General features: G+C 39.1%; 1 protein-coding gene across 1 annotated transcript; it reads right to left on the reverse strand.

Annotated features, from left to right (window-relative positions):
• Nucleotides 1–3546: 3546 nt before the first annotated feature.
• On the reverse strand, nucleotides 3547–39794 carry LOC149805835 (cerebellar degeneration-related protein 2-like). Its single transcript, XM_089950549.1, has 4 exons — nucleotides 39571–39794; nucleotides 10380–10492; nucleotides 9389–9537; nucleotides 3547–8453 (listed from the first exon to the last, which is right to left on the reverse strand). Exons 1-4 carry the CDS (start codon nucleotides 39650–39652, stop codon nucleotides 7406–7408), a joined length of 1392 nt encoding a protein of 463 aa, XP_089806675.1. The 5' UTR covers nucleotides 39653–39794; the 3' UTR covers nucleotides 3547–7405.
• Between the last annotated feature and the right edge of the window lie 32295 nt (nucleotides 39795–72089).

The following is a 72089-nucleotide window of genomic DNA, read 5'->3' on the forward strand; positions in this document are numbered from 1 at the left end:
AATGACGTTTGTTCTGGAATATATAGTTTGACAAGCATTTTAAATGCATTATGCAATAATAGAGAATTTTTTTATGCTGAAATAATACTTAAGTCAAATCGTTTATACACTTTATATCATAAAACAACTTTAGGCGCACAGTTGAATGTGTGAAACATTTTATACAACTTAGCAGTTGGGTTGAAAAATTAACCAGATGAAATTAAACAAGATAAAATACTATACAATTATTGTGTAAAACCTATTTTGCAAGTCGGTTACCAACTGCAAACAATGTTATTTTTGGCCTGTTGCACACAAATTTTACCATGCAGCTTATTGTAGTAGTTATTACTCAAGTAAAGTAAAAAAAAAACTTGAATATAGTTTTTATGCTGAGGCTTGAAACATTGAAAAATATTTTTATATTCTTTTGAAGCAGTAATTAATCTTTATTGCATGCATTGTGTTTGTAATTTTAAGTAGTCTTCAAACATCCAGTCAGTTTATATTCAGATTTTTAAAAAAAGGACTTTTTAGGAATCTGTGTTATTTATTTTGTAAAAGAATTCATAACTGTAAATTAAATTGCACTTCTTTGTACTTGCATAGAATATAGTCAAACCTGGTTTAGTGACCACCTGCCTAAAGCCAACCACCAGCCCATCGAGACCACCAATTTTTGTCCCCTTGAAATTCTTTATACAGGCCACCTGCATATAGCAGTTACCAGTTCAATGTAACCATCAACTGCTTTTTTTTGTCCTGTGGGCATTTATGCACTGCACATCATGACCAGTTTTTTTTGGTGGGGAGATGTGTCACCTTCACATCATTATTCACCTTCACATCAACTCTCATTTGTTTTGTTAATTTAAACAATTGTACCTACCTAATTACATTTGCTATATTTTTGGTTCAGTCTTTGTGATTAATAAATATGTTACTATCTTTTTCCTGTCAAGCCATCTTCCCAACTCTAAGTCTATATTATGTGTCAACCCAGTGGTGGGACAAGGGCTGAAGGATATTGGGGGCGATGATCATTAGTGATGCCCCTACCAGGATGCACAGGGAAATTTTCTCTACTGGCACCCTTACTTTGGTTCAGAGAACAGTTATGTCAGTTGCCAACCTCCCTCTCACCATTCACACACTAAATGTTTTATGAAGAATTGCCCCTGTTAGACTAACGTGAAGGTGAAATACTGTGAAAATTTCAGCTGCCCCCAAATATTATGGTGACATATTCACCTGGTGCCTGGAGGCAATTGCCATGTCTAAACCCCCAAACTTCTCTAGCAGCACCACTGTGTTTACCCAGCTCTTCATGGCTACCTATTTTTCTCTTTATGCAGTCCCATTTCTCACTCTCCCTCTGCTTCATTTCTTTTAAATCCACTTTTAAAACTTTTATATGTAAATAAAGATCACCTGTCTAATTCAGGCCACTTTTATGTGGTCCCCAGGTATAACTGTTTGAATTATATGGTTTTACTTCATTACCATTACATTATCTTTAAAATAAAATTGTACACAACTAATGACCTACATTTATCGTCATTTACACCTGGTTTGTCATGTTAACGATAGTAGGTCTCAGCATTAGAAGCCCAAAGTGCTTTACATATGATTTTGCACTTATTTATCTATTTATCCTTTATAGTGTATGGTACACGAAGCCTTTTTGTTATTGCACATGAATGGTGGAACATAGGTATTATTTTTCTAGCAGCGATAATGGCATCCCTAATGTTACAATTTTATGTTAAAAAGGTTTTGAAATTCACAGTGCCTACATCTGAACTGTATTTCACCTAAATGTTTGTGCAGTATTACTATGCTTCGACTGCTCTGGTGGCCTAGAGGTTAGAGCGTCTGCATCGGATGCGGGAGGTCGAAGGTTCAAACCCCAGTGGAGTCATATCAGAGACTTATAAAATTGGTACTAACAGCTGCCTTGCTAGGCACTCAGCATTAAGCGGTTATTGTTTGGACTGGTCGGCCTGGTTTCAGGATAACGTGACTGGGTGGGACATCATGCTGCATGTCTGCAGCATGATGTCCCAGTGCTAGACATCACTATAAACTGCCACACTGCAGACATCTTAGCGATATGACTGAAAATTGTTAAAGTTTCATTAAAAATCCAAATCACAGACACACACACATACGCACTGCATGCTTCAGATTTTATCACTGATATCATGACTCAGGTTCAACTGTCAGCTAAGCCAGAAGCTGCTCCATGGATGCTTAATATGAAATAAGGAAGCTTATCGTGTTGCTACAGGCATCTGTACACCAAAGCCCACCTTCATGACAGTGGAACCTAGATCATCTAAATTTTGGGTATATTCAAACTGTCCTGTGTTCTACAAAAGAATTTGAAGTGTACAAACAAAGAATTAGTTATGCATTTTGATTTTCTGAACAATTCTCGTGTCATCAAAGGAGTTGGTTCATTCAGGTTGTTGTTGTGGGCTTAACACCATATTTCAGCACATGATAGGCTATTCATGGTGGCCAGGATATCTCCAGGAGGAAGAGACTAGGAAAACCCCACTAAGAATGATCAACCCATGGGGAAGCTACAGGCAAGCTTTCTCCATACCCACAATGGTTCAGTGAGGTTACACTGCAGCTGAACGAAGAAAAATTTTGAAGACCCATAAATGTTGTCACACTCCCCATTTTCTTTTTATTAGTAATTACTACAATCTGTGGAGACATACAAGTTATGTCCTTTTGCAATAGATAAGAGGTCATTTGGGGTAAGGGAGATATGGTACCTCAGTTGGTAGAGAATCAGGCTCATAATGCAAGGGTTATGGGTTGGATAACGGTTCAGTTATGCTTCATTGTATCCATGGGAACAGCACTTAGCCCCCATTTCCTCAACATGATACAGTCCTAAAAGTGCCCTTAAAACCAACCAAAAATATATATCATTTGGGGTAAATATGCATTATGCTCAACTGGCTGTTAATTTTGAATGCATTAGGATCACATATGCACAAAATGGGCCAAAATATCTCCTAAATGTGGACAGCTGTAGCACAAATGATTTTTAACCTTTGAAGCCGTTCAGTGTACAAAGAATAAGTTTGGAGATGATGACAGGAAAAGTATTCATTCTTCTATTCCATTTTCGTCTTCTAATGCAAGCTTGAATTTTGTAATTATTTTGTAGCAATCATTTTGGTTATCAACGTGTTAACCATTATTTTCCACATATATTTTAGTTCCTTCCAACACAAAACTGACTGCTCTAGCTTATTTATACATTTTCAACATTTTTCACCTGCATCTCCATCTTTTTTCTTTGATGTCTGTCTACTAGCTTACCTTGAAATCTATATTGCTCATTATTACTTTGGCATTTTTCTGCCATGCAATATTTATATTATACATACTGGGTAGTTTTGATTATTTTTTTTGTTAATAACTACTAAATAAAACTTGGAGAAGTATCTTTGATAATAACTGCTTTGATTAAGGCAAAGGATATAGCAAGTTTCAGTGCTGGAGCCTTTTCATGCTATGGAAGTTCTAATAAAGAAAGTATACCATCACACAGTGTGTTTATTACATTTTTCCACATAACTAACAAATTTCACTCCAGGCAACAAATACGGTCAATATCAAATGCTATGTACATTTATTATTGTATCACCAGTAATTTTAAATGAATTATGTCTATACTTGCTTATAAGTCAAGTCTAACTGCAAACTGCACAGACCCAGAACTGCTGTTGCAGTTTGTTAGGAGTAATCAGAAGGACAAACAACACAGACCCTGATCCGCATGTGAATTATGCTATGTCAGATTATGATCTTTGTTGTTTGCAGTTTGACTCCGCTTATAAGCAAGTACAGATGGTACTATAAATAAATATCATAAAAAACAGTACAAATATATTACAGTGTTCAGGACATGGCTACTCAGTCTAAAAGATGACGATCACTAGAAGCCTACATAACAAAACAATTAACACGTGTTATTATACTTGCTTCACTGGATGTAAAATTTCATCAAAAAGACTTTTAAATCAGAAGCCAATGTGACATTAAGCAGAAATGTTTGTGTGACATAGATATATTTGTAAACTCTGTCCAAATGTGTTTTGGGACAACTTGTAAAGTGTGAAAGCCAATAGAAAAACGTCGATGACAGTTTGATTAGAAGGTCTTCCGCCAAATCTCAGAAGAGGCCCCATCTTGTATATCAACATAGTCAATATAAACAAATAGGCCCAAATAATGAAATACTTCTCGAAGAGAAAAAAATAATTTGGTTAATGGGAATAATAAACCATTTAGATTAAACTTAGTTGAATAATATAGTGGTTATACTTTGCACAATGTGCTAAGTTCAAACAATGGCCAGAGTACAAGAGATGTCAGACTGCCAAGTTCAAACATGGTCAGGGTGTAAGAGATGTCGGAAAATGCCAAATTGAAACAATGGCCAGAGTGTAAGAGATGTCATCGGAGTACCAATTTCAAATTAGATCAGTGTGTAAGAGATGCCAGAGTGCTAAGGTCAAGCAATGACCAGAGTGTAAGAGATACCAGGGTCCCAAGGTCAAGCAAAATGACCAGAGTGTAAGAGACGCTGGAGTGCCAAGTTCAAACAATGACCAGAGTGAAAGATATGTCAGAATGTCAAGGTCAAACAATGGCAGCTGTTGGGTTGATTTATGATGCTTTAAGAAGTAAAAGGATTAGCGTTGTCAAAAAGCTATTTACCTCTTTACTATACTTATAATTGTTTTAAGATAGTAAGTGTAAGGCTTGTAACTCTCAGTTTAATACTGCAAGTATAGCTTTTTAACTAAATGTAATTTGTATTTAAATACAGTTTTGTTTGCTTTGATGATTTTTTACGGTGGGTGGTGGTGGACGAGGTATGTAAATAAAAAGTTGCAATGTACATAAAAGACTTGCATATTGCCAAATGTATAGCCTCATTATATATATATATATATATATATGAACAAATTAATGATATAGTATTGCACAAAATCAGGTTTGTTCAATTTCTTCTCTACCTATTTACATTATCCTACACACAGTAAAAGACTTTCTCGTTTTCATTCAAACTTGGCGCTATGTTAATGTTTAACTTAACATTTCTTAATTACACAGTTCAAATATGCATATAGTTGAGAAGAAAACTTATCTGGAGTTTCCCGTGAGATAATCTTCCTGAGAATATTTTCACAAGCATACTCGGAATAGTGTAATGATATCAGAAATGTCACGTTGTGCAGCCGAATGTACTATTATCTAATCTTGCATTTGTGTACATTTTCCAAATCATAAGGCTGAATTTTGTGTCCAGAACAGGGGGTAGGGGTGAGGAGAAGACTCTAAAGATCCGCCAAGCTTCACGGCTTAGCACCATGCAAATATTTTCAGTGTAAATTAATAGTATACGACCATTTCGTAACATGACCATGATTTCCTGTAAATTATCAACATGTGTAATAAAAATTATATTTAATATTAACTAGTATGCGATACACATATTATCTTAGATTTCTCAGATGCTAAGAAATAAAGTCTTTGAAAATAAAACAATAAACATTTAAATTTGAAGTCCATGAACATTTTAAATTTATTAAAATTACCATTCTAAGAAATGTCGCGAATTTGACTCGAGAGTATCTTGAAACTGACTCGAGAAAGACGGCTTTTAATCCTTAGTTTCCTGTTAAGCTCTAGTGCAAAGTACTCTGTAACTAGCGACAAAGAAATGTTTCTTTCAAAAAATCAATTTGACATGATCTTAGCAGTATTTCGTGGAATGTTTGCTTGATAGACAAAATATATCTTATGTCTGCACTGAATAAAAATTTCCAAGTCACTAAAATGCCCAAATCAATTAAAATCTAGCGTTTGATAAAACTGAGTAAGCTGTTTTTAACAAAAGGAAACGAAACTTACCACTATCTGCGAAATAGGGACTGTAGTAAAAAGACGTGAATGTGGGACGTGGAAAATTATGTGGTAAATTACAACGGAAAATAATGAAAACGGCATGAAAGCACCATTGTCTTCACTCTCCTCCGTAATTAGGCCCCTTCCATTCAACACCCACCCGCCCCTAAAGGAATGTTTTTCAATTTCTACGACCGTTGTTCATGAGTTAGTTAAAAACGTAAAGACGCACGCACCGAAATCGAAAAGTTTGTCGTGATTCACGTGTCTTCAAAAATTATGAGAAAAAAATATTAAGAAATATTCAATTTGCTTTATAACGAACCTTTCCGTAGACTATAAGTGGCCAATTGATGACATATATTTCCTGGCTAGTCTTAAAGTAGCTATATGTATCTATCCGGGTTGCTAGAATGAACGAATAATTATAAAATGAAAGAATGGTACCCGGCATTCCAACCGCTATGGCGACGAAGGAACAATGGTGTGTGCCAGCTTCTTGAGTCATTCTATGATACAAGAGCAATGCGACTAAACTCTTGGATTTAGTGATACCGATATTATTAGAAAAATCAGTGTCCCTACCCTGACCAGATCGGAACGTTTGATTTTTCTCGCCTGTGTCGGTGATGAATTGAGTGGTAATGAAATAAATCATATGTGTCTCCAACGATAGACGAAGTTATGGATATAGCGAATCAAATAAGAAAGTCATGATAAATAAATACATTATGCACAGTAATATCAATACAATGTGTTCTTTCTCAACTGGGAATACATTATTTACTCATTTTAAACCATAACATGACAATCGTGCAGACCATACCATAATGCGGAATTCATTAGCATATAAATACCCACAAACTGTGATCTCATCTGATAGTTACATATATCTTGTGTAAGTTACGTCAACTGAAATTACACGAAGCTTCTATCTTAATTAACTAAATTTTCATTAAACATTAAAATATGGAGTATATGTTGTGATGCTTTAAAATCTCACTCTGGTAAATGCAGTTCACCATCACTCCCATTACGAGCCAAGTTAAAACAGTATCGGTATTGTTCAGTTAAATCCCACTAAGTGTATTCCGCCACATCAATATTGTTCGGTTAAAACCCACCAAGATTTTTTCACCATATCTAAACTGTTTGGTGAAATCATCGCCAAGAATGTTTCCACCACATCCTTGCTGTTCGGTTAAATCCCACAAAGATTGTTCCATATCTTTGATTTTTACTGTGAATTGGCAGTGTGAAAGTTGATCACTGACCTTCGTGTAATGAATTAAAACGTCACGTACAATTCGTATCCAGCATGACACACGTACTGCAACAAAATCAAAATGTCATAGCGACTTGATCAAATTTATGCTCAAGTTTCCATGCTCTTCCATTGTGAAAGCGGTGTATAAAACACAATTGCATACTCCCAAAGCTGCACTAACATTCTATGTAGGCAAGAAACACCTGATATGCATTACGCATCTCTTCCATTCGTTGACTGGCCTTTAATCCCAATGCTGGCAGATTGCTCCTCCATCGGCGATGTCGATACTGTCTCTCCAGTCTCCTCGATTCGCGACTTCTTTAGAGTGGCAAAAATGTCTCTGAATATGGTTTTGTAGGGTGGACTCTCAAACTCCCCTTCTGCCGAGCTGGCTCCATGGGAGGGCTGAAAGTCCCCTCTTCTGTGTAATTTGAGTAACGTCTGAACCTCCTTATGAGCCAAATGCCTGTCCTCGTCTTCATGGTGAATGAAACTACATGGCCTCCGACCCTTTTGCAACAGGGCCTCGTACTTCTTAAACAGCGACTGGTATTGCGATTCCAGCTCGTTCAAAATGGACACACTGGATTTATCCGGATCTTCCGCTGGTTCTATAGCTGTCATTGTCTCCTTACAGTCCATAGCCACTTTTTTCAGACACTCCCTATTACCGTAAAGACTTCCCCCACTTTCCAGTTTGACAAGTTTTCCCTCATCGCCAATCTCTGGATCATCGTTTTCAGGTTCCTTCGAAATTTTGTTCTGTTCTTCTTTGGTTATTTCTTGACCACATTTAATACAGTACCTTCCGGCTTCCATTTTGATTTTCTGAATATCATCCTGTAATGTTTTGTAGCGAACTAGGTCTTCCTCAAGAATGCGAATTTTGATTTCCAGTGAAGTATTTTCCTCCCACAGCAAGGCAACCTCAGTGTCAAGGTCATCCCGTTTTCTTCTGTCTAGAAGCTGCTGAGCCTTCATCTGTTTGATAACCTCTTGTAAGTTTCGAATCTCTACCTCGTATGGGTTGAGAGGAAGGTTTTTAAAGTTATCATTGTACGTCCAATGAATTTTCTCAAACTTTATGTCTCTATTTTCCTTGTTATCTGGAAGATTAGCAAGGCTTCGCGCTCGTCTGGTGTCTTTGTTCTGCTGTTTCATCAGCCTTTGCCTCTCTCTCTCCGCCGTCGTCACGTCTTCTATCTTCTTTTGCAGGTCTTCACATTTTTCCTCCAGGCGTTCCACCTGAGAGCAGAGTCTTGAAAAACAAAAATATTTTATTTGGAATATATGTCGAGTATGACCTTGAAGAATAAAAACTTGAACTAGTATTGTCGAGTTATGGAAACATCATCACACGTACAAGCACAACTAACTAATGTATTTTTGTATGCTACACAATCAGTCGATAAAACATCACAATTGTAAAGCTCTTCTTTTTTGAATAGGTTCATTAGAGTTTAAAAAAAATATTTAAATTTCATTTTCAAAATTCTAGTTTACTTTAAACTGTAGAAAACGTAGACTTGAGATTGGATTCAGAGGTGGATACAATCGTTACCGTCCCGAACTCAAAATCCTCCAAAGTGAGTCATCTGTTTCCCGATTCCTTTAGCAAAAGTTTCAACACCTTATAACTGGACAGACATAACACTGAAGTTAGACTCCCTTCCTGATGTCAAGCAGATAAGAGACTTGTATAATTACTTCGCACATAAGCCAATAAATCAGTTCCTCAACTGTGATGATATTAATTTTCGGGTTATGGGCTGATATCACCTATTTATTAAAAGCTGCAATTATTTGCAGAAAATTTTGACTGCACACATCGGTGTTCATTTTATAGACTTGCCAGTATTTCTCATGCTGTGGAGCTACCGTCTAGGGTTCTTTTGGTGACATGTACATTATATTTCCAGGGCAAATCCTATCCTTGGTGACTTGTAAATCCATGTGGAATAGCACAACCATCTGTCCTGTGGCCACTTTGAATTTCGGGCTGGATATGGCTATTACCAATTAATTACCAGTATGCGTCTAAACTTTACACATGATTATTCCGGAATGATTTTCATGCAGCAAAAATTGCACATTTTAATGAACAGGTGACATCATACCCATATATAGTCCATCAGTATCAACACATATTTGGTGGGTTGATTTATCGGACTACATCGCACAATGATTACTTACTTTTCAATCCTCTGCTTGTCTGCCTTGGAATCTATGACAAGTTTCTGGTTGATGTTCTCTACTTCCTGTGCATTCCGGTCCACTTCCTCGTACATCCGGTTTTTACTCTCCATCGTATCTTTCACACTCTCCAGTTGCCGGGCCAGGTACTGTGATAAAATAGAAGCGCAATGGCTGTAAAGTTTGCAGACTTTACTAGTTTATCTTTCTTGCGTTAAGTACTAATTCTTTTGCGTACATTTTGCTTTGTGTTTAGGTATACATTTTAATGTATCATCTACAATCAACTGTTATAAGTCTAGATAAGTATGTGTGTATTTAGTTTTAATGATTTTGTCAAAGCTAGGCAATATTTATTTTGTGCTTCTTTATATGCGATTGACTGTAATATGTTGTTTTCCTTGTTGAATATTTCATTATATTGTAATGGTCTCATTAACAGGTTTTAATGACGGAAAAAGGAAGACAATTTTAGTTTGATGGAAATATTTATGAAGAAATATATTTTTGTTGGAAATATTTGGCACAAAAAACAACAAATACAACAAACTACCAAAAGTATTAAGTGCAAATTTGTTCAATTTTTTTATATCAACAGTCAAAATGTCCGCATTGATGGTATTGTCATGATTGACAGTTGACAAAATTATCGATGAAAGTCAGAATGAGAACATGAGAATATAGGTATATTGTGTGTTCAGTCTGTATAGTAATGAGGAATCTCGCCCTGTCGAAACAAATGGGTTTTGCCTGTGACAATTCAAAGAGGAAGCTGTATACTCCAATATTAATTTCTTTAAGAATCAATATTTAAGGTCATTACCCATACTTCCATCTAGAATTACGCAACAGCTGCCATCGCGCAATCTTTGATCTTAAACAGCAAAAGAATTGTCAAACTAACACAGCAATAAAAAAAATACATTCAACTACGAATTGTATGGCGAAACAGTCTATCCAATATAATACAACAACTCTAGAATACACTCACGTCCATCTCCAGCTTCTGCTCGGCGTTGATTTGCTGCACGTGCATGAGCTGGGCCTCGAGTTCTCGATTTCTCTCCAGCAGTGCCTTACCGAGTTCAGCAGCCAGCTGTAGGTCTGTGTTGAAAGAGAGAGGGAGAAGTCAATAACACGACCAGTCCAGTCTGCCATTAAATTAAGTATTATGCTTCTTAATGAGCAAGCTTTTGGTTGTTTTGCAAACTTTGACATAAAAAAACAAGTTAAATTCAATACAGATGAAAATCTGAAATACCTGCTGAGAAAGGAACTATATTTCCTAGAAGATAATACAGTTTATTGATTGAGGTATGAATACACAACATGATCATGTTGGCCTTAATATGAAACAATAAGCTGTAATATAAACTTAAGAAAAAACAACCAACAGTGTTGATTAATTTTAATAAATCGCCCATCTACATGATGATTAACACTGCCATGGCGTCACAAATGTTCCAAGACTGACCCTTTAAAAATAGTGATGGTCGAGTTGAAAATATGTTGCCGCTACATTAACATATATTTACAAAACGTACGGCCACTACGGGTGACCTATTATTGGTGGAAAATACTACTGTGGAAAGACGTACAATTATATCGAACAATGCAGGTTTATCGTGTTTTAGAGCTAGCCAATGTGTGTGTGTGTGTGTGTGTGTGTGTGTGTGTGTTTTGGATTTGTAACGTAGCTTTAACAATTTTTCTGTCAAACAGATACGACGTCTGCAATGTGGCAGTTTATAGTGATGTCTAGCATGGGGGCATCATGCCGCAGATATGTAGTATGATGTCCCACCCAGTCACATTATCCAAACACCAGCCCGACCAGTCCTAACACTAACCTCTTAATGCTGAGTATCTAGCGATGCAGCTGCAAATACCATTTTTATAAGTCTTTGGTACAGCTCGGTGTCACGTTTGCTCAGCCCCAGTTTGTAAGTCATGTATAAAAACTACGGTATTATTACAAGCCATGTTTTGATGTCATAACATTTCCGCACGCTAGAGTTAATTTCTTCCGCAAGATTACCGTGACCAGAAAAAGAATCCAGCATTTTGAATCGGCACAGGCGTTATTTAGCGCGACTTCCCACCTATGTGTTACAGCTTTGTCCTAGGATCAGAGCAACCCGCGAGGGCGTGTTCTAAATCTGTCCCCATGTGAACGGCCAGCGAGAAGGACATTGTCTGCTAAATTTGATTGGATCGGGTCAAAGCGACATCCAATCAGAATTGGAATAGAGGGTGTGATAACAATTTGGATCCGAATTATAACTTCTAACAAGCAAGCGAACATTTTGTTTCACCTGGGAAGATTACTCCGAGAGAGCCACTCGTAATTTGGCGGTACAATTTAGAGAGGAGATTCTAAGGAATGAAAGCTTCGTAAAGGAAGGATTACTCCAAGAGCCACTCGTAATTCTGCGATAAAACTTAGGAGATTCTAAGCAAAGACAAAGCTTCGTAAAGTTCAGTAAGTTACTTGCCCAATTTTTGAAGACTATTACAGCATTGTAATTGTAATTATGTGTAGCATGTATGCTTAATTAATATGATCGTTTAGGACGTAGAATTACCTTTGTAGTTTTTAATTTACATGCGTATTTGAGAAATGAGCTTTAGTATTATGTAGAGAATTATGTAGATTGCACTGGTCAACAGTGAAATCATTACTGACTTGAAAAGGCCCTAATCTGTAGTATTTTGGTGTGCCGAACACGAATATAACCGTGAAAAATTTGCATTGGCTCTCGTTTTGAAGATATTCATATACCTCATTTTCTATGTTTCACTGTGTACATTTCTCCAGTAGGATTGCAGCAACATCCGGAATAATGATGTAACATTGCATAATACCATCATGCTCACATCATCCACAGTTGATTGCATCATTTTCTGATGCAATGCAATACTAATGCCATGCGGCTGCTGAAGTAAGTTGACGTCAGCAGTGTACTATACATGTGTAGGCCTATTATACTAATGCCAGGCGGCTGCTGAAGCTGACGTAAGCAGTGTACTATATAAAGCCCAATCAGATGGGTTCAGCATTTAAAATATTTTAGACGTTGTGCGAGACAGTTCAAGCTACTGTTACATAAAACTTATTATTTTATCCATTTACGTACAATAAAGAACAGTAATGCCTCGAAAGTGTGTTAATACCGCGGACAATTTTTGCTATATTTGTGGGGAAGTGACATTTGCCAACCAGAAGAAAAGTATCAATTCTCAAGTGAAGAAGGCATATCATCTTTACTTCGGATGCAAGGTTGGTGACCAAGACAAGCCTTGGGCTCCGCATATATGCTGTGCTACATGTACAACACAGCTTTCACAGTGGTTGAATTGCAAAAGGTCATCAATGCCGTTTGCAGTCCCAATGGTGTGGAGAGAGCCAAGCAACCACCTAAATGACTGTTACTTCTGCTTGGTTCCTCCTCTTTCCGGCGGAATAACGAAGCGAAAGAAGTCGAAAATAGTCTACCCAAACATTCCGTCTGCATTGAGACCAGTTCCACATGGTGAGGGACTTCCTATTCCAGAACCTCCAGCAGAATATTCTCTTGATTCATCTGACGAAGACAAAGGTGAGTCGACCTGTTCTTCTCCAGGTCCATCAGCATGCAGTGATCCAGATTTTTACTGTGGTGCATCATCAACCCCACACAGAATAACACAGGAAGAACTAAATGACCTGATTCGTGATTTGGACTTATCAAAGAACAAGGCAGAATTGCTAGGATCAAGACTCCAACAATGGAATCTTCTAGAAGAAGATGTCACAATTACTGCATATCGAAAGCGCCACCAGCAATTGGAGCCTTTCTTCAGAAAGGAAAGTAATCTGATATTCTGTTCCGATACTGAGGGCCTCATGAATGCTTTAAAAATCACTCATGACCCACAAGAATGGAGACTATTTGTGGACTCTTCGAAACTGAGTCTCAAGGCTGTGCTTTTGCACAATGGAAACATTCTTCCATCTATTCCAGTAGCGTATGCTGTCCACATGAAAGAGACATACGATAACTTAAGGCAGCTACTGAATTCCATTGAGTATAACAAGTACAGCTGGCACCTCTGTGGTGATTTGAAGGTAGTTGCCCTTTTAATGGGACTGCAGCAAGGATATACAAAATACATGTGTTTCTTATGCGAGTGGGATAGCCGAGCAAGGGAAATGCACTACATGAGGAAGGAATGGACTCACAGGCAGAATGTAGCCATTGGAGAGAAGAATATCCAACACCCAGCTCTGGTTGAGGCTCAGAAAATCTTGCTACCACCCCTTCACATCAAACTAGGTTTGATGAAGAACTTCGTGAAAGCCATTGACCGGACTTTGCCAGCATTCCGATACCTGCATGAAAAATTCCCTCGACTCAGCGAAGCAAAGATTAAAGAGGGAGTTTTTGTGGGTCCTCAGATTCGAGAGCTTTTCAAAGATGACCGGTTCAACAACTTGCTGGAAGGTGACGCGAAACAAGCATGGAATGCTTTTCGCCTAGTTTCTACAAACTTCCTCGGAAATGTTAGGGCAGAAAACTATAAGGAACTAGTAGAAGACATGTTGATGAAGTATAAGAAACTTGGCTGCAATATGTCTCTAAAGATTCACTTCCTTCATTCCCATTTGGATTTCTTTCCTAGCAACTGGTATTGTTAGTGATGAACACGGCGAACGTTTTCATCAAGATATCGCAACAATGGAACAAAGATACCAGGGAAAATGGTCCACTACAATGCTGGCTGACTACTGCTGGACACTCCTCAGAGATGCTCCCGAACAGCTGTACAAGAGACAGGCAAAGAAATCTAAGATGTAGTCAATGACTTGATTTTTTATAGGTAGGCTATTACAGTTGACCTTTTACTATTGGAATGCATTTCGTTATGTAAACATTAATTTCTTGCAGATTACAAAAAAACTAGAGCCAATTTTGCAATTTGACTGTCATATTCGTGTTCAGCACATAAAAATTGATAAGAATTGACTAATTTTATTTCAGTAACATGACTTTTGTAAAAATTTGTTGTCCAGTGTTGTTAGCTTGTGGTCAGAGTTAATTTTGTAATTCGCTGTTTGGATACTTCGTAATAAACTAGTGCATTTATTCATGTGATATGTTAGATTTTACACATGCTTGAATTGTGAATTTGGAAAATGGTTGAAGTGTGTAAGATTAGTTAATATGGATCTATTGATATATCAGAGCATGGATATTTGAATATTTTGTGTACTTTGTATGAGTTTTAATGTAAAGAAATGCGTCTGATTGCTGTAATATTGTTTAGTATAATGGGATTAGGAACATGTACTGATGTGACGCAATTTATCGATTTATGTATGAGAAATAATTGATACCGTGCTTTATTACAACGTTGTTTTACCATATAAGAACGTATGAGTATTTCGATGTAAATGAATGCGTGACCAAAGAAATTTAAAAGCCGTTATCTGATGGTAGCTATGTGTAGTGGTAGTGTGAGATTAGAGGGCTTAGGAAAATATGGTACCGTCCTTGTGTTTTCAGAGAAAGCTTTTTGGGGGATAGAACTTACGGTTCAGTGAATCCCGAGTCTCTAAGAGGGGAGACGGAAGTGAGACTAGCAGAGCAGTCGGAGTCGACAAGTCTAGTCGGTGGAGAGAGTTGAGGAAGAGGGAAACGGAGTCGAGGAGGAGAAAGTTGAGGAGAAGTATAGAGAAGTCGAGGAGGAGAAGGAATCTGGAGAAAGTCGGGAGGAAGAGGAGAAGGAATTAGAGGAAAAGGAGAGAAGAGTACACAGATGAGAAGAATACAAGGACAGGTGGAATGCTATCTCACACTACTAATCAAATGATGCAATAGGCTATCACAGATCAAGCGGAAGGAGAGTACTTGGGAAATTTTAATCATTTGAATATTGAATTGTCATTATATTGCTATTCGTTGAATTTCATTTTTTGTATATTCAATCATTTAACCGTCGGCATTGCTGACTGGGGGTTCGGAACTTTACATCTATCTTTCACTAATTTAACTTCCAACCAAAATCGAGCCTGGGTAGGACTTCTATAATAATTTAAATAAAATATCGGAAGCACCCCACCCCACATCTACCACAGTGACGGCATAACAACCCGTCACGCCATACTCGGTCGGGTTTCGAACCCGCGACCTCGCGATTCCGAGGTGGACACTCTAACAACTAGGCTTCCGGAAGCTAGCCAATGTAACACAATCGAATAAAAAAGTAATGTGACCTATTTTCATATTCTACCTGTCACTGACAGAGACCCAAAGTTGCCATGTGATGTAGATGAACATAGGAAATTATGCCAGGAACCAATCAGCAGCAAACCGGGCGATCGGGGTTGCCTTTAATGGCAAAAAACTATACTAAGGACAGGATAAGAAATGCAAATTGGCGGCTGAGTTTTTCATTCATACCCAGATTGTATTTCGAGATAACAAAACTCAAGTTTAAAGACTACCTATCCATTTTAGCAAACAAAGAGATTTATTCTCCATTAGGTTCATACATGTATATTATATTCGGCCATTGACAGCCACACAAGGTTTACCATACCGTTGTTCATGTGAATGTAATAATAAATAAAGTTGTTGTTGTTGTTGTGGGGTTTAACGCCATTTTTCAGCACATGATAGGCTATATATGGCGGCGAGTATTAATGATGGAGGAAGAATCCGGGGAAAAACCCGGAAAGAACCACCCACCCACGAGAAGCTACTGGCAAGCTTTCTCACATACCCATATTGGCCGAATTCGAGACTGGAACCCACGCAGAATAAATAAAGACCAGTCACCTTACCACTGGTCGCCTGTCTTTAAAAATGAATATTGCACGGTAAAAATGTTGCCAGGTAATAAGCTTAGTTCAACTCTGATCACATTACACATGGCAGCTACTCTAGTCTGATTTGGCTTTTTAAACAAAACAAAAAAAAAAATTCGGCATGCTACATTGAACTGACCCAAATGTTAACGAAGCCTAACGAGGTTGTAGGATGCGTGTATTAAGTACAATATGTAGGATCAGCAAATTGCAAGTTTCATATTTAGGTTTCGTGTAATACTAGTAATAATCAAGAATCTTTCGAAAGTATTGACGCTGTACTGATCCAAAACAATTTTCATAAACTCAAAATGAGGCCGTTTCTTCTTTTCAAACATCTGAGTACTGAAGCCGTCTCTAAGATTCTCGGGATACCCTAACATAACACAATTCGGTTCTTATGCTTGAGTTAACATTTTCACAGGATACCCGTGGTTTACAACACTCTTTAACATAGCCTTTGTTTCTTGAACCTAACATCATGGATAAAAGGTCACTGAACGTGTATCAATGTTAAGACATAACACTATGCTTTGCTGGGTTAGATCTATAACTAATATATCTGGAGGAAACAAAAAGTTACAATTCGAGGTGTTCTTCAGATATATACACAGACTGGATTAAATGATAATAATGGATTCATACTTGTATGTTATCAAGCTTACAAACCCGAACAACGAAAGATTAAAGTCAAGACAGCTAACGTTAAAATCAGAGATAGTGCGGCTATCAACTTGTTTATTGGAATGCTGCTTGTAAAGTGTAGTCAAAATTAAACTGTATATGTACAAGTCATTGGGTTCTAAGCTCAGTGAAGTAACAAATGCAAGCAATGACCACTGACTTGATCCCAAAGTCATTGAGGTAATTCCTTCACAAACCAGATAAAAACCAGTTTTATTCACAAACCAATAAAATATATGCACTGTTTCATTGAAAACTCGTGTAAATCAATGTCAACATTCATACAAATTGGAGCAGCGATAACGCTGTTTTCGAAAGGCCTGATAAACACCATTTTCATTAGAATTATATACGCTGAAGGCCTGTGTTCATTACAATTAGAGACATACTGCCATAACGTATTAGTGAAAACAACATGTCGATACGACCGTCCGTCGATACAATCATTTTCAATATTTTATCAGCATAAATTTAACACACACACACACACACACATAGCTGTCGTTATTGTTGTTATTGTTGTTGTGGGGTTTAACGCCGTTTTTCAGCACACGGCCAGTATTAATGGTGGAGGAAGAACCCGAGAAAACCCCGGAAAGAACCACCGACCCACGAGACGCTACTGGCAAGCTTTCTCACATACCCACATTGGCCGAATCCGAGACTCGAATCCACGCAGACAGAGGTGAGATGGCAGTGATCCGTAACGGAGAGCGCTTTAGATCACTCGGCTGAAACAGAAAGATGTCGGCAAGTCCATCCATTCTGGAGAAGCAGCTTTTACAAGATTTCCAAAATTTGTGAGGTCATATTGCTATCATTTTCATTTAAGAATAACTGCATATAGCGATAAGTGCTTTCGTGAAAATCACACGTCAATATGGCCATCCTCTCAAATAGAACAAAATATCTTAAAATGTCTTTGAGTGAAAATCACACACCTAAGTGACCGTATGTTCTGAAGAAGCCATAAGATTTTCAGTATGGCAACCACGAGAACCACACATGCAGTCTGACTCTGCATCATTTTAATTTAGGGGCATCATTTTAATTTAGGACCAATATCTATCATAAGAAGTCTTCTATTAAAATCCAGAAGCCGCTTCTACCACAAGACGATTTGCAAGATGCCCACCATAGCTAGCAACCAAATGTATATCAAATCAGCACCTTTTTCATTATGTTTACGGGTTTAACGCTCTTATTCAACACATGATAGGCTATACTTTTTCATTTTGAATCAACTAAAAATTTTAACGTCATTTACTGAAAACGCCATAACCATTCGTTAGGAGAAGTAGCAACTGCAAGAGTTTAAAGATAACCAACATGCCGCCCATATTGTAGGTCGGATTGGTATCATTTTCATTTACGTAAGAAGTGTTTTGGTGAAAACTGCATGTAGAGATATCAGTCTGTTTAGGAGAAGTAGAAATAAATTCATTTGTTGGTTCAATCAGCACTTTTTGATTGAGTACTGTGACATTTTCCGGCTAGTGAGACGTAGGCATTATACAATCTAGCACGTAGTACTTGATGAGGGACACATTGTACGTCATGCACTTGCTTGCTGCGCGACAGGATTCACGTGGTTTTGGTCCATATAATTACCCCTACCACACCCCTGGGAATAGTGCAGTATGACGAGATTCTACTGTCGACAGCGGCAGAGTAACGACCTGAAAAGAGCTGAATTAATAAGGTAAATCCATTAGGGATCTGAAGGTTGGCCCGAATAAGGCTTGTTTTCGTTTTAATAGTTATTCGTACAGAGTCTGATTAAGCCTGTCTATAATAGCGGTACTTTCTTGGCGGTTCTAACACTGTATATATCCAAGTTAGACATGTGGCAACAATATTTCATCTAATAACCGTCTAATAATTTAGGAGAGTGTTGCACCTTGTTCGGCGAACAGTTAGTCGGACCAGGAAAGCCTTAATGCCGCCGTTACGTGCAAAACGTTTTATATGCCCAGTTATCTGAATAATATTTAATCTTGAAGATATTGGTACTAAACATCGTTGGGTGCCATTACAACTAGATGTCAACGTTTCATCTCATTATGAGCCATGTAATTTCTTTCTCGAACTAAGAAACCCGGCCATTTTTCACACCCGTACGAAATAATCCGATGTTGATCGGCGACACAGATGGGTCAACCGATTTCAGTCGAAAGATGAACACAAAATTTGATGACGTCACCACTGCAAACATAAGCAACACGAAGCTATGTCGGATACGGTAGGTGATACTTATGGGATGCGCTATTCTCATTTTGCATTTGATATAATGCAGTACTCGGCCAAGCATTTAGCGAGTATTATTTTCTTCAAAAGGCATAACTGACGTACATTGTTTTTTGCAAGTCTGTGCCGTATGCTTGCTAATTAATATAGAAATCCTCAGGAGCTGGGTGTGTCTTCAGCCCAAGTTCGCCCTTCAAAGTATTCCTGCGCCTCAGTTGATCATCAATATTCGCCCAAGTCTACGTTTTATCTAATTTACGCTTTTCTTCTCAGATCCGCTTAAAACAAGCGGGCCCGCCTCTCTTCATTACCTATCGAATCACTTTGTACACCACGTGTGAATGTTGATGCTATTCGATTAGTTTACTAATGGAATTTGTCGAATGTATCACATCACTACCTTCTACCTTTGGAGCACTCCCGAAAAAGAAAGGAATTACGAGCGACTTCGGCACTGAATTAAAAGGTGGCACCTCTTAATTCTAAACTGAATATTTGAACGTCGTTTAAACCTAACGTCTTCACTATTTCAAAGAAAGGTTAATGTCCGAGTTTAAAAAAAACAAACATAATTTCCTTGCTTCCAAACCTAATTTAGATTGGAAGAACGTTGAAATTCATGAAAAACGGTGTTATTATGGCTTGATACTATTTATCTGGTCGCATGCAATATTATACTATATCAAAATATATAACTCAGTTAACAGACCTCTACAGGTTGCAGTGCCAATAAATCTTTCAGTGAAAGCCCTTGCATATATAACTATCCTTTCGGAAGCTGCGGTGGAACAACTGATTGAGCCTAGGACTTGTAATCCATTATCGCGGGCTTATAACCAGCCAAGGTCAGCCCGGATCAGCTACCTCGGTGTGTCCTTGGGAAAGGCACTTATCTCCCATTTACTCTGCAAGATGTATCCAATAATGTTTTAAATGTGTCGTTAAAATCACCAAAAGGCAAAACAAACAAACGACCATCTGTTTAAGGGGATTGCTGATAACAAGACTTTAAAGGTGGATGCCATGGCATCCATATTAAATGTCAAATCAATAATATATTGGCCATTTGATGGTCACCATTTTCGTTAAGGACAAACTAAACATTTTGCGAAATCTTTAACTGAAAACCTCGTTTCCTTACAACCATCTATGACTAGAAGAGCTAACAAAACGTAACGTATTCAAGCTCCAACTCGTTTATTGTCTCTCGCAGATCAGAAATAAATGCTAGCGTGTTGGTCCAAAAATTTCCTATAAATCATTATAAAGTGCTGATATTAGTATGTACAAGTTTGAGGAATAGCCCAGACAATTTACTTTAACACAATAATCGGGATTTGATTAAACTACTGTATTTTGTCTGCTCGTGTATTAATCAGTCTTAATGTGTAATTATAGATTTTTGGGAAATTCGTTTTTCACTAACTGCTCATAAAAATAAGCCTACATTTAAGTGATTGTATTTTGTCTATTTATATTTGCATTTTTTATTGCTTTTTAAACTGTAGAATATTTTATGGCGTGTGTACCCGTTTGGTAATGATAACATACTTTTGGCGATATTACTGTCCATAAGGATGTTAGAAACTATGCAAGGTAATTGTTTCTGATTGAAGTATAGAATTCCGAATGAATTCCAGTGGTGTTCCGAATGAATGCCAATTTTGAATGTGCTGATGAACCAATAGCCTGGAATGTGAGATGTGCCAGCAGTCTTGATGTATCACAATGATATAATCCAAAATGTCTTCGAATGAATTCATAGTAATTCCAGAATAGTGATATTGCCTAAGAAGTGTTAATAAGGACTTTTAATTCCAGTGAATAACTGAAATAAATAATTCTTCTCAATAAAAACTGAACGCAACAATACTGATTCCACATAGGATGTTAAGGTAGGAATGAGTAATTCTAAAGTAAACTCCATTTATACAAAAGCTAAGACACAAAAACAGAACTAGGACAAGGGCCAATTTCCCCATCAAATTCGTAAACAATTTGCTTCTGGAACATTCTTAAATTCTTATTAAAGTTAGACCTTAACCTCAACATCTGTAAATAAATTTAACTCCAATAAATAATGAATTAAAAATATAATCTAAATCATAGACATGTATTAGCTTTGTAATATGTTGTTCACCAAAAATGAATAAAAGATGTGAGTAGTCAGCGAGTCACTAAACCTTATTACTGACCAAGGCTAATCACACAATACTGATATACGTGACATATAATCATTGAGAAAAGCCGAAAGACAATACAGACTGAACATACATAAAGGTAATCGTGAGAAACGACAGAGGTGATGTGCCTCCAGACCCAATAAGCGACAACAAACGCACTTCTACAGCCGTCGAAAGGATTAGTACATGCATCCACAATGATAATTTCCACAATACAACTTTACCATTAACGACGCCATTAAAACGCCAAATTGCATCAATGTTGTTGCTTTTTCGGTATAACCTGAATGTGTTTGGTACCGAAAATAGCATCGCGAACATCTCTACAAAATCTAAAAATGTGACAGAGAAATCTAGCATGAAAATGACGAATCCCCGTGAAGCTGCCCTCGACGCTGCGTATATCTAAGGTTATAATTTGGATTACACAACAATAAATTGTCATTGGTATTGAGAGCGACTGTGGATGGGGTGGGGTGGGTGTGACATTATGTAGCCTGTCGCATTATAAACTGTACTTGATCTGCAATGTCGGATCAAACCTTAATAATCATCACAGACGGATCAGCGGATCCCGCATAATCATCACTATATCTGGCGAGTGTCCATAATCATCGTAGCAATGTTAACGTTACTTAAATATGCGACAAATTTATTTCAATCGACGAAATAAGGCAAGCTGCTAAATAATGCCATAATGTCACTGTTGAAGAACCAAATTTTAGTGTTGGTGGTGTAATTGGGAGCCGGTGTAGTATTTATGTACAAGTTTTCCATCGATTTCCAAGAAGACCTCACACAGAAGAAAGTGTCAAGCACCTGAAATTCTATTCGATCTATCTAATTAGGCTCCTTAGCCGGGTACGAATAATCTCTTACTTCGATCTACTGGTCAGGTGCGTCTATATCAAGCGTTGCATCGATTACTTCTTTGAAATTTTTCATAAGTTTTCACTCACATATTATCAGTTTCGTCTCATCCGTTTTCCTCTTGTCCACAACCGTAATCAGCTTCACGCTGCCACATTTTCAATCATCGAATCAGTGATGGCTTGTGCTAACTCAATTAGAGAAGCTTCATTGATGATTTTGTCAACCGCGTTTGCATTGTTGTTATTGATGGAAGAGCAACCACTTTTGATAATAGACTGGATCGCAATCCCAAAATTTTCATCCGATCCGCAGCAGCGCCTTCGATGCTTTTAAGAACTCGCATTGAATCTGGTTTCATGTTCAATGCAGCGCAAGATGTCTGGGTCGCAAACATCTTTTGGAGCTCCAGTGATCACTCCCCGGACAGCTTCACCAATGCTATTTCTATACTATGCCACGTAAACGACACGCACGAATATCACAAGTCCACGTACAACTGTTATTGTATTACATATTGCAGTTGTATTGCCAAGGTCTACCTGGGGGAGGGAAGAGGAGATCCAACTCGTGTCCGTCCTGGTCGGTTAAAGCGTCCGCCTCGGATACGTGAGGTCGCGACTTCAAATCCCAGCCGAGTCATACCAAAGACTTATAAAAATGGTACTACCAGCTACCTCGCTTGGCTTGGCGATCTGCATTAACAGGTTTATGTTAGGACTGGTCGCCTGGTTTCAGTATAATATGTCTCGGTGGGGCACGATATGCCCCAGTGCTAGATATCACTATTATCTGCCACACTGCAGACATCATAACAATATGACTCAAATTGTAAAAGCTACTTTAAACACACACACATACACACACATAGTGGCGTGAAGGGTACACGGTCGCCGACGACGTAATAGAAATGATATTACACGGGACTACATCTGGGATGAATCCGTACAATATGTAACTGTGAGGTTATGCTTTAAACAGCTAAACCAGAAATACAACTTCTGCTAATCAGCTGATTGCGTCATATGTTAATTTAACTTGAATTGTGGTGGTGATCCAGACAGTGTCTGGAGCGGTATTGTTATTGGTACTGTCGGGTCCTGCACGCATATTTTGTATCTCCTCGGGAATATCATTACTATTATTGGGTCAAATTAGAACCGTTCTCAGTAACGAATGTGCATTGTCGCCAGCTTTCTGCGAAGACTGCATCGAGATAACAGAGCTGAGTGTAGGCTCGTTCTCGCGTGTGTTGATTTTAGAATCACGTTTGGTCACCAAAAATTCCTCCGTCAGATCTCATCAATGAGTGAGTCACTCCCCTACACGCCCGTTGGAAAATAATAATATTGCAGGTACTTTCACGACCGTGCTCGAATATTAGGCCAACTGCGATAAACGCGCAACGACGGTATTACGATTTGAAGTATTCGGGATTGCCAGAGGTTATTGGTGTTAAGAAAACCATATGAAATTCTGGTTTCGTCGACGATATCGTGATCAACAGGTAACGCTCGGGGTTGCATTAGCAGCAACACGCTGGATCCTAGCAGTGATATCGCAAAAATGGATATCTCTAATGATCGGCGTTCTTCGCGAGTTCATAATATACATGATTGATGTCTTCTACGAATTCGTGCATTAGCAAGCGAAACGTCCATGGGTCTATAATATCGTATGTGAGCAATCGCTGAAAAAGTAATGTGGCATCATTTATGTAATTATGGTGCATTACTGCCTACGTGAACCGACCCCACGTGTGTTTTAGACTATCCAGAGTTCATTGATCTGTTACTGGTATACAGGCCGACATGAGAACCGTTTCAACCCAATGTGTTAGGCCTATTTCCTCGACCAAGACCTTTTCCACGCTTGTGCGCCATTGGGTCATCATTGAGAGGCCCAGCATTCTCTGGTCAGGCGTAATATTCTTCATCGCCCGCGGGAGGCACATTCTCCTTGGGATTCAGATACTCCACAAGAAAATAAGCGCCATAGGCCATATTTTTTTTTGTTGAAGAGTTTTTCGTATATACGGATTCAATTATGCCAGTATGGCTGGATCTTTTCTGCACTTAGGTTTCCAGACATGCGAAAGATTCTCTGAAAATCCGTTTGTTATATGATTATAACTGTAGAGTTTTTCAAGTCACATAAAATCTCGAAATAATCATCCATACCATTCAATTTTGACGTAACCCGTGACGAATCCGCAGACGGTTAATGTGTTAACATAGTCTTTTTAGTCTTTCGGATCAGGTACGTTAGCGGAAAACTTTGTGTTATCAAAGATTATCTATCGTGCCTGTTCATTAAACTTTTGATTCGTGCTGGCAACTTTGACTGGTCAGTTTATTGTTCATATGGAACACGCGCAAGTGTTTCTCAAGCATCCTCTTGCATTGCCTTTAAACCTTTGTAGAATTTTTATCAATCATACTGGCATACGGTTTCCTCAGTGGCTTTCTAAATAGTTTGGTACGCGAGGCCCGGTTTCTTTTCTGTTACCATCATCGCGACGGTGCTATTGGCAACTTTCTTCACCTCTTCCTCGGTTTCGCGTGTGGGTTTGATCAGTGGTACAAACGTTTGTTTGAAGCCCACTGTAAGGTCTTCCTGTGCAGTCGGTCGCAACAGTAATACAGCTGTATATCCTTGATACGTTCGCGGACATTGATATAAAGGAAGACAAGTTCCTGGTGTTCGCGGGCAGCTTTGTTCACAGAATCTGCTATGACATCACTGGTGAATTTCGCCTGAGACGCGTTCGTATTAAAACCCGCGAGATACGTTTCCCCAGATGGAACTTATAGTTCCAGTCATTTGTAAAGGAACTATACGGGTCCCGAATGAACTCGGCGAAAATATTCTGAAATTCACCCTATAAATATTGGTGGCGCACCAGGTCCAATTAATTTTTGAAAGGCCGTGCACGTAAGTCCTATATCATCATGTTCAAGTTATTCCGCATTAGTTTTGGCTTGTCTTGGTAGAAAATTATTATCGCTGGGTTGACTTGCCGCTCAAGCATCACATCGTCGTCTACAATAGCATTCCCGTTAGGGCCAGTGTCGTTAGTCGCAATGGCTTCATCGGCTGTGGAAGAGAACTCCGATGAACGAGGAAGACATCTACCACGATGCAACGCGTTCGTGAATCCCCTAAGTACATCAACACATGGTCGATCGTCCACGGATGGTGCAGTAACGTGCAACCGAACCCACTTTATCCATAGCGTGACTAAATTCAACAGTCGAGTATGGTGTTAGAACAAGTACAGAACATTATACGTGCCAAACACGAGTTCACTCAGGTGTTGTCTGTATTTTCCATGCTGATCTGTAGAACCGTTTGTGGCATACTGCGTCAATAACATAGCCCAATATAAACACCGGTTGTCATTATTTTTCACATTTACTTCTGTGCGCAATGGAATATATTTTGGTACAGGAATATAACTTTATCCGCACAAAGGCTTCTAAGGGTATAATGAAGTTCAACTTTCATATATCTTTCAAGAGTCCATCCTGGCCTTAAACTAAGTAACAGAAAGAGGCAAAATCAACAACTATTGCAATACTAAAAAATTAATTTAATTCTCCACGCTATAAAATGACAAAAAAAGAGGAAATTACAGTATTATAAATTAAATCAAAAATAATCCTAAAAATTATATTAAGTCCAACAGTATAATGTTGTACCAATATCTCTGCATGTTCTGAAAGTGACAACAGTCTTGAATGTATCACAATGGCATCGTCCAGAATGTCTTTGGATGAATTCAACATAATTTCAAAATGTTGCTTTAGTCCAGACAGTTATATTAACATTTTGTGATTCCAATAAATAATTCAAACAAACGATTCCTCTCAAATTAAATCTGAACACAACAATGAATACATCTGAAGACCGATATTAAAACAAGAATTATACCAGGAAATGTGTACAAGAATATTTGTTCAATTCTCTCTTTACATACATCTCCTCGACTCTATTACGATCCTATATCGCAATTCATCCGCGTGACTTATTTCACAAGACCTCCAACATGACCTATGTTGCAATACTCGACCATCCAATCATAAATTACCCCAAACTTGTAAACAGGTTAAAGATCAAAGCTGAGTCTAAAACTAGTAAACACCTGTTTATTGTTGTTGTAGGATTTAACGCCATTTTTCAACACAAGCGAGGCTATACATGGCGGCCAGTATAAATGGTAGAGGAAGAACCCGGGAAAACCCCGGCCCACCGAATCACGAGAAGCTACTGGCAAGCTTTCTCACATAACCACATTAGCCGAATCCGAGACTCGAACCCACGCAGACAGGTGAGATGGCAGTGATCCGTAACGATGAGCGCTTTAGGCCACTCCGGGCCCCTAACACATGTTTATAGCGATATCTAAAAATAGAATCAACAATCATGGACCAAAAGTCAAACACACAATACAGATATACATAACACTAAACACTTCATAATCCAGACTATGGTATGCGATTTTATGGCTTTGATACGTACGATGCCCCTTTCCATCTAAGATGGCGATTTTTAATATCCCATCAGGCATTGCTAAAGAAAGAGGCTCAAGTTCCTAATCTTGGACAAATATGAGAGGTCTCAGGTCGGATAAAATTCCACCCAAGCTGGGAACGATACAAATGACTCAACTTCGGTTCTAAAAATATACATCACCATTATGTTCGCGTTTGTACCCAATACTGGCAAACGTCTTGTACCACCTGTATGTGTGCTCTATGCTTGCGTTCTTTCATGTATGAATATATATTTGGTAAATTTATCACCATGGGCCAGCTGCCTTGCTTCTACATAGTTGTAGATTTCTTCCTATATTTTCTCAAGATCGGCGAGCGTGGATGCCATCTGTATACTAATTCTAAAGGCATTTCTATAATTATGGTACTCCTTGTTGTCTTCGCTAATGGTTTGAATGTCTTCACTGTCTTCACTAGTCATTTCGATTTCGTCACTGCCTTAACTAGTCATTTCAATATTCCCAAGGTGACTCGGTTAACGTCAGCAATTTATCGTTTCCTTGCGCAGTATCATATAAAGACTGTTTACGCTTTTTCTTAAATTCTTCGCCAAATTTTCGCCGTGCTCGCTCCAACGCAATCCCTTACACTGTCAATGTATTAAGGTACTCAGAACACGTCTTTGAAAAATTACATAGCATCTTTTGGGCCTCTCTGACGAATCTATACTACGTATTCAAGATAAATATTAATTTGGTCCTTTCTTGTGACCTTACAAATACATTCTTAGTCCAGTAATTTAATTCCCATATTAGGCGCTGGCATTAATTCTTTCATAATAATACATGTATTGTTGTTGCTGTTCTAGGGTTTAATGCCATTCTCAGCACAATATATATATATATATATATATATATATATATATATATATATATATATATATATATATATATATATATATATATATATATATATATATATATATATCAAACAGTGTGGTTTCTCATGGCATTATATAATAACCCACTACAATTCGATAACAGTAAATCGCTTATGTTTTTTCAGCTTATAATTATCTGCGAGCTCACAGCACTACAGCTCCCAACCCATGGTGCGGGCTTGAGAAGCGAAGCTTTATTTGGATTCGCAAGAGCTACAACCACAGATGTACACTTGTACAGAAAATTTCCAGTGGGGAATATTTATGTAGAAATCTTGTGGGGGTTTTCGGCCTAAAAACCAGAACTGGAAAGCAAGACTCAAAGCCTCATTTTAACATTAGTGACTTCACTCTCGCGGCACTAACTACGGCATAATGCTATTAATCTCCAATCCCTAACCGACTTTTCTTTTCGACTTCTTGCTGCAAAATCAGTGTACACTTTTGATGACCTTAAAGGTATCTAGTGTGATGCGCGACTCGTACTGATTTTTCAATCTTTGCATAAGAGGATTAGCTTTTTTCTGATCATTTTCTAAATTACTACGAGGCAATGTAACATACTGAAAAGATTCAGAAGGCCCAAAAGGGTTATTGTGGTTCTTTGGTCGAGTTTCGATCCCGTCATTCGCATACTTAATTATGTCCCATTAATGACCATCGTTGAAAGATCATTGGAAATGGCTGAAAATTATGCTTGCTCATGTCCGTCGAGTGTGTTAGCTGAGCAATCACGCCAACGGAAAGTTTCAAGTGTTTTTCATCGATTATTTTTAACAAACATGTCAATAAGCTGATACAATGTTGGAACTAATGACTTTAATTTCGAAACGAATTCAGAAAATGTCAAGCCTTTTCCTAATTATCTGGCTTTGTCCGATATTTCAAACTGGTATTGAAATTTTTAACCATCGAATACAGGAAATTTATATAAATCAAAAAAACGAGAGAGGGATACTGTTAAAGATATCAACACACTACTCTGATTACGATACACAAAACGAGAGAGGGATACTGTTAAAGATATCAACCCATTACTCTGATTACGATACACAAAACTAGAGAGGGATACCGTTAAAGATATCAACACACGACTCTGATTACGATACACAAAACGAGAGAGGGATACTGTTAAAGATATCAACCCATTACTCTGATTACGATACACAAAACGAGAGAGGGATACTGTTAAAGATATCAACCCATTACTCTGATTACGATACACAAAACTAGAGAGGGATACCGTTAAAGATATCAACACACGACTCTGATTACGATACACAAAACGAGAGAGGGATACTGTTAAAGATATCAACCCATTACTCTGATTACGATACACAAAACTAGAGAGGGATACTGTTAAAGATATCAACACACGACTCTGATTACGATACACAAAACGAGAGAGGGATACTGTTAAAGATATCAACCCATTACTCTGATTACGATACACAAAACGAGAGAGGGATACTGTTAAAGATATCAACACACGACTGATTACGATACACAAAACGAGAGAGGGATACTGTTAAAGATATCAACACACGACTCTGATTACGATACACAAAACGAGAGAGGGATACTGTTAAAGATATCAACACACGACTCTGATTACGATCCTCGAAACTTCTTGAGCTCGAGATACTGAACTCGGAAAATGGCAATAACGTTCAACTGAGAAACATTTTTGAAATGTTTTACAGTGCTACTATTTGACTGACTTTATATGTATGTATGTATGTATGTATGTATGTATGTATGTATGTATGTATGTATATATATGTATGTATGTATGTACGTATGTATGTATGTATGTATGTATGTATGTATGTAAGTATGTATGTATGTATGTATGTATGTATATATGTATGTATGTATGTATGTATGTATGTATGTATGTATGTATGTATGTTACGGTTTAAGGTCTAAAAGCAAAGTATGTATATATGCATGCATGTATGTATGTATGTATGTATGTATGTATGTTACGGTTTAAGGTCTAAAAGCAAAGTATGTATATATGCATGCATGTATGTATGTATGTATGTATGTTACGGTTTAAGGTCTAAAAGCAAAGTATGTATATATGCATGCATGTATGTATGTATGTATGTATGTATGTATGTATGTATGACTGACTGACTGACTGACTGACTTTATTTCCTCTTTAAAAGAGATTACATCAGATTAAACAAATTCAGAATAATACAAGATCATAAAATAGAACAGAAAAGTGACAAAGATACAGTAGTAATACAATTGTAATACTGTGTAAGCTACCGTATTGACAAAACGAAATATCTCAATACCTGCAATTATGCAGATCTGCAATCATTTGGGGGAGCATGGCACTGATCTTTTAACAGTTGCTTGATGATGATAATATTTCGAAAAGTTAATACGTCTATAGTGTTATGTGCTTAACATTAAGTCCGAGATAGCAACGAAAATGAAATGTAAAACTTATAACAGTGTAATTCTATATGTAGTTTCTTTTCTTCACATTACGCATGTATTTATGCATATATATACTTGTTTGCGCGTATGCGTGCGTGAATGCATTTATCTATGACTGACTGTCTAAATGACTTAGTAATCTCTACAACAAAGAGTATATCAGGTTGCTAAGATACATATTATACATATCATAGAATTATGAGACACATCATAGACGAGAACGCAAGCATGATATATACATCGTCAACTAATGCGTTTACAAAATGAGATATATAAATACAGAAAACCATATAGAAATCTCTTGGAAATAAACATAAACAAATACATAAACAAATACATAAACGCACACACAAACATCTGTCAGACAACAAAATTTGCGGATTTGACAAGAAGACTTTGGCCTTTAATTGTTTATATTTAATGTTAATTTACTACTTACTTTTAATATCATGTTAGGGCATGTTAGTTGATAGTAGGGCACACATTTTATTGTAGAATGAAGCTATGCTGTTTGCGGTCACCAACATGAGCCTATCTGATACGTCATCGTCAATAGACGACAAGCAGTCAACCCTGCTTCCAAGAAGTGTCTCCAACAATATATCGTCTTCTTGATTGAATAAGTTATGCCCGTCTCTCACTTCTAAAGAGTCAATCACTCTCTCAAAGAAAACATTTCGTTCCTCAAGCAGCATTTCGCAGCCTAAAATAAGATGTTTCGCTCTGTCGTCAGTCTCTTTTCCACAGAGTTTGCATACCATAACTTTACCAACAGGCATGATATATAGTTTCATTACTTCAGAGAGAGGCCATAACATGGATGGATATTTACGCCCAAGAAACCATATATTACTTGGTTTTAAGTCCAAATGAATGTTTCTGAAGTGAATTAAATCATCCCTTAGTTCCATATTTGCTCTCCAGGTAGTTTCTTCATGGTTTTGGATAATATCAGTAATATGTCGATTCCAGATGAGTTTTTCTTCAGTTTGTATACTTTCTGCATAGTCTAAAAGAACATTTCCCATACCATATTTCTTAGTTATTTTGTCAATATCAGGTATAAATCCCGTCTGTTTTAGCGGGTTGTTCAGATACTGACATAGGCGCATAATGAAAATCTTTTTCCAGATAAAAGTCCAATCGCCCTTACATAATCGGTTGAAAAGGAGCAATTTCATCCTATCTATGTATGCTTCCATTGACCAGAGTCCTAAGGTACTACTTGTTGCCTCCGTAGGCGAATATTTATCGAAAGCTTGCATACGTCGCGCTGCATATCTCTGGCATAACTCAAGTTCTTCTATATTTGAGTTTGTGATACCTGACCATAGTTCACATCCATATAGGACCGAGGGTAGAATAATTCTTTTCCAAATCTTCAGACTTGTTAGAGGGTTCATTCCTCCATCTCTGATACCAATAAAATATAAAGAGTTTAACAAGTGTTTGCCTTTATCACATGCTTCTTTTATCGCGTCGTTTGGTTTTAAGTTGTATTTTATAGGTATGCCGGCATACTTCTTACTTTTGACTGCCGGAATTGGAGATTTGTCGAGCATAAAAGAAGGTATACCAGTCGTTCTTTTGTTAGTAAACAAGATGGTGCAACTTTTATCTGCATTATATCTTAATCTCCACCTTTTCGCATAGTCGGAAATTGTATCTAGCAGCTGTTGCATTGAATGACGCGAGTTAGACATTACAGTTGTGTCATCTGCTAATAAGACACAAGGCAGGTGGAGATCAACAAGATTTAGACCTCGCAAAGTGTGATCTAATTCCGTGATCAAATCATCTATCATTACAAGAAAGAACCAGGCAGACAAGATACGGCCCTGTCCTACACCCTGCATAATATCGAAGCGTTTGGACAGCTTGCCCGCATATAAAACAGAGCTTGTTACTCTCTCAAACGAATCTTTCATGATGCGCCAGGTCTTCCCTTTGATGCCAAGTCTGTACAACTTGTAGAATAACCCGTTATGCCAAACTGTGTTGAAGGCTTTAGCATTATCAAGAAATGTAGCATAGACAGGAGTATTTTTATCCAAATAGTAGCATATAGATTCTTTGATACAGAACGCTGCAGTGATACTACCGCAATTATTTCTAAAACCCTGTTGCAACGGATTTGGAAAAGAAATCTGTTTAGAAAATATAAGTAGTCTACTATATATAATTTGTTCTAGAACTTTCTGAAGCACTGGAATTATAGTTATATCGCGGTAATTATTCATATCTAATTTGTTCTTTCCCCCTCCTTTGAATATTGGTATAACCAAACCTTGTTTAAAGTGGCACGGGTACTTCTCGGCCTCGTACACTTTTGTGAATATAATTTCAAGTAATTGTACACTGCTTGGAGGGTCCGCAAACAGTAAATGCTCAGCAACAATACCGTCGTGGCCACATGCCTTATCTTTATTGGGAGAGCTAATTGCACTACTGATTTCGTCTCTAGTGGGGATTTTATCAACAAGTTCATCAAAGTGTGAATAGGTTTCTTTAGTTTGTTTTCTGACCTCTGCTAAGACCATCTGGTAATGATTTTCATCGTACAGATAAGTATCGTCAGGCAGTGATAAACTGGAGAAATGATTTGCCCATAACTCTCTAATAGAGTCGTGATCGCGTACAATTTTTCCGTTTGATTCGATTTCGTGAATGTAATCGCGTTTATTTCTTTTATTCCGTATAAACTTATAGAAAGTAGAAATATCGAGCTCTGCAGCCTTTTCAAGCTCACTAAATTGTTCTCTATCGTATATTTCTTTAGCTTTCAATAATTCTTTTGCAAACAATTTCTTCGCTTTCTTATAGTTCGCATATGATATATATTCCCAACCTCTTGGCCTACCATTAGAAATCCATACCCTGCGTTTCAGCCGCATTTCCGTGTGAAACTTTTTTACGTTTAATAGTTTCCAATAGGGGTTAGCGTATGAGCAAAACCTCTTTATGGGGAGAAACCTAGATGCTGCTTCATGTAAAATCTTTACTGTGTCTTGAATAATAATTTCAATATCGACATTCGTCGCTAATTCTGCTTTATGCATTTGCGCTAACAATTCGTTGCGTGTTGCTTCCTTATATCTATTCATTTGTTCTGCTGAGGCTTTCTTCCAATTTATGGAATGAATGATATGCTCGTCAGCCATTGTTGCCTTATGTACTAAAGGTGTGAACAACTCTATTTTTACAGGAAGATGATCTGAAATGTTCAACGGATGATCATCTATTATTTCTGCCTTAACCACTAAATCGAATTTACTTTTTTGCAATAGTATATGGTCTATCAAAGATTTTGATTTGCCATCGGTTGAGAAAAAAGTAAAATCTGGCCCTTCACAAATGGATTGACTATTAACAGATATTAAATGTCTATCGCTCAGAAACTTTTCCAGAATAGTGCCTCTAGCGTTTGACGTTAAACAATTTGCTTTGGAGCTAAACAGTGAACTTAGCTGACCATTGAAGTCTCCGGCAAGTACGGGAATGCCTTCTTTGCAGAAAATATCAAACTGATCTTTTAGTTCTTCTATTGTTTTGGAGTAACTTGCAATAGGAAAATTAGTTGATGGCAAAAGTGCCCCGAATATAAAATATTTAAGTCTATCATTACATTTTACCTCTATCCCTAAAACTCTGTCACTGCCAGCGCTCGACAAGGGATTAACGCGGAGTGATTTCCTATAAAGGATTGCTATTCCCCCGAACCCCGTATGCCTTAGCCTTTCTTCGAAATTTACTGCTAGTCTTTTGTCAGAGCGTGCGAATGATTTAAAATCTGGATGTATATTATCTAGGAAATTGAGCTGCTCCGGAAGAAGCCAATGCTCAGTAAGTACAGCAACATCTACCTCATTTAGCAAAGAATACATGTATGTATGTATGTATGTATGTATGTATGTATGTATGTATGTATGTATGTATGTATATATGTATGTATGTAAGTATGTATGTATGTATGTATGTATGTATGTATGTATGTATGTATGTATGTATGTATGTTACGGTTTAAGGTCTAAAAGCAAAGTATGTATATATGCATGCATGTAAGTAAGTATGTATGTATGTATGTATGTATGTATGTATGTTACGGTTTAATGTCTAAAAGCAAAGTATGTATATATGCATGCATGTAAGTAAGTATGTATGTATGTATGTATGTATGTATGTATGTATGTATGTGTGTATGTATGTATGTGGGTGGGTGGGTGGATGGGTGGGTGGATGCATGAATGCATGCAGAAAGTTCAACTAATTTACTCTAATAATGGATGGGCTGGACCGCTCTGGTATTTTAAGTGGTTAGAGCGTCCGCTTCGGATGCTGAAGGTCACATGTTTGATCCCCGGCTGAGTCATAACAAAGACTTATGAAAATTGTACTTGCATCTGCCTGGCCTGGTGCTCAGCATTTTGAGGTTAGTGTAAGGACTGGTCGGCCTGGTGTCAGAATAATGTGACTGGGTGTGGCAAGATACTACATGTCTGAGGCATAATGCCCCAGTGCTAGACATCATTATACAATGAAAAACTTATGATAATTGTACTCCTATTAGAATGACTCATCAGCAGGAAACGATATAGCGAAGTAACAGCAAGGAATTGTGCTTTTTTGTGATGCCTTTTCGTCAACAATATTGATCCTATGGCGGGGAAATATCCACGTTCACTGATCACAGGAATGCTGTGGTAGATTTTAAACAAGTATTGCATTTAGGCCATAAAATATGTCATATGTAATTAAATGGGAATTTTCATTGTATAACGGTGACAGCGAAGAGAGAGAGAGAGAGAGAGATGTGACGTGATTTGAATTTTTAACGTAGCTTTAAAAAACATTCAGTCATATCGCTACAATGTCTGTAATGTGATGTCTAGCACTGGGGCATCATGTCGCAGACATGTAGCATGATGTCCCACTCAGTCACATTATCTTGACACCAGGCCGACTAGTCCTAACACTAACCTCTTAATGCTGAACGGCCAGTGAGGCAGTTGTAGTACCATTTTGGTAAGTCTTTAGTATGACTCGGCCGGGGATCGAACACACGACCTCCCGCATCCGAGGCGGACGCTCTAACCACTTGGCCACCGAAGCGGGAGAGAGAGAGAGAGAGAGAGAGAGATCCTAATGACAGCCCCTATGTTCTTAGGTTGAATTTACTACCGTTATCATATTCTCTCTCTCTCTCTCTCTCTCTCTCTCTCTCTCTCTCTCTCATAAATTGCTCGTAGAATATAACTTGCATAAGTTCCTAAACGCGTGCTCTTGTCTGTCTGTACATGTGATTAAGAATACAATTTATCCTTCTATAAAGTTTTACTGAATTTAATTTATCCTTCTAAAATAAAGTAAAGCCGATTTCATTTTATCCTTCCAAATTAAAGACATACTGAATTTTCACAAGATAAACGCAAAGCAAGAAAGACAAAAAAAAAAAAAAAAAAAAATAAAAAAATTACGTCCTAACTATTCAAGGATATCATTTGGCCATTAAATCCATCTGTCTTAGTTATATGTCTTAAAATCCAAAGTCTTAAATGCACTGTACTGTCTAGTGATGACTGCTACCAATAATGTTACAAAAAAATAACACCATCACCCAACGATATTAAATAAATTAAGCTTCATAACAGACAAAACACAAACTAAAATGCAGCCAGTCGTTTGTTCTGTTGTCGCAAATGAGGGCCGAAGAAACAACCTTTGCCTCTCTGAATGGCCGAATTGTTTCAATGGTATCAAATTAAAGATGCCTTGAGATTGCACTTTTCTACATTAAAGTTGGAAATATAATTATATTGTAACCCAAGTAACTTGTACAATATATTTATACGGCAATCCAAGTGACTCGTACAATATATTTATACGGCAATCCAAGTGACTCGTACAATATATTTATACGGTAATCCATGTGACTTGTACAATATATATGTACGGTAATTCAAGTGACTTGTACAGTATCTTTATACGGCAATCCAAATGACTTGTACAATATATTTATACAGTAATCCAAGTGACTCGTACAATATACTTATATAGTAATCCAAGTGACTCGTACAGTATATTTATACGGTAATCCAAGTGACTTTTACAATATATCAGGTATATGAATCTACAATACGCGATCCTTTGTAAAAGTTTCAGTTCCAAGGGGCAGTTTTAATATGCATGCAAAGTGGCAACAGCGAAGAATATGTGATGTGGTCGTATGAACAACCTGGTGTAGGTCACCAAACTGTCTACCTGCATTTAATCTTTTATTCTCAATATTCCAGTAATAATTCAAATGATTTAAAATATTTATTCCAATTCCCATATTTTGTAACTGTCTATCGATTAGACTGCCTAATACATTCATTTCAAGAAAAAGTTACAGCTTTTGCATTTCTTTCCTCGCCATTCCCACTCGTTATTAATTAATGTTTAATATTCGGAGAAATCAGTCACTTCTACTGTTTGTTATTTTTTCTTCTTCTATTTTTGTTGAAAACTGTAATGCAAAGTACACATAGATCAAAACGATGATATCGTATTTAAAATTGGAGAAAAATTCTATATCTCAGATGCGACAAGAATGCAAGCTATAGACATTTGTGTCACAATAGTCCAATCTAAATGTTTTATGTTTACACAAAGTATACTACAAAATTTAACACAGTTAAAGGAAATCCATAGGAAATGAGAGAAAGGAAAATATGAACGGTGTCCCCCATTTCTTGATAGAGCGAAATTGTAAAAAGAGAACGTTACCCCATTTTTCATATATGTTGGAAGTTTATAATTCGTAATTGCCACACATTTATCACATTTTGGCATTTTATCCGAAAGTATCACAATGGGAACAAAGTTAATAGCTATCGTTTGAACAACATATAGAAAATTATAAAATCTAGCCACAAACGAGGTACAACGGTTTATTCATACCGGTTTCACAACATAGCTAAACATTCATAAGATTGACAGAAATTCATGCATCCAGTTTAGCTCCTCAAAAATATTCTAAATTTTGTCCAAAAGAAGTTGACTAGAGTACAGTGACAACATATTTAGTCAAAGCATCTTGTTTACATTGAAAACTATCACATAATTGTGTGTACCCATGACATTTAATCTAAAACTTTGTTGTTTGGTGTATTTGGATTTTTAAAGTAGCTTTAACAATTTTAGTCATATCGCTACGATGTTTGCAGTGTGGCAGTTATTAGTGATGTTCTGCATTGGGGCATCATGCCACAGACACGTAGCATCATGCCCCACCCAGTCACATTATCCTGACACCAGGCCGACCACTCCTAACACTAACCTCTTAATGCTGGGCACCAAGCGAGGCAGCTGCTATTACCATTTTTACAAGTATACAGTATGACTCAGCCGGGGATCGAACCCGCGACCTCCCACATCCGCGGCGGACACTCTAACCACTTAGGCCACTGAAATGGTCATATGTTGTTTGACACAGTTCTATGCAGAAATTTATCTGAAAGTATCTTAATTTGGTTGCTATCCACATATACGTAAAATTATTACCAAAAATGTGTGCCCATTTTGTTTGTTTTTTCATGTGTGCAAGCTTTTAAGCTGTATTAACTTCTTATAAAATTATTTCGTGATCATTCTGTCACTTACAATAACATCTAACGTTTCATAAAACACGTGGATAAGTCTGCATACATTTTGCTGCTGTCATTGATTTCTCCATCGATGCGGTGCTGTGTTACATAATTCATTTTTGGGGGAGGTATACCTTTAAATAAACTATTGGCTATATCATGTCGAGAAAATGGGAGGTAAGTGCATTTCCCATAGACGCACCGAAGCAACCGACCCGGGCTGGCTTGTGCGAGGATCGAACCCCACTAAACTGGATTACGAGTTCAACGATTACCAACTTAGTTCCCACGGCTCCACACACAACAAAAGTACGCGTTTATATTCAAATGTCCACAAACTTCTTTAAGATACATACAATATTTTTCTTTCAAACGATCGCCAACAAGACCAGGTTTAAATAATTTTAATACAGAATATATGATTATCCTTTCCTATATGCTAATTGTTCCATTACATTTCGGAGCGAACAAAACTTGTTAAATCATCGACGTCTTTATTTTCATGCAATACTTTGATAACGTTCTTGTTAAATGGATCAATGACATTGTGATATCCTTCATACGAGTATTACAGTTATTTGGAACTGTTGTTTGGCTTTAGCGGCACGATTAACACAGTACTGTCAAAACCGTTCTGTGAAAATAGGAGCTACAGGACTTTTAGATGGAAACACAGGGACAGCCCATATGAGCTGTGCGGGCTGGTATCAAACCCACCAACAGTGGATTACGATTCCGATGATCTACCAAATTAGCTACAGCGGCATCCTCTTTTAAAATAAAAGATTCCATCCAACATCATTTAGCTCTTGTTCCATTTTCAGTGAAGATTTGCATCCTGGTATGTTTTAATCCTTGACATTTTCATATATTTAAAATATGTGTCAACAAAAGGAACATGTATAAGAAGGTTTTAAATTTTTATTAATTTTTAACTTTTGTGTATCTTGTCAATTTTATATTAAAAATTAAGTTATGAAACATTTTTGACGATGTGATAAAGTTTGCATGTTCAGGTCTGGCATTAAGAAAATTACAGAAGTTAATTAAGTGGCTTTTTAATATAAATTAGTATCTAGCAACGAAAGTTTGCGTGAATTCCGGTTTTCCTGACTGAATCTACTAAACGAATAACACTGACTTCATCAAGTTGGCACATTAATGGAATTTAATTTTCGAAATTGGTTATCCTATTTAACTGATTTTTCTGTCAAGTTTTCATTGCATTTCTTCAAAGATATTCAGTTCAGCCAATGATTTCATCATTTTTAAAAGAGTCAAAATGGCAATTAAAACCATGATCGACGAGTGCTGGAAAAGCCGAGTGCCATCATATAAATAAGAAGAGAAAAAACACACCCCCTCCCACCAATCAAACTCAGTGTCACACACACACACAGTGATATATATATATATATATATATATATATATATATATATATATATATATATATATATATATAATCGAGAGAGAGAGAGAGAGAGAGAGAGAGAAGGGGAAGGAGGAGGGAAATTTTCTAAATTCCAGACAAGTTGGCTAACAGTATAACGTAACACATTATTTATACCTATGTGAGCTTTGGGTGCGCCATACGCGATATGATTCGTGCAAAGTACTGCAACACGTTGTAGTAGTATTACTCGATATGACTTGGGACTCTTACTCTAACACGGGCACGCAAAGCTATCGATCGCCTGCAGCTTAACGGAGTGACATGCATTAAAAAACGGGATGTTTTCTCTTTTCAGTCTTCACGCTATGATAAAATTCTGTCATATCAAATATACTGAAAAAGCGTGTAAAGCGAATACTTAGGCATGTATTCTTACCATTTTCATACCAATCCCCCTCCTCTTCCTCCTCTCCCACCTCCTCTCCGTCCTCTCCGAGGATGTAGTCCCCTTCCTGCATCAGGATGTTTGGTCATACAGGCGCTATGACCTCCTCCACATGCTTAGATATGAACACAATGACGGCTGGCCCAATGACGTCATCTAATTATGAACATCGCCGAGTTTGCAGATGCTTTACACTGCTCTACTACGTGGCATACAGAGTAGTTCCGACTGCTGAATGATGTTGTTGAAGGTCACGTGGCAAGATAACGGCGCGCAGCGATCGGTCAATATGTTAATGTCGAATATCGATAAAGCCTCGGAGGAAAACATAACTAAGCGAAGACGTTATGCATGACCCTAACTTTGACAAAGATATATTGGTAGTTTCGTGGTGTAGTGGATAACCAGCTGGAAATATTTCACACATGTTTTCTATGCATGGTCATTTTTAAGAGCTTTTCTGTGTCTTCGAGGTGTATCATTGATTAAAAAACAAATCATACATTTCGCGATATGTGTCAGTTTGATTGCTCAGTGAAATATAATTTAGTATTAACTATGTAATCCATCGCGAGTGACAGCAAAATATTATCCATTTCAAAAAGGATCGACACAGTTTACGACCCATTTTCTCCCTCATTGGTGAAACAAATTCAAATTTCCATTCAACTAGATCCTGAATCCTGTATTTAGGTGTATTATTCGAGTCCTCAGTTTTATGTCCTCGAAGTTCTCATAACATCAAGATATACTTACCTGCACTAAGTGTTGACCATCAATAAGAAAACCATCTCAAAGTATGTGTAAAAATGAATATCATTCTCTATTACGGTCACGATGAGAAACAAGTAGCATTAGAAGTTACTTTGTTTTAATTTCGACATGTATGAGCTGCGCAAAGACAGGGTATGTCTAAAAGGTATGTAAATTTATTTCGTGTGCTGTAATTAATAAACATTATGTTTTCTATATGATTGCTTTAGTGTTGCTTATACCATGGGACACCGGACGGCCGAGTGGTTGTCTCTGTCAGAAATGGGTTCGAGTCTCGAGTCTCGAGTTGGCCAGAGTGGGCATGTTATAAAGCTTGTCAATAGCTTCCCGTGGTCGTTGTTTCATCCCGTGGTTTTCCTGGGTTCTTCCTTCTCCAAATATACCGACCGCCTATCCTGTGCGGGGAAAATGGTGTTATACCCACAAACTACCTGATGAAACACACACACACACAGACAGACAGACACACACACACATACATACATACACACACACATATATGTATGTATGTATGTATATATATATATATATATATATATATATATATATATATATATATATATATATATATATATATATATATATATATATATTTATTTATTTATTTATTTATTTATTTGAATAACCGGAATTTTTAAAAAAATATGTAACTCAAATGTATTTTAAGTTGACTGTATTACTACCGACTACTATAACTAACTGCTCTCTTAAAAATGGAACTAGGTTCATTCTTAAAAGTCAAATCAATGGTGTTTAGCTCCTCTCTATAATGTAGACACGAGCTATTGTATTACCCCAGGTGTCGGCGTCGGCGTCCGCAAATACAAATGCAAATACGTGAGGACAGACGAGCATCATCTGAACCATTAATTTGTTCCTATCTCCTAGGCAACAGTCTGAGAGGGATTTCATGGATATTACCCTCTGGGGATGGTGCTAAGCTGTATATGTACAATCTGGGTACATCTTGGCAGAGACTGCGTTTTCCTCAGGTACGTATTGTTATACCCAACTTGGCAAGTGGATGACTCGTGGTAAGTGCTATAACCTCGTCGCCACAGTTGATCACCATGACATATATTCTACATCCTTTGGTTACTTTTGTGTTTTAAACTTATTTCTAATGCTCTATTCATGCTCGACTCGTCAAACTATATCGTTGTATGCATATCTTTCAGTACCATACCCTTACAACAAAAATGAACACTGCAACCTACGTTTCACATTTTACTGGCTTTTGTTAAATTTCTGCGATTAGCTCGTGACCAAATAGGATTTTGGTCACTGCTCTGATACTAGTATACACAGATTCCTCAAGCTTGGAAAGATGGTGTATCTTGATGAGTACTATTTCCTCATCACAAAGTAGATTACAGTGGCCTATATTTCACACATCACTGACGTGAGCTGAATACCAAGTGCTGTACATGATTGAGTCATCAGGCTAGATGATAGCGTGATTTTCTATTAGCGCCACACATTTGCAACAAAAGAAGATCACTATGACCTACATTTCAACATTTTACTGGTTTACTGGCTCTTGATCAGATAAGATTTTGTTATCTCCTGATTACATAGGATTATACCCGGAATCATTAAACTTGGCGAGGTGATGCATCTTGATGAGTACTACACCCTCGTCAAAAAGTAAGTCAGTAAGACTTATATTTCATGCATGACTGACTTTGGTTAAATTTTGTATTTTAACTGTTCATGCTTGAATCAGTATAATGCCACGATATACAAGGATGAGGACAGGTCCCCCAACAGTTGCTATGTGAGGCCATGTGCCCCATTTAACGAAGCATATAAGGCTTACGCACATAATTTTCGTAAGTTTTAAGCAAATGAATTTCTTACGCTATTTAGTACGTGTATTTCACACAGATATCCGTAGGAAAATATCGTACCTCTACCAAAAATGTTTGCGCAAATCACTCTTTTATATGGAAGATAGGTAACTATTCTGTAAAAATGTTATAGGGCACCTGCAAGATACCTACAAAGGACGGCGACGAAGATGACAAGAACAACAATGACAAGACAATGACAAAATATATCGGTCTAAAAATGCATATACCTATTGGCCATACTCAATGATATATAAGTATTACTGTTTATTAAATAAGGTGTGTGTGTGTGTGTGTGTGAGAGAGAGAGAGAGAGAGAGAGAGAGAGAGATTGTCGAGTTACAAGTCAATGAATGCACAGAATTAAACTTAATTACTGAAGCAAATGGCTAAGTCAGGTGTCTCAAACTGAAACCACCCTGAGGGCCGCATGAGGGCAATTTAGATGGCCCGTGAGCCGCACCAGTGCCGTCTTAAGGCATGGGCACACTGGGCAGTTGCCCAGGCCCTCACGTTTCTATGGGCATCATGCTGCCCATATTGATAATGAATATTGAAAGATCTTTTGGCAATTTAATTTGCTTTAAAAGTGCAGTGGGAAGCACGTTTCCCAATTTTACAAAATAGTGACATCTAGCGGAATTCCTGTGGGTGGGTAGGGCCGGTAGGGGGCCCCATTGCATTGCTTTGCCCAGAGCCTACAATGTTGTTAAGACGGCCCTGAGCCGCACCACCTTTGTTATCTCTCATGACACCATGTGACGCCAGTCATTTTATGGTCCACAGGATACGACATGGAGGGCTGGATGCGGCCCGCAGGCTGTGTGTTTGAGACCCCTGGGCTAAGAGATACTTCCTTATTTATCGAATACCTTCACTATTTTTATCGACTTTTATACACTTCGAATACATGAAAGTACCGGATTTCCTCAAGTTTTCCCAACGGCATACTAACATACTCAACTATTATAAATGGAAAGTTAAAGTGTGTGTGTCTAATTGGATTTTATAACGTAGCTTTATCAATTTTTCAGTCATATAGCTACTATGTCTGCAATGATCCTGACACCAGGCCGACCAGTCCTAACACTAACTTCTTAATGCTGAGTTCCAAGCGAGGCAGCTGTTGTAAGTCATTGGTATGACTCGGCCGGGGATCGAACCCACGACCTCCCGCATTCGAGGTTAGGGAAGTTAAAAATGCGTCATCGACATCCTTCCAAATTATTTGATATTCATTGCAATTCTACGAATAAGTTTTGATTGGGTTGTAAACGATCTTTAATAAGCCAATAAGCCGATAAATGAGCCGACCGCTCCGGTGGCCTAGTGGTTAGAGCGTTCGCGTTAGATGCGGGAGATCGTGGTTTCGATCCCAGGCCGATTCATACCAAAGACTTACAAAAATGTTACTAACAGCTGCCTCGCTTGTTTCTCATTTGCATTAAGAGGTCGGTGTAAGGACTGGTCGACCTGGTATCAGGATAATGTGATGACTGAGTGTGACATCATAATACATGTCTGCCGCATACTGCCCCAGTTCCAGACATCGCTATCAACTGACACACTGCAGACATCGTAGCGATATGACTGAAAAGATGTTAAAGTTACGTTTTAAAAAAAGTCCAAATCCAACGATAAATGAGCCTCACACCTAAACTGAATCTGGCTGAAGGGTTCAACCTAAACCTTCCGTCAGTATGCTATCAGTACAGGTGTGGGGCCGATTTAAATTTTCATTTTTTTAAAATTTACTTTCATTTTTTGTTTGATTAGAAATGTATAATTTTTTTAAAAAAAATTAAGTTTGTGTTCATGGAAATAAGCCTGAACATAGTATTTAAAGACAGCCAAACTATCTACGTACGTAGGGTTTTCCTTGTCTAAAAATAGAGCTCTACTGGGCTAATATGATCACGTGACAAATCTACCTCGTAAACTAAGGCGAATGAGAGTGAATGTTGATGCTTTCCGTATTAATTTATGTGATAAACAAGACATGTACTTCTTTCGGCGATGGGTTCAGATACTTTCAATACATATTAATGTATTGTCCTTGAAGTAGAACAGTTTTATAATCAGTTTTAGAGCAGTGGATAAAGGAAGTATTTGTCATGTAATGTCTAAATGGAGGTCATCTCAAAGTTGTACCCATTGAAAGATCTCTCTTTCTCTGTCTGTCCGTCTGTCTGTCTGTCTGTCTGTCTGTCTCTCTCTCTCTCGTAACTCTCGTAAAATGAAAGTATAAAAGGATGAGCCCTCAAACACAGGTGTTCGACGCGCGCTTGATGTTGACAAAAAGCAATAATCTGAAAGAAAAAACATACCGCGTGACAAAATTATCTCATATTACCCCCATGACCGTTCTGACATAGGACCCTGTCCATCGTGCTATTAAAAAGACTCTTTTATAGCATGATGGACGAGGTCCTATGTCAGAACAGGTCACGGGAGTAATCTGAAGTAATTTTGTCACGCGGTATGTTTTTTCCTTCAGATTATTGCCTTTTGTCAACATAAAGCGCGCGTCGAGCACTATGCCCTCTATCTGTTTATCTATATTTTACACAAATACTTGTCCCAAATTCATCCATAGTGCAAGTTTAATGTTAATAAGTGACACTGTATAGGAGTTTTAGCCTTAACAAGTAAGACAGGTGGATCATAAGATAGATGGACAAAGTCAAGCCTGTATACCACAAACTTAAAGGAATGATGTTATAATATTTTGAACAGGTCATCATTCTTGACTCTTTTCCCCAAAAATGAAAGCAATTATTAAAGGAGTAAATTAAACGTTCATGTAACAAAAAAGTATGGCTAACTAGACTTTAAATGACAAAGCTGTATAAAAAAATCTTCAGGTTAAACTTGGTTCAGAGATTTTTCTCTTGGTTGCATTAAATTCAAGGGCTGTACATTTCATGGGTGGGGGTGGGGGTATGGAATGTTTTAAACCCCAAACTACAAATTTTCAGCCATCAGATAGCTTTTAAAAAATCTCACTTTAATTTGTGGTAAGGAATATATTACCTAAAATTATATTAGCTGACAAGAATGAACTATCTTGAGGTAACAGTTAAAAGGTATTTCTGGTTTGAAAATAAAGAAAAGGTGCTCCCTCCCCAATGCCAAAATAATTGGTCGGTCCCTTAGCAGACAGTTTCTAGTTCTCCACATATACAGCAATTGTAGAAAATGTAGAAAAAAATATTTCTTTTATTTGTAAAGTCTGACTTAAAATGCTATAATAGCTTTAGAAAATATTAAAACAAGTTTCTACCTATATGATGTCAAATATGCTTGGTTGCTATGGAGGCTAAACTATACAGTAACTAAAACATGCCATTGAATATATCGTGAAAGTATGACAACATTAAATAAAAGGGTTTCGAAGAAGTTGGGAAAATTATATTTCTCACCTGGCTGTCAAGGGGACCACGATATAAACATTTGTTTGTAGATTATGACATGATAAATAGTTCCTCCAATACTTCAATAAAAATGTTACCAGTGTATTTTGGGGTGGGAGTTGTGAAAACATGTATTTTGTACCTGGTTGCTATGGAGTTTTAATGGTTATGAAACTTGTGAAAACAGAACATACCTTAGTAAACTACTTGAATGTTCAACCAAATATAGTTATTTCGTTATATGTCAAAATGTATTTTTAATCTGATTGTTGTGGGAAATAAACTTTTGTTACTTCATATGTTAATGCAGGACAGACAATAAATTCATAATTTATGATACTGTATGTGTCACGTCTCACTCCATGAAGTTCCTAGAACACCCTTCATATTATTCTAAGCCTATCTCACAAATATATTCATGTGAGAGTTCTTTGACACTAAAATGTTGGTCAAAACCCTCTGAAAGTCTGAGACTTTGATATTGAAGATGGAACCAACACAATGAGATGTGACACAACCTTGAAGCTTTAAGTAACACGAGTACCACATAACACATTATAGGACAATGTCTATCTCGTGTCCTTTTCTCTACATGGAACCAACACAATGAGATGTGACACAACCTTGAAGCTTTAAGTAACACGAGTACCACATAACACATTATAGGACAATGTCTATCTCGTGTCCTTTTCTCTACATAGAACCAACACAATGAGATGTGACATAACCTTGAAGCTTTAAGTAACAAAAGTACCACATAACACATTATAGGACAATGTCTATCTCGTGTCCTTTTCTCTACATGGAACCAACACAATGAGATGTGACACAATCTTGAAGCTTTAAGTAACAAGAGTACCACATAGCACATTTTAGGACAATGTCTATCTCGTGTCCTTTTCTCTACATAGAACCAACACAATGAGATGTGACATAACCTTGAAGCTTTAAGTAACAAAAGTACCACATAACACATTATAGGACAATGTCTATCTCGTGTCCTTTTCTCTACATGGAACCCACACAATGAGATGTGACATAACCTTGAAGCTTTAAGTAACAAGAGTACCACATAACACATTATAGGACAATGTCTATCTCGTGTCCTTTTCTCTACATAGAACCAACACAATGAGATGTGACACAACCTTGAAGCTTTAAGTAATAAGAGTACCACATAACACATTATAGGACAATGTCTATCTCGTGTCCTTTTCTCTACCATGAGCTTAGATCTACAAACCTGCCAGCTGCATCATAAGGTTTGGAACTGGATAAAATTTTCATACCACTAATTCTGTCAAATTCAGAGTTGCAAACAACACACTAAATGTAACCGTAATCTGTGACCTTAATCTTCAAAAGACACTAATTTAACGTTCAAGAACAAACTCTCTAGTTTTGACGTTTATATTTACCAAGCATCATCCAGCCTATTGGTTAGTTTTAGTAAACCTTCTAAGTTGAATAATTTGGAAGATTTTGTCCAAAAGTACACATGTATCTATATACTCTGATTCTACATTTTCTCCAAGAAGTGTGTGGATGGTTCAGTTGTGCAGTTTTCACTCTAAAGCGATTGCTTGGGTAAACAGTAGTAGATGATTCTGGGGTTTCTGACGCAAAGACCCTAATTTTCCCAGGATAAGTACAAATATTCACCGACAGACCCCTTTCCACCACCACATAGCCTTACCCCCCCCCACACACACACGTTTTCATAGATTTTGTTGGGCAGTTTTGGTGATGTTTTTTTGGTCTTTGGTTTTGACGTTTGTATTATTCTGGGAAAATTAGGGTCTTTACGACATAAATGCCCAAGAATCGTCTACTACTATACATTGATTGATATTGCTGTTAGATATCCTCGCTAATCGTCAGTGTTATCAACTAAGGCAAGAAGAAATAATTTACCACAAATATTACCCAGAACCAATCTTTTTTTCCTGCTAATTTTTCTATTACACGTAAATAAGTCAAGTTTTTATAAATTTTTACTATCAAACAATTATCTTTTATTGGATCATTATTTTTTAAAAATTTATGGTTGTTTGGTACCAGTTTATTTTTATTTCAAAATAATCTCCGCGCTCCTTGATTTCTTTATCGTTTATGTTAATCGTATCTACAAAGTTATTCAACTTTTTTCTAACACGGCAATTAATTTATTAAGAAATTTAACGCATTTTGAACCATCGGAACGAAGTAAATATATTCGGGGATCATCTTATAAAAAATCAGAACAATAATTATTTCCAATATCATCTTCATTTGTCATGGTCAATGGTTTATTGCTGATTAGAATATTTTTAACGTATTTTGTTAACACTGTTATATGTAATTGTTAACTTTTATAACATTATACTTAAGTTCAGACAAAATTTTATATTTGATTCAAGTCAGCTTTACTAGAGCTAATACATTCAACTTGATATGTTTTTTAAATATCTTTTTTTATATTTCTCAACTCGCATTGGCAAGATGTCCGTTAACATACTGTCAATAATCGGAAACTCTCTGATCACATCCATATCAAAATTCACGCTGGACAAGTAAGATCTGATTTGATCCAACCACTTTTTATACGTGACACTTGCGGTTTTACACGCACTTTTTTGGTCTGAAATCTAGGTTCTATTTTCTTACACGCGGCCGTCAAAGAGACACCAACACCAGAAATCATCAAGAAAAACGGATTTAACGCAGCTCCGCTAGAGATTATACCCGAACTCGTCAAAGCAACTGGAATATACGAAGTCAATCGCAAGATTCTGCCGTGGTATTAGTAACATCGTTTTACACACCACAGTTTTTTGTGAATAAACTTGTAGTATTTAATTAGCGCAGCAACTTCGTTTTTTGGAACATCTTCCAACACATGGTTGAAGTTTATGATATGCTTTTTCAATATTTTTTGCGTCACAGTAAACGTTGTGACACCAACAATTTGATCAAGATGACGAAACGTATCGTTTATAGGGTCTGCCAGAAAAGTTCCGTACTTGTCATCAACATCAGATGAAGTATCCTTGTATCTTTCATCCGTTAATACTTCATCTTTTCTTAATCAACTGTATGAATCAAACCTATCGTTTATTTTAGAAGCGCGTACGTATGGATTTACATCATTTATAAAATCCGCATACTCTTTTTCTGTTTCATCAATAAAGCGAATTACCAAGCTGATTTCACTTAACGTAGAATTATTAAGAACAAGATGTTGTCTTAGAATTGCATACGCTTCTGAGAAATTCGATAATATTAATTGCTTCGTACAGTTTTTCTTTGTTACATTGGTCCAACAAAATAAACCATTCTTATCAATAATCTGCGATACGTTTGTATATGTATTTTCTCAATTTCGCTGTAATAATCTCGTATTAGCAATTGCCTGGAGCGTTGGAGTGATGGTAACGAACATCTTCAGTTTCACTAATATCGTAGTAAGAATCAAATTTTCTGTAAATGTTTAGTGATTAAATTTCATAAAAAAATTAATCTTTTTTTTTCAGAATCACTGTACGAATCAACTTCAGAATTACGATCTTCAATTACTTTTAGTGATTTATTGACGATAATCGGATCAAAATTAATTTCATCCTCCAACCTCGGTTAAATTGCGTTAGCGTATGCTTTTATCATCAGTTCTACATCAACTGCTATACCACCTATAATTTTAAGCAATGTATTTTTATCAGGATAATCCATACCTAATTCGCGAAATATCCGACGTTCTAAAAATCCCTCTCTCAACTTTGTATTTTTTGATAATTTTACTCGCTTTGATACTGCAAGCTTGTCAAGTTCATCATGCATACGTCTTATTCGATCTCGTTCAGATGCCTTTCAACCACGCGCTCTTGCTTTTATTAGATTGGATCTGTTCAAAATTGCATTTTCTTTACTGAGCTCGAACAAAGCATTTTTAACAGCTTTTCAACTTTCTGTTGTTCTTCACGACACTCATCAGGATGACAGTACTTGCTAATTAGATCAAAGTCTTTGATATCATATTTTAGTTGTGGGCTTCGCATTTCCATTACACGTACAAACTAGTCTTCAGTTTCTATCAACTTTACGTTGATATCGTTTAGTGATTATAATTTTAAATGTTTCATTTTGTTAATATCGTTTAAAGCAACTGCCTCAAGTATATTTTCAGAACCAACCATCCGACTAAAATCAGTAACAGAAATATCTTTTTTTCGGATTGAAAATGTTATCTTAAAATTCTTTTGCGATTGTTACAATTGGTGGGTCATCTGTCGTCGTTATCTTATTTTTTTACGTTACATTAAATCACCGACGGTATATATTTGCAACGCAGTCAGACCAGGATACGGACTTTCAGCTGCAACAACAAAATATTCTGAGATAATTGTACTTGTTTACCATGTTTGCTGTAGCAAGCGTAAAGTAAACTGGATTACTAATGTACGTATTAGTTGTGCTGTACAACGCTATCCAAGTTGGTTTGTCACACGATCCTTCAAATCTCCAATTGTAGATCCGACCAACACCAGAAATTAGTCGACCTCGCAAATGAAACCATCAAATCGCAACCGCAACCGGACATTGTATTTTAATCCAGATGTTAGAAGTCTCTCCGTTTGTTGTCCATTCCTGGCCGCCGCTGATCACAAAATTGAAACAAAAGCGCGTGATTCGGATTATTGCGTAGACGCTGTTGAAATAATCCCCACCTATTATCAGTTACGTCAATCAAAGTTGGAATATGACTGACGTTATTGTTTGATCGTTTTATTGCGACGCTAGCATTTGCAACAGCGATGTCAACGGAAGTTTTATTTGTTAGGTCCAATGAATTTGCTGGAGCGTATGCTAATGTTATCTTTTTGTTGCACGTGTCCAACGCGCCATACATCGTATCTCCGGACAACTTCAAGAATTTTTTTTTTTAATACAAATCTGACATTGTCCAACCAGTCATCGTTGGCCAGCGTTGTACTGTCAAGCTGCGTGTTGTAAATCAACTTTTGCCACCCATGTCTATACTACCGGTCATCGCTCCACCTTACAAACGCAAATATGGCGTTAACGCACCTTTTAGCTGATCGTAGGAAACAGCATCACTAACATTAGTTGGTGGAAAGTCTGTTGGTAAACCTATTATTTTAGCTCTACCGGGAAATATTAAGTTGCCGGTCATTGTATCTCCATTTTGTGTTAACTTTCTCATCATAGACTAACTTTAGCTGATTAAAACTTACTGCTTGACATTGCTTTGCATTAGCAGGATGATAATCTTGTTCTAATCCAATTACCTTTTTGCCGTTCACGTTTAAGTTACCCGTCATCGTGCTTCCAATCAAGGACAATTTGTTATCATCAACGTATTTCAACTGCAAATAACTTACTGCTTGACTCTGATATAGATTTAGTGGCGGGTATACGGTTTCTAGATTTATTATTTGTTCGTTCGCCATTTCAATTGGTCCGGCCAGCTTTCCGCCGGTCAACGATAATTTGTTATCGCCGATCGTCTTAAGCTGATCATAACTCAGACGACAGATAATCAGTTTATAGGTTTACAATCTTTTTGCCGCTTAAGTCCAAGTTGCCGCTTGAAATACCGCCAGAAAACGGCAATTTGTTATCGTCGATCACCTTAATATGAGCATAACTTACAGCTTGTGTCACGTTTACATTTACCGGAAGATACGTTGTTTCTAGATCCAATAAACGTTGACCGGATATTAACAGGTTGCCGGTCATTGTATCTCCAGGTTTTTAACTAGTCAGAAAAATCAACGGTTCCGTTTGTTGTTATCATATCTACCGAAATTGATCCGTTTAATGTTGTTCTGAATTTCGTATAGCACCTCACGATTACACTGGTCAACAGTGAAATCATTACTGACTTGAAAAGGCCCTAATCTGTAGTATTTTGGTGTGCCGAACACGAATATAACCGTGAAAAATTTGTATTGGCTCTCGTTTTGAAGATATTCATATACCTCATTTTCTATGTTTCACTGTGTAAATTTCTCCAGTAGGACTGCAGCAACATCCGGAATAATGATGTAACATGGCATAATACCATCATGCTCACATCATCCACAGTTGATTGCATCATTTTCTGATGCAATGCAATACTAATGCCATGCGGCTGCTGAAGTAAGTTGACGTCAGCAGTGTACTATACATGTGTAGGCCTATTATACTAATGCCAGGCGGCTGCTGAAGCTGACGTAAGCAGTGTACTATATAAAGCCCAATCAGATAGGTTCAGCATTTAAAATATTTTAGACGTTGTGCGAGACAGTTCAAGCTACTGTTACATAAAACTTATTATTTTATCCATTTACGTACAATAAAGAACAGTAATGCCTCGAAAGTGTGTTAATACCGCGGACAATTTTTGCTATATTTGTGGGGAAGTGACATTTGCCAACCAGAAGAAAAGTATCAATTCTCAAGTGAAGAAGGCATATCATCTTTACTTCGGATGCAAGGTTGGTGACCAAGACAAGCCTTGGGCTCCGCATATATGCTGTGCTACATGTACAACACAGCTTTCACAGTGGTTGAATTGCAAAAGGTCATCAATGCCGTTTGCAGTCCCAATGGTGTGGAGAGAGCCAAGCAACCACCTAAATGACTGTTACTTCTGCTTGGTTCCTCCTCTTTCCGGCGGAATAACGAAGCGAAAGAAGTCGAGAATAGTCTACCCAAACATTCCGTCTGCATTGAGACCAGTTCCACATGGTGAGGGACTTCCTATTCCAGAACCTCCAGCAGAATATTCTCTTGATTCATCTGACGAAGACAAAGGTGAGTCGACCTGTTCTTCTCCTGGTCCATCAGCATGCAGTGATCCAGATTTTCACTGTGGTGCATCATCAACCCCACACAGAATAACACAGGAAGAACTAAATGACCTGATTCGTGATTTGGACTTATCAAAGAACAAGGCAGAATTGCTAGGATCAAGACTCCAACAATGGAATCTTCTAGAAGAAGATGTCACAATTACTGCATATCGAAAGCGCCACCAGCAATTGGAGCCTTTCTTCAGAAAGGAAAGTAATCTGATATTCTGTTCCGATATTGAGGGCCTCATGAATGCTTTAAAAATCACTCATGACCCACAAGAATGGAGACTATTTGTGGACTCTTCGAAACTGAGTCTCAAGGCTGTGCTTTTGCACAATGGAAACATTCTTCCATCTATTCCAGTAGCGTATGCTGTCCACATGAAAGAGACATACGATAACTTAAGGCAGCTACTGAATTCCATTGAGTATAACAAGTACAGCTGGCACCTCTGTGGTGATTTGAAGGTAGTTGCCCTTTTAATGGGACTGCAGCAAGGATATACAAAATACATGTGTTTCTTATGCGAGTGGGATAGCCGAGCAAGGGAAATGCACTACATGAGGAAGGAATGGACTCACAGGCAGAATGTAGCCATTGGAGAGAAGAATATCCAACACCCAGCTCTGGTTGAGGCTCAGAAAATCTTGCTACCACCCCTTCACATCAAACTAGGTTTGATGAAGAACTTCGTGAAAGCCATTGACCGGACTTTGCCAGCATTCCGATACCTGCATGAAAAATTCCCTCGACTCAGCGAAGCAAAGATTAAAGAGGGAGTTTTTGTGGGTCCTCAGATTCGAGAGCTTTTCAAAGATGACCGGTTCAACAACTTGCTGGAAGGTGACGCGAAACAAGCATGGAATGCTTTTCGCCTAGTTTCTACAAACTTCCTCGGAAATGTTAGGGCAGAAAACTATAAGGAACTAGTAGAAGACATGTTGATGAAGTATAAGAAACTTGGCTGCAATATGTCTCTAAAGATTCACTTCCTTCATTCCCATTTGGATTTCTTTCCTAGCAACTGGTATTGTTAGTGATGAACACGGCGAACGTTTTCATCAAGATATCGCAACAATGGAACAAAGATACCAGGGAAAATGGTCCACTACAATGCTGGCTGACTACTGCTGGACACTCCTCAGAGATGCTCCCGAACAGCTGTACAAGAGACAGGCAAAGAAATCTAAGATGTAGTCAATGACTTGATTTTTTATAGGTAGGCTATTACAGTTGACCTTTTACTATTGGAATGCATTTCGTTATGTAAACATTAATTTCTTGCAGATTACAAAAAAACTAGAGCCAATTTTGCAATTTGACTGTCATATTCGTGTTCAGCACATAAAAATTGATAAGAATTGACTAATTTTATTTCAGTAACATGACTTTTGTAAAAATTTGTTGTCCAGTGTTATTATACAACGCCTGACAATATTTTGTCGGTATAAATTGATGCAATAGCAATGCAACATGATATCTGTTATCGCGATAACGAAAATGATAAACCCGGATGTGACAAGGTGAAATGGCGCGGATACATCGATAATTTCAGCAGTTGGATACCGACATCAAGTATCAAATTATAAAATTGTGGTGAGAAACTAAAAAAATTCGTTCGCATTTCTGAAGAACAGATTTGCATTTGATTGGTTTGCCAAGTGACATCAGATAAGATTTTCGACCTGTTGTTAGATTTATTAAGTTTAGTATCTTAACAAAGATAAAATCGAATTTGATATTTTTTGTCGTCCGGGCATCTTGATGTTCATAAAGTTAAATCATTTTCCAAAATACCTGATGCTCAGCAATATACAAATCAATTTCTTTATTTTATTGGCACGGTAATACTTTTACCGGTTGACGATCTTCCATAAAACTTTTTATCAACAACGGCTTCTGACTCTACTTCGTTATCCGATTCAGTTTCTTGTGGTTTGGATAAACGAAAATAAGATTCAAGATCAAATTCTTCAGTAATTTCTGTATGATCAGTTGTTGTTGATGTTGATGTGGGGTTTAACGCCATTTTTCAGCACACGATAGGCTATACATGGCGGCCAGAATTATTGGTGGAGGAAGAACCCGGGAAAACCCCGGAAAGAACCACCAACCCACGAGAAACTACTGGCAAGCTTTCTCACATATCCACATTGGCTGAATCTTAGACTCGAACCTCCGCAGACAGAGGTGAGGTGGCAGTGATCCGTAACGAAGAGCGCTTTAGACCACTCGGCCACTCGGGGCCCCTGATCATTTGTTTAATCAACATTAGAATCAACATCTTGATGTATCTTAGTGATGCGATTTATCAAATCCATATTCTAATAACTTTTTGTCTAAAATGTAAAAATAATGATTCGATCTCGTGAACGAGCAACGTTAATTAACCGTGATAAACTCGAAGAAGCTTTTTCAGCAGAAGCCGGTGATACGGTATCTGTTAACCTGGTTCTCGCAAACGGCGGCAATGATAATGTGCTTCTTTCGGAAGCGGAAGAAAGGAACTACAAGAAAATATAGTTGCTTATGTAACGTATCACAAAGAAGCTATCAAGCCCTATGCTCACATGTGTATCAGTGGAGTAGAATTAGCAAGAATCTTAAAGGACGTCTAGTTCCATCGAAAAACTTACTCTAACGCAGAAGCGAGTAGAAAATGTTGTTTTCGCTACTTCATCAGCAGTTGTTGCAATTGTGGGGTTTAACGCCATTTTTCAGCACACAATAGGTTATGCATGGCAGCCAGTATTAATGGTGGAGAATGAACCCGGAAAAGCCCGGGAAGAACCACCGATCCACGAGAAGCTACTGGCAAGCTTTCTCACGTACTCACGTTCGCCGAATCCTAGACTCGAATCCACGCAAACAGAGGTGAGATGGTAGTGATCGTTAACCGAGAGCGCTTTAGACCAATCAGCCACTCGGGGCCCCTCTTCATCAGCAGTAAATGTGACCTGAGCTTAGTTAATACCGAAATATTTCAGTTGGCTGATATCAGAAGACGAGAAGAATTTTTAAAATTATTAACTCCTCCATCACCACGTCTTGTATTTTCTATTGATGTTACAAGATCTAGATTTTCAAATATAGTGTATGTCAGTAGTGAAAGGGGCCACCCTACGGACAATGGGAATTAGCATTACAGGGACCCCTGGGCCACTCTACGGACAATGGAAATTTAACATGGCGAAAAATCGTGGGCCACTCTACGGACAAGGGGAATTTAACATGGCAATAAATCGTGGGCCACTCTACGGACAAGGGGAATTTAACATGGCAATAAATCGTGGGCCACTCTACGGACAAGGGGAATTTAACATGGGATTTTTTCTTTAAATTTTAAAAAATTTTTTTAAAAAAAGGGGTAGGCAATGGAAAGGCTATCTCTTTTCGAGATATATGGCTGGCCCTGAAAAGGGCCTTTGGGTTTTCTTCTGCTTCTAATTTCTTCTTTTCCTCCACCAACTTCTTATTTTATCTCCAACACTCTTTCTCTTCTTTTTTTTCTCCTCCTCTTCTTTCTTCTCTTCCTCCTCTTCTTCTTTCTTCCTCTTCTCATTTTCCTCTTCTTTTTCAATTTTTTCGTTCCATGTTCTTATTCTTATCTTTTCCTCTTCATCCTCCTTCCCCTCCTTTATTTCCTTCATCACACCACTAATCTTGTCCTTTGCTTTTCTTAAATTGTTAATTTCCATCTTTACACGATGGGGACTATAGGAATAATGGTCTTCAACGAGTCTTATTAGCATCTGTTCCATTATTCCTAAGTTGTCTAAAACGTCTTGCAAGGTTTGTATTTTGTCCATTTGGTTTGACGCCATCTTCTTTGTATTCTTTGCAGAATGGTTTGAACAACTAATACTGTGGGTTCTTATACGAAAAGCGCGAACGTGAAGGAAAACATCCCCTAAAACATAAAATGGATCTTACCTAGATCATGACCCAACAACGCGCGGACGTGAAGGAAAACATCCCCCTACTTTTTTCATATAATATAACCCTAACTATACTCTTCACATACGCTAAGAAACCCATAATCTACTATTCACACAAACTTACTTCACCATTTACAAACACAAACACACAAACACACACTTCCACTATTAATAAAGAGTTAGTGTTTATATTCACACTACTCTACCTACACACATTGGCCAAATTAATAGTTATTTCTTTTCTAGAGTATTGGGTAGCCCTGAAAAGGGCTGTTTTGTTTGGAACTTCATGGACACCTGGTTAATGGTGGCACCTTCCAGGCCTGGCGCCACATACACATCTTATCCCCCAGTTACTTTTTACCTTTTGGGGGGAGAGAGCAGAGGCAGGATATGTCGCTTCAGAATCCCAATTTTCACTCTCTGGGATTCTGAAATTTTTTCTTCTCTCCTTTTCCTTCTCCTCTTCTTTTTTTCTTCTTTCCTCCTCTCTTATCCTTCCCTCCTCGACAATGGCTTCAGCGGCCAGTTCATTTAATATGCGCCTGGCATATTCCAGATGCACATGAAGTTTCAACAGTTTCTCCAGTCTCGTGTTCATTTTTGGTGTTGATCAATCAACAAGGGTAGCTGGACTGCCGAACGAGTTTCAATTTATACTGAAAGCGCGAACGTGAAGGAAAACATCCCCTAAAAACATAAAATTCATCTTACCTAGATCATGACCTAACAACAACGCGCGGACCTAAAAGAAACACTCACTCACTTTTTTATGCTACCCATCACTATTCTAAAATTTTTATAAATCACTTCAATAGACTATCCACATACGCAAGGCAATCCAATCTAACCCCAAATATACACCTCAAACAGCCCCTACATCATTTTAATCTACTATCCTCACCAACCTACTTTATCACTTACAAACACAATCACACAATCACACAAACACATACCCTCACATTTTTTAAGAAAGAGTTAGTGTTTATTTTCACACTACTCTACCTACACACATTGGCAAATCGATGGTTATTTCTTTTCTAGAGTATTGGGTAGCCCTGAAAAGGGCTGTTTTTTTTTGTTTTGCTATGGCATTCTTTTTTAGTTTCTAAGAATGCGATGTCCTCTGAGGATAGACTTTCTGGCGATAGGTCTGCTTCTTCGGAAAGAGAAGAAGAATTCTTTGGTGTCGATACGACAATCGACAAAGCCTCTGTCAGCTTCAGGTTGCTGCTGCTGCTGTTGCTGTTGTTGCTGCTGTTGCTGCTGTCTCTGAAGTCTGTACTTCTCTGTCCATTCTTCTTTCTCCCTGTTCATTTCTTCTCTGAAGAGCTCTTCTATCAGGTCTTCAGTGATTTTTAACATTCTCACATTCTCTATTTCTTCTGGCTTTGGTATCAGACTGTGTCTGACCCTATGCAAATTCATGTAGGCTTCGTTGAGCTTAGCTAGTTTGGAGCACATCTTCTTAGGAGGATGAGTCGACAATGGATGGTTAGACTGGGAACAAACCGGTTCTTAAAGTCAAAGCGCGGACGTGAAGGAAAACATCCCCCACACGGTTTTCGAGCCGCAACGTTCATGAGAGGGATAGTAAGAAATGAAAGAGCATCAATCCAACATTCTTATAGCTAAACAAACCACAAAGGCATTTTTTTCTAAACACAACATTTTTTATTCAAAAATCACTTAACACTAAACAACAACATTTTTAACAATAATCCAACACTATAACATCAAACAATTTTTTCAAATCACAAACATTTTTTTCTTCAATTACTAACTACTTTGAACAGGGCTGACAACGTTGTGAATGAAATTGTGATTTCCACTGTTGGAAATCATTAGGCCATTGTTGGACACTACGTTTCCTAGCTTGAGACAAAAGATAAGCATAATGGTCACAAAACCATCGATCTACTTTCACATCGTTTCTAGCAGAAGAACGAGGATCGAAATGAGTCACTAAATGTTCTAAGGAATAGCCCAGGCTGCGATGATGCAGAAAATACACACAGTACTGTCCACACACCAAGGAATCTGTGCCTTGTAATTTCACATTATTGAATCGGGTGGTTTGAGCATTTCTTCTCATAAAGTCGATGATATCGTCTTCCAAAGGGGGCAATCCGTACGAATCGAAATATTCCACACATCCTTCTTGAGGAAAGTAGACGGCTACCCAGTGGGTTCCTGGGAGATGACTGTCGTCCGTGTTGATCACGTAAGCTTGATGGTCTTTAGGTTTGCGATGAGGGAGTTCATCTTTAGCACAGACGACAGGATTCCAAGAAGACGTATACGAACTGTGGTTCAAAAGGTAATAAAGTTCCCAGGTATCCATTGTTTTGTGTTTTTTCTTCTTCACAGGTAATAATAAGTCGTCAATTCGATCCTGACTTTTTGCTTGAAAATGTCTGACGAATAAACGGTTATTCGTTCTGTTTCCTCACTCTGATTCAGGAGAGCTTCGATACGATGGATCTCTTGAGTGGTTAATGCTGGACAAGAATGTTCACGCAAGTCTTTATACCACTGGTGCAACACGTCTTTGTTCGAGATGAGACTCCAAGCTTCGTCCAGATACTCGTCCAATTTTTCTTCTTGACTTAACATTAGGCATTTATCGTGTTGAATTTGACTGGGATGATCGTTTTGACATCCATAACAATTTTTCTTGATCAATTCCGTCATTTTGTCAACCAAGTGTTTGGCAAAACAGGAGACTAAATGGGCTTCTTGTTCTGGCCATCTCGATTTCATCATGATTACTTCTTCTTCTTTTTCCACGGTCTCCTCACATTTCATCTCCAAAGTCTCTCCACTAGATAAAGAGGGATAACAGTCTTCCATGGTTTCTAATCATCTAGAATGACTTCTCTCAAACTGTTGATTTCTATGGTATTATCGAATTCTGCATACAGGATGACGTTCACTGTTGCTGGTAGTTCTTTTGCAAACTGAAGTTCCACACGAATCTGGCCAGATTTTATAGGGTGGAAATGTCCCTCGTCGCTGCCTTGGTCTGGAGTGAAATCGAAAGCCCACAAAGCATAGCCTCCTGCGTAATCGTCGTACGTAATGCCGTGACTGGTGTTGGTTCCTAACTGGCCGGTGGCTTCGTACAGGGACAAGTACGATCTCAAGTAATTCATCTTTGCGGGCTCAAAGTCAGGTTCGAAAGGTCGGGTACACAAGGTCTTGCCATCGCGACTGACTTCGATTTTCTTTACGTTGAAGTGTTGAAAGTGGAAAGGATTTTCAGCGAAGGCTCCGTTGAAGGCTGCATTCGAGACCATACCAAGGATTAAACGTTTGGGTAACTGTCCTTGAAACAGATGATCTTCGGTTATGGATTGCAGTCCCTTGGGAATGGTGAACGTTTTCACTTCCACACGTCGTATGGGATACTTGGCGGTCGTTCTGCTCAACGTTTGACTGATGTCGTTACCTACTTTGGGTAACACTTCCACGTGTCGTACGTAGAGTTTGGCCACTTCGATTGTGCTTTTAGGATTGCCAGTCTTAGTAGCAGTTTCATCAGCCAACAAATGGAAAGCGGTACTGCTACGATTTAGTCTCAAGCGGATATTGACCCCGTTCAGCAAATATTTCTCTTGCAACCACATGTCCAAATGCAAACGATCCATCAGTTCTAAACTCTTTCCACCTAAGATTTTCTTTTGTCTTTCCACAAAGCCGTCATTGTCTTTTTTAAATGTGTTAAACTCATTCGCTTCGTCAGGTTCCCACAGCACACAAGCATTGAGATGAGTATCCTTGGCATCTATTCCGTACGTCAAGAGATTTTCCAGATAGGCACGGTAAGGGTAAGTATCCATGCTGCTGCTGACCAGTTTGTTATTCAAGTACAAGTCCACTGAGCTGAACAAGGAATGCATGAAATTGTTGACGGGAGCTATATTCTCAGTGTCTTCTACTGCAGCATTATCCTTATCTTGAACTTTGACTTTCAGGTACAAGTAACTGCTATTCAGATCGATGTAATCTTCGGGCTGTCCTTTGATTTCAAACTCGATGGGAGCGGAATCGATCAATGAGGAGATGGGATTAAATTCCACCCATTGGGATTCTTGCATCGTCGTCATGGTAGGGGGCATGGCAAACAGATCCAGTTCCGTCTTGGAACAGGCGCAAGACTCTCGGTGCATCATTTTGTTCTGTGTTTCAATAATCGAAAACGTCTAAGTCTCGAACGGTTCTTCTTTTCTTGGCCTTTCTCGCTTGAAGTCTGGTGAAAGGGTGTTTTTTTCTTCGTCGTCTCTTTCTGCCTTGTCCTTGCTGAATGCCTGACTCGGTAGCGTGCAGGGCATTTATAGGTGTGTCTCGTCGGCCCAAAATGTCTTTGCCCGTTTGCAGCAAGACATTTTTGCCTGCCCTCATGAAGGCTTCTTTAGGGTTTTGTTTGTCGATGATGACATTTTGGAGAAATTCTTTGCCTTGCGTCAGTGCCGCATCTTTCAAGGCGTGCAATCCGCGTGTCACCATCGGTTTCAACACTGGGGCCACCGAACGAAAGGCCGATTTTAACATGTCTCCTAAACCGTGTCCTCGCTGTCGAGCCACCCCTCGGTACACTGGATACATGACTTACTTACTTACGAATCGTGAGAGAACTGTTTTCGAAAATGGAGTTTCACTGTGACTTTTCCTTTGGTGAATGGAATATTTTGTCCCAAATCTCCTTTTATAGCAATGTTGACCGTGTCCAAATACGACTTGCTGACCGGCAAATAGTGAGGATGGACAAATTCGCGGTGGACGTGGTAAGTGTTTCCACCTTCCTGGTCAGTGTTCGTGGCAGAATCCACTTTGAAAGGAATGACACGCAGTAACGGTACGGAGGTGTGTCCCACCACGTTGTATTCCACCACATCGGAATACACGAACATCAAATTCAGTCCTTGGTTCAGTTCTACAGGGAATCGAAAATACTTGTAAAAATCCATATTGCTGTTGATCTTCGGATTAAAATTTGGAGCCATGTTTGTGTCTCCACCTAAAATATCAAACAAGTCACGATTGAAACTGATGGACATCGTTTGGGTATCCGGAAATTTCATCAGTAAGCGCCGAGCCACTTTATGGTACTCCAGGGTGACACGTTTAGTTAGTTTGTTCAGGGCTTTGCCAAAGGCGAACTCGAACCTGTCCGCAATAGTGTCCACCAAATGTTGGCCACTAAAATAAAACCCTGCTGGAATTTTCAAGGTGTAGATTTTGAAGGGTGGATTGTTGGCTGGTCTTATGATCCCTGAAAACCCGATGTCATTCATGTAGTTTTGTAATTGTTCGCTCATGATTTCCACCTCAAAAGTGTTTTGCTTTTCGGTGATGTTTTGGATTTGTGTAGGGTGAATCATTTCCACTAAAGCCACTTCCCAATGGGCTTCGTGATCTAAGGGGATGGCTTGAGGTAATTTGGCCGTGTAACAGCACAACGTGTTGTTGGGAAACACCTCCATGGAACTGTCACTGGGTAAGGTTAAGTAAAATTGATTTTGGTGACTCATAATTCCAGAGTTCTGTGGCTGTCCGAGGGAATATTAGTGGATGTCAGAGGTGTGTCTCCGCCCAAAATAGGGTTCTGGTTGTGGTTGTTGTTGGAGTGGTGACTGGCACTGGCACTGGACACAACGTTCCCGTTCGAGGAGAATTTCAGGGAGGGATTGGGAAGCAGGTAACCGATGCAACTGCTCAATAAAATGGTCCACAATTGTTTGTCTCCTTGTTGCAAACTCAAATTGGCAATGGCTGCCCCGATGACACAATACACCACGAAGATTTGGCAGAAAAAGACGATTTGCGTTTTAGGCACACGTTCTCCACACCACACCCACAAAGGTTGTTTTTGTAAATCTTGCACAGAAGAACTAGGGCAAGAAGGAGTGGTCGACGTAGCTGCGTCTGCTGAGTGAAAGGGCATGATGGTCACTTCTTCTTTTTATAGTCGATGACTTGCGAAGCGTCGATCCAAGAATCGAAACTGGGTGGATATCCTTTCCAACGTACTTTGACTTCTTTGACACGTCGTTTGCCCACTTTACGGGTTCTGCGTTCGAGAATGCTTTCGATGTCGTACACGTCGTCTTCTTTTTTGGTGACACGTTGTAACTCGGGCAAATAAAACGTTCCTTTGAGTACTTCTCCGTTCATGTCTTCCAATTTATAGACGGTAGGATGACGGCCATGCACTCGTCCAGTGACGCGAAACAGTTCGGTCGTCCAGTTAGGTAAGTAACCTTTGTCAAAAGTGCGTTTGGTTTTGCCAATGCGCACCCAATCTCCTACGGTCAACTCTCCACTTTTCTTAGGGACAGCCCTCGTCGGGGACGTACCGAACAGGCGCTCGAACACCAGCACTTCGTTGTCGGGAGTCACTTCTTGCGGGGCACGTCCGATGCTTCGATGGTAAGATTGGTTGTACGCTTGCACCAGGTGCGGTAAGATGTCGATGTACTTCAGAGTGTGGTGATGCGTAAAATATTTCCACATGCGTTCTTTCAAAGTGCGTTGAAAACGTTCCACGATGCTGGCTTTGGTTTCGGGATTCTCGGTGGTAAAAAAATGAATGTCACGTTTCTTTAATTCTTTTTGGAAAGCTTGGTTCAGAAATTCGGTGCCTTTGTCCGTTTGCCATCGAAGAGGGCGACGACCGCTTTGTTTCAACACCCGTTGCAGGGCTCGCACTAACTCGCTGTTCGATTTGGAAGTCAAAGGCACGACCAGGCAAATTTGGAAAAGACGTCGATGACACAAAACAAATATTTGTAGCCACGATTGTAGCTGGCCAAATGAGAGACATCGGCTAAATCGGCTTGCCATTGATGATCGATGCCTTCCACTCGGGTGCGACTTCTGGCAAACTTGCGTCGAATGGGTTTGTGCAAAGTGTAGGTAGCTTGTTCTTGTAACCATCGTTGCACTTGAGGTAAACGGAGACTTTTCAGTCGCGTTTTGGCAGCACGATACAATTTTTGAACTCCTGCGTAACCTGCAGGATGGGAGGGATCGTAGTAAATGCTGGCTAAGACTTTTTCCATTTTTTATTTTGTGTTGGTGTGTTAATAAGTCACCCACTCTTCGGTGATGCTACTTTGGGTGGGTCGAAAGGGTGGTTTGGAAACGGATTTACGTGTCCGATGGGCTACGGGAGTAGAAGTCGAAGGTAGTGGTGGTGGTGGAGGTGGCAATGGAATGGCTTTGGTTTTCTTTTCTTTTTTCGCTTCTGGTTTCTCTTCTTTCTTTTTCACTTCTGTCGAAGGAGGTGTGGACATCATCTTTTTAACCCAAGCTTTCATTTCTTCTCGTTGGGGTGTGGGGGACGGGGTCAATAAGGATGCTGCAATCTTACTCGAAATGGGAGCTGCTGACGGTGTTTGAAACACTTCGCGCGTCTCTTCTTCCTCAGGTCTTTGTGGGGTAGCATCTCTGGTGACGGTTGGGGATGACAGTAGTGGTGGTAATGATGATGATGGTGCTGGACTTTTCATCAAGGTCTTAAAATCTTTCAGAGTGGGTAAAGCTGTTTCGTCTAAAGCTTTCTGGTGAAAGAGTTGCAGTCTTTGCAAGAGTTGACCGTACTTTTGCGATTTTTCTGTTTCGGACAAATCTTGGCGATCCATCAAGGACTGCAATTCGTGTTGTAACTGGGACATCTCGCTCAAATTGGGATTGGGAGGTAAATGCGGGGTGCGTTGTTCTTGCCACCGATGGTATTCCATCCATCGTTTGTAAGGCACTAAAGCTAGTTTTCGTCCTTCCATGGGGTTGTCAGCGGTCGATTCTGAGATCTTGGGACTTCCGAGGGCCTTTTTATCTTGCTCCCACCAGTCCTCCCAACATGGTTCCCAAGACTCCTTTCAGTATGGGGCCTAACAAGAGAGGTAAAATGCCTCCACGTTGGACCAACATCTTCTTTTTTTGACGAATGGGAATTTTCTTTTGAACCATTTTCCGAAGAACGTGACGATGTTTGCCTAAGCATTGTTTCTGGTGTTTGGACAAAGGGATCGTGCCTTTCAAAACGTTCAAACAACATTCGCACACGGTATCGATGACCTCTTTGGAGGCCGTTTGAATGAGTTATTTTCGTAGGGGTGGAGAAGCTTTGGACAGGACAGATAACATGTCCCCATGTTTGGCTAAACGTGGTGGCAGTCCTTTCCTTTTCTTTCCTTGGGGTTTTCTGGAGGGTGACATCTTTGAGTCTTCAGGAGCACCAAAAAACACTGATATCCTACTCGGTCACAGGCCTTTTTTATACTGGAACGCGTCGCCATTGATTGTCTTTACGTCGTATCAGTTTGAGGACAGGCATGACACGTCGTGCAGGGGTACGTAACGGACTAAATCGAGCCAGTTCTTGCTTGGACAAATCCAGTAAACTTTGTAACATGCCCGATCTTTCATGGACTTTGATTTTGGGAGAAGGTACTTTGTGAGCAGCAGCCACTGCCGCTAAATTGGAAGGTCCTGCCACTGGGGAAGTTCTTTTGGGGGTCATCAACGGAGAAGTTCTTGGTGTAATCAACGTCTCCAAGTACTCTTCAGTTCCTGGTGACATCAACGGAGAAGTGGACAAACGTGAGGCTGTCGGAGACGCTGTGGCAGGTCGTGGTTTGCGAGTGTAAGGCTGCGTCCTGGCCGCAGTGCCTCTCTTGCGACTAGTTTTCTTCTGTGGACTTTTCTTTTTCTGAGGACTTTTTCTCTGTTTCTTTTTCTGGGGGCTTCTTTTCTTTTTTCGGGGTGGTGTCTGGTAAGAGGAGGGTCCTGCCACTGGAGAAGTTCTTCTCTTTGGGGACCTGGTCTTTTTCTTCTTGGGGCTTCGTTGAACTTTTGTCTTAGGGATAACTTTGGGGGCATTAGGATCCCATCTTAAGAGTGAGCGAATGATGACCCCTCCTAGAGTACCGCTCCCTCCAGGTTTCAAAATGATTTGTTTTTTGGTTTGAGTGTCGATGCGGGGATCGGCCAGTTGGACCAAAGCGACTTTGTTTCGATCGAAAAAGCGTTGGGTTTGATGAGGAATCTGAATGATTCCTTGGAGTAATTGACGTGCCGTCACCGTAAACCATCGTAAGACTTCTTTGAGACTAGCTTCTAAGACACGAGCTCGTGTTTGTGGATCTTTTTCTCGACTGATGCCATACAAGGCACGAATCAATTTGACGGGAAGATGCGACTGAAGGGACGTCATGTTCGCACTGAGTGTGAGACAGACGAAAAAGGGTCTGAGGTTTTTATAGATTTTTTGATGGGGAGTGAAATGAAGTCGAGGACGGAGACGTGTACAGGACAGGCCCTCCGTCTTGGCACCAGTGGTGAAACAAGTGGGTACGAAATCGCAAATCCTCGGGAGTCGTAGGTTTCAAATCGACGAGTAAATAGGCGTGTGGCGTTTGAGTGGCATCGTCGTACGCCTGAGTCAGCCAAGGCGTTCCTAACTGTTTGGCTAAGACTTTCACTTGCGATTTATCTCGAGGGCTTTTAAACAAGACCACGTAATGCGCATTGAGACTGATGGTGCGATGGGCTTTACTTTGTTGAAACAAATTTTGGGTGATGTAAACGACACTGGCATTACGGTGATGCCCTTTGCGCGTGAACCACAATTTAATTTCTTCTTCGTCTTCTCCTAACATGTCGTCGAAAATGACCAAATGGGTTTGACGGGAGTCAGAGACGATGCCGTCGTCTTCTTTAGGAATGCCTTCCACAAACACGATGGAATCGCCTTGACTTTCTCGCAAGAGGCTGTACGCCGATTGCCACTCTTTGTAACACCACACGATCCGTTGAGGGGGTCGATCGATCAAATGATGTTTATGTTCGATCAAACGTTTGACGAATTCGGTTTTGCCTGAACCGCTAGGTCCAGCAATGAGCATGTTAAAGGGATGGCGAAGATACAAAGCCTCCCAACTGGCACGATCTAAGTGTTCGTCGATGACTTTGACAGTAGAGGAAGAGGGAGCAGAGACAGCAGAGGTAGCCATGGTATGAGAAATGTCACTTGTGACACGAAAAACAAACAAGACAAGAGTTTATATACTTTTTCAGAACACGTTTATTGAATGTTTCAAATATGAACACGAAAGACAAAAATACATACAACCCAAATAGTGATGTACAGGAATATAAAACACAGCAAAGCGATCAAAGTGGAATATAAACAAGTGTCTGTACAACATGTTTTGGGTAACCAAGATGTCCTAGGGACAGTGTGTAATGTTCTTACAGTCTCTACATGAGGTATTGTCACACAAGTGTCCTCCCGGAATGACCTTTCAGGAATGTCCATGACAGTCCTGTCCTGAAGCGAGTGGTTGTTCTCGGTGACGGGTTCTTCTGGCACCGTCACTAACACAGGTTGAAAAGTAACTTTTTTCCTTGAACAACTCTTGTGCATACTGGGCCACTTCTTGGGTCCAAGCCTCAAAACCCCCCTTTTTCCAGTCACGAACATCTGTCCAATGAGGGTGTAAGTCACAAGCTACACACACATCGTCATACACGTCTTGGGTAGCTAAAAGTTGACGAATCTTTTTTTCCTGTTGAGGTCGAGAAGTATCCAGATGAAACCGCAAGACTTTGAGCAAAAGGAGTTTTTCGTGACCATTTAAGGCCATGGAGGTGGTAAGTACTGATCGTAAAGAGTCCACAAAGAATCGGCTGGTAAACGAAATCCCAGAAAACAAGTCACTAAGACACACACCACTTGTCGTCCCAAATTGAATGGATAAAGTTCTTGTAATAATCGATGGTAATGATCCACGGTTTGAATATGGTCATTGAGTTCCTTCCACGGAATCTGTTGGATGACATACGACATAAGTCGTGGCATAGCTGCCTGTCTTTATAGTTTCTTTGTTTCGAAAAGAATACACGTACTTTCTAGCCAGTGATCTTCGTTTTCCAGTGGGTAATGTAAATCTTGCATACTGTAACCGAAACTTCAGAGTTCGATTAGAAGTTTCCTCTTCCGCTAAGTAGATTCCACGGAAAATATGTTGGTAATCCTTTACCTCGTCTTCCTCAATGGGTTGCTCTAGGTGAATCTCGAAGTAACCAAAATGATCAACACGTGAATCATCGGGGGCCTGGAAGTATTGAACAAGGTCTGACCATTGAAACAATTTCTGACGAATCAGTTCTCTTATACCCTTCAGGTACCAGTGGTTCAAACACCGGTGACGTAACGGATGCAATTGTTCTTTACGTTTCACTTGTATTTTGACCAGCTCTCGGTAAATGCGTTCTCTCAACTCCACAGGCAAAGCACGAATGTTCTCTAGCAAAGTATCCATGAATAGATCATACTAAATCCTCTTTGGTCTGACACAAGAAATGTACTCTTTGCACAAACATGGTTTTACTTCAGTGTCGAATTTAAATCGTTGAGTCACTAATCTACACATTACAATTCGTTCAGAAGTTTCCTCTTTCACCAAGTTGACATTGTGTTTAAGATGTTGGTAATTCGTTAACTCTTCCTCTGGAATTCGATGCAGTACGTTTTCAATGATGTAGTAGATAGAATCGTCCATACCAAACCAATCCTTTTTAAAACTAGAGGATCGTTGATCAATGTCCGTCCGATGGAACACTTTCAATTGAATCAGTCCTTGTATAGCCTTCAGGTACCAGTGGTTCAAACACCGGTGACGTAACGGATGCAATTGTTCTTTACGTTTCACTTGTATTTTGACCAGCTCTCGGTAAATGCGTTCTCTCAACTCCACAGGCAAAGCACGAATGTTCTCTAGCAAAGTATCCATGAACAGATTATTATGGTAAGAAGTTACTTCAATGTCTCGGTCCCACTAAGGGTAAGTAATGACAATTCGGTGACCATCGAGCATGTTCTACGTAGGCCAAATCTTGCGGTTCCCAGTGGTGAAGTGACACACCGCAACTGAAGCACTTGACTTTATCTCCTTCGCTCAAGTAGAAAAATCCGGCTCTGGCTAATTCTTCGGGGGTCGGTCCTCCCAGATACTTAGGCCATTTTCCTTTCAACGATTGAAGACGATTTTCAAAGTCGCAGTATTCCGACAAACGCACAGGGAACGAATATTCGTCTTTCACAGGTTCGTTTCGATGAGGGTTGAGTGACATGGGTAGGAGTTTGCTCAGGGCTGGATGACATCCGTAGGGGGGTAGACGTGAAGGTGAACATTCCCCTTTAAAACGAAACCCAGTAAAATGTCCAAGAGGACGAGCGGCATCACTTTCGCATCCCACAGGTTTGACACGCACAGCATCACTTTCCATGATAGGGGTAGGGGCACTAAAGTTCCCATGATGCTTTACGGCATCGCTCAGGTCACAAGGTACAGCATCGTACCCATCGCAAGGCTCACAATCGCATTCCACTTCCGAAGCCTCACACTTGAATTGTGCCTTTCTAAACAACTTGTTCTGTGTTTCTCTGAAAGTATTCATCTTGTTTGCTCGGTCTTGGTAGTCACAATGAACTATCGATCTTGACCATAGCCCCCTTTTTATACTAGTCTCAATGCAGTCTCCAGCTTGTACATCTTTCCTTTTTTACGTTTTTTATGTCTTGTTCTGGAAGGTACCGTCTCTAAGGTACCGTCAACATTGTACCGTAGTGTGATGGGTGGAAAGGCCATAGAAAGGTAAGGGCAGTGCGGAGACCATCGAGTATGTTCCAGAATAGCTGAATCTTTATAGATACATAGATCCATTCGTAACTTCAGTCCGCAAGCAAAACACTGTACCTCGTATCCCAATCCTGACTCAGGTCCCAAGTAGACAAATCCTGTTCTAGCTAAAACATGCGAAGAAGGTAATCCTTCCCTATCCGTAGGCCATTTCTGAAACGTGTCCAATCGACGGGCACAATCACAATAGTCAGGTAAGAAGACTGGAAAATGGTAGGGCTTGAACTTGGAGTTCTCATCGGGTTTCTCACTCGATTCTTGCTGTGGCGAAGTCATCTTTCTCGTAACTATCCTCTTACAACCAATGTTTTATACCAACATGTCCATACGGTAAGGTGAAATGATTGGGAAGTCGCACTCGCTTCTGGTATACAATTTGATAGACTTTTTCGAAGGGTCGACTGACGATGTGGTGAGTAGGTAAACGTACAATCTTGTTCGGTTGATAGGTGGTCACTTTAAAGTTTCCATCCTCTCCCGATTGCAAGGCTTCTTTCAATACCCCAAAGTTGACCACTCGACTGGTACGATAATTAAGAGTCAGTCCTTTCACTTTGCACGTCGTGTGCACTTCTCCTTGTTTGTCCCGGTATTCGTAGCCGTAATTTTTGGGACCGCCACTGACGAAACTTAGAATCTTGTCGTCGGGATGCTCGTCTGTCCAGGCTCCTAAACGGTCTCCTTCGATGTTAGGGTGATGTTGAATCGGGTGATGGATGTAAATGCAACTGTCCGTGTCAAAGTACAGGACGCGTTCTTCTAACAGTTCTAAAGCTTCGTACAATTTTAAGCGAGCATGGGCTGTCACGTAAGCCGCAATGATGACATTCCCAAAAGGGTCGTCTTGTACAAAGTCCAGATCTTCTTCGTAATTGACCAAGATCAAATTCTCTCGAACGACGTCCACGTGTTTCATGTATTTGGTTTTGTCGTGAATCATCTGGAAGTAGCGGGAAGGTTCTGTCAAATATTCCGTCTTGGGTAAACACGGTCGTTGTGCCATTTTACCCCACAAGCAATTTAACATCACTTTGGCAAACGATCGCCTGCCTTCGTTTTTCTCGATGTGGTCTAAAGTGATGCCTTCTTGTTCGTAGTATTTCTCTTTGAATTGTATTTGGTCTTCGGGAGTGTGACACCAGGAAGGATAGCCGCTGGCTTCTTGCTTCAGTTTCAAAAAGGCATCCACGTAGTCGGCGAAAATGCCTTTCTGCGTGGGGTCACCCTTGCGGTATTGTTGTGTCTTGGGAAAGTGGCAAATTTCGTACACTTCTAACAGTTTGTATCCCATGTCCAGAGCTTTGAACAATTCCACGCTGACCCAGGTTCCCGTCAAGGCCCGTTCTTCCTGGCTGTGATGACAAGGCTGGTCTTGGTTGCACGTTTCGGCACAAGTACGGCACAAGGGAAACATCAGTTTGCCTTGACAATGGTGAGGTAAGACGGGATGGTAGAGGTTCGTGGGAGGCAAAACTTTACACTTGATCAAGCCTTCGTATTGTCGAATGTTTTTCAGGTCGATGTGTTCCGTCAGCAATTGTGGGTGCCCTACGGGAAAGCGACAATATTTGCACACGTAGGGATACAGCGAACACACGTCCAAGTATTTGATTTCTTCTCCTTTCTCTTCGTCGGCTTGGTACAGCAAACAGGTGGCATTGGTCCTTCCTCCGTACAAACTATCCCTCGGGTTCAGCGGGTCCATGAACTGGTAACTTTCCACGAGGCGTTTAAACTCGGGATCGGTTTTCAAACGGTGATCGTACTCGTGTTCCCACATTTCCACCACTTGGTATCCTTGCTGTTCTAACTTTAGGCGTCGCTGACAAGTGTCCTGGTACAAGTCTTCCATGGTTCGTTGCAAAAACTGATTTTTAGTGCCACGGTCAGGGTAACAAACAGGACATCCGTGAAATAAGCAACCGTTAAACTCGTACACGATCTTGGGGTTTTCTAAGTCCCAGCCATCGACCGAATACGTTCCGATGGTCTTTTCGCCCCCTCCGTTGCGGGCATGCTGAATCCACTTGTCTTCCTTGTCGCACAAGTAATGTAACCAACGTAGGGCTTTGACCGAGTATTGACGTTTGACAAAGTGGGTCGTTTGAGGACTGATGACAGCCACGGTCTTTTCAGGCATGAATCGTTGTCGATACACTAAGGAACACGCTTTGGCAATGGTGCAAGCTTCTTTCAAAGGATCGACCCCTCCGTGTTCCATGAACAGTTCTCGAAATTTTCCACAGCAACGCCGTAAAATGTCCACGTCGGAACGACAATACTTTAGCATTTCTTCCTGAAAGTCGAAAGGGTCCGAGGCGTGAGCCTGGTACCAAGCGTAAAAAGCTTCTCGTTGTTCGGTACGCATGTTGTCGGGGTCGTAATAGTGAGCCTCAGGCAAATGGGGTAGAACGGCGTGTTGATTGGCTTCCGTATTGAAAAAGTGTGGAAAGTACCCTTTAGCCATTTCTGTCATTCCAAACGTTTTAGGCATTCGACTCAAAGGCATGGCCAAATAGCTCATCGAATCTTTAAACTGTACTTGTCCCACTTGCATGAAAATGATTTTGGCTCCGTTCAAAGTCACTTTAGGACGCTCGGTGCCTTGTTCCGTATAGTACCTCAAAAGAAACTGTCCATCGTATCCGGAGAAATTGTGAGCCATCACTGTGGCATGACGATGACAATCTCCGTAACGTTCGATGTCCTCTTGGCTCCATGTCTTGTCGACGGGGTCTAAGACCCATTGGGCAAAATCGGCTAACGTGTTTGGTCCCCGAAAGATTTTTTCACGCCCTCCGGGAATCTTGCTGCAGTGAGGGCAATGACTGAAGATAGGTTCTTGAATGCACTTCTCGCACGCTCGATGAGCCACGCAGAAATTAGGAATGTGAATGCCAGTCTCTTGCATGCATTCGAAATCGAAAAAGATGAAATTGCCTTTCTTCTTGTGACCGTCCTCTTTCTCTGGTGGGGGTTGGTATTTCT

Source organism: Sinohyriopsis cumingii, chromosome 2 (assembly GCF_028554795.1).
Source record: "Sinohyriopsis cumingii isolate HCF-2022 chromosome 2, ASM2855479v2, whole genome shotgun sequence".
In the NCBI taxonomy this organism is placed as follows: Eukaryota; Metazoa; Mollusca; class Bivalvia; order Unionida; family Unionidae; genus Sinohyriopsis; species Sinohyriopsis cumingii.

Coding starts and splice junctions, on each gene's coding strand:
- LOC149805835 (XM_089950549.1), bottom strand. CDS start 39,652: ATGCAGGAAGGGGACTACATCCTCGGAGAGGACGGAGAGGAGGTGGGA. Junction 10,493..39,570: donor GGGGGATTGGTATGAAAATG/GTAAGAATACAT, acceptor CTTTCAACACAG/ACCTACAGCTGGCTGCTGAA. Junction 9,538..10,379: donor AGCAGAAGCTGGAGATGGAC/GTGAGTGTATTC, acceptor ATTTTATCACAG/TACCTGGCCCGGCAACTGGA.